We start from the raw sequence: 70,841 nt of genomic DNA on the forward strand, positions 1-70,841 counted from the left end.
GCATTTGAAGGGTGGTGCAAGTGCAGAGCCTGGATCGGAGAGTGAAAGCCTCCTTAAATTTGGCGCCCTAGACCCCTCACTGGCCCCATCCTAGTCCTGGCCTAGGTGCAGGGCATTGTGGGTAGGGTGGCTAACCACCGTGGTTTGCCCTGGAGATTCCTGGTTGTTGTCCCAGCAAGGTCATACGAGGCCCCCTTTCAATCTGCTGATTGTCATTGTTGGATGATAATTCTGTGGTCAATTTGTAGAGTCTGTATTTTATCCCATGGGAATGGGGAGATACTGAAAGGTTTAGGTGAATGGAACATGGGGGCAAGAATGGAAGCTGCTGGGATCATCCAAGTGAGAGACAAGTGGATGGAGTAGAGAGATGCTTAGGAGGCATTCTGTCAGAACAAGTGATGAATTGGATGCACTGGGTGAAGGCTTCCAGCTTCCTTGTTCCTCTGTACTGAAAGTCCTGGTCCTTTCTCAGCCAATGTTTAGCTGTGTTGCCTTGAGGCAATCCTTTCACCTCTCTCAGCCTGTTTCCATATCCATATAAGAGCTTCTCAGACCATTTGTCATAGAGGAGGAGTCACTTCTTGGATTTAACATTTGCAAGTATATGTTTCCAGGGCCTTTGCACATGCCATTCCCTCTACCTCCTTCTCATCATTCAGGTCGTTGTTGAAATGTGACTTCCATAGGAGGCCCTCCCTGACCACTTCTTCTCTGGTTTACTCTCTATCCTATTATAGTTATGTTTTTCCCTATTTGTTTATTTGCTTCCTGTCTCCGACTAAAATCTAAGCCCATGAGAGCAGGAGCTTGCTTCTTCAGGGATGTATATCCATCCCCAGCACCTATGACAGCGTCTGGCACATAGTAGATGCTTAGTAAATATTTGTTCGATGGAATGAATGGATTGAGTGAAAGAGTGAACGAATGAATGAATGAGTGAATGCTTTCCCTGCCACCTTAATGCCCCAAATCATTTAGCTGCCCTTCTACAAGCCCCTTCTGGCCTGGGAGCATCGATCTTGGAAGCAAGACATCTGGCCTGGGTTCAAATTCTGACTCAGTCATTTAACAGCTGAGTTTAGATAAATGGCTTAACACCTCTCGCCTTCATTTTTCACTTTAATCCCGACCTGGTAGGGATGTTGTTGTGAGGATCCAACTAGATAGGAAAATGCCCCAGGCAAAATAGGTGCTTTTTAAAAATATTATAAACTTGTATCTATTTATTTACTTATATTTATTGAAGTATAGTTGACTTACAATATTGTGTTAGTTTCAGGTGTACAGCATAGTGATTTAGGTTTTTGTTTTTTGGTGGGGTTTTCTTGCAGATTATATTCCATTATAGGTTGTGACAATAGGCGCTTTTTTAAAGCTTTCTTTTTCTTTCACAGTCACACCCTTCCAAGTCCGATCACCCTTGCCCTCCCCACCAAGCACCTCAATACCTCCCTCGCACCAGAGCCTGGAGGGCCTTGCAGGTTGCTGGGCCCTCACGCACGCAAACATTTCCTCTCTCTAAAAGGGCAGGAAAAAATACCTTCCCGGCAATGGGTCGCGCAGTCTGCGGAGCGGGCGTCAGCAGAGGCGTCTGCGTGTGCGCACACGCATGCGCAGAAGAGCCCGTAGAACGGGTTGGGGGTGAAGAAGGGGCCGGCCTTTGAGCGACAGCGACGCAAGATGGCAGCCACCACGGGCTCGGGTGAGCGGGGGCGCCGGACCCGGCCGGCCGAGGGGGCATGGGCTCGGGCCGGGGGCCGGGGACCCGCGAAGGCCCTTGCTGCGGGGCTAGGGCCTCTGCGATGCCTCTGTCCCCTGGGCCCCGTGGCGGCGACCCAGGCGGCCTGAGTGGGGAGGAGGAGCAGGCGGTGGCCGGAAGCACGGGCGGGGGCCTGAGGGGCCTGTGGGGCCTGTGGGCGGCGCGGCGAGGCCCAGAGACTCCCCCGGGCGGCGTGAGGGCCCTGTTGAGAGGAAGGGCCGGGTCCCGCGGCGCTGCGGAGCGGCCAGAGAGGGTGAGGGGCGAGCCCAGAGGCACTCCCGAGGAGACCGGGGCTGGCGGCTCTTTAGGGGAGATCGAGGGGTTCCCTAGAGAACGAGGAGGCGCCCCAAAATGGATGGAAGTCCTTTATTTGGGTGATGGGTGTCCGGGTGGGGGGAGGAGCCTTGGGATGTCCGTTTGGCGGGGACTTCGGAGAAGCCCCTCAGGATGGATGAAGGAAGAAAACAGCATCCTGAGGGGTGACTGAGAGGATCCCGCATTGATAAAGGGCAGGGCTCCAGTGTTAGTTTGGGGGATTGGGTTAGGTGAGGAAATTTTTATGTTGATTAGAAAGGGGGAGTCTTGGGGTTGCTGCTTTTGGGGGGGATGAAGGGCATCTCCATAGGATACGTGAGAAGGGGAAAGGGATTTCTCAGATTCCAGAGGGATTTGGTTGGAGCAGCTGAAAGTGAAATGACCCCATCGTTACCAGGCCTCTAGTTGAAGGGATAGATGTTAGGTTTTAGGAGGCAAGCTCCGAGTAGGGCGGTTAGTGGAAGCTTGCGATACTGGGTGAAGAACAGATGAGTTGGGAGCCCTGGAGGTGTCTGTCTGGGGAAGGGAGCCCCATGCAGTGGGTGAGAGTGGGAAAAGGTCAGGTTTCAGAGATGTTCTTTTTAGAGAAGAAAAATCTCCTTTGTTGGGTGAGGGGAGCGTACCCTAGGAGTGTCTGTTTTACGGAGACTGTCTCTCTCCCACTCCTTCGGGTGTTGGTAACATATGGGAGTTCAGCTCAGAAGTTCCCCAGTGGCTGGATGGGTTATGGGGAGAGGAACAAATAAAATGGGAAGTCTTGGGTGACTGGAGAAGAAAGCTGAGGTGCAAGAGGGAAGGAGGGGGCTACACTGTGGGCCAGGGGGAGTTCTTCCAGGCCCTGGTAGCTGAAGGGAAGGAGCATAGATTTTGAGACTGGATTCACTGCTCTGTGTTCCTGAGATGCACCAGAGGATCAAAGCCTGAAGGATCTGTTTCAGAGCTAACACTCACAGCTGGTCATCAGGGGATGGACTCAGATGGCCTTCTGGAAGAGGCAGGGTGATGATTGTCTGGGGAAGGTCCCGCAGAGGGGCTGATGAGGCCAGAGGGTCAGATTCTGGACGTGCAGAATTTGGGAGTAACAGAGTGTCCCCGTTTTGGTGAGGAGGGTGTCCCCTGAGGTGCCTGGCAGTGAAATTGGCCAGTGAAGTCCTCCCAGATGAGGTGACAGTGGGTGACGTCTGATGGAGGAAACGCACAGGACCACCTGCCTGGGTACTGAAATCCTGCAGCTGTTTAAGGCCGCAGCAGCGCTGTTAGGAGAGGGTTGGTGACCCAAAGCGAGCAGGGTGAGGGGGGTCTGTCTTTCCAGGATGTTACTCCTCCAGTATCCCAAGGGGCCATCTTTGTTTGATTGTTAGAGTGGGAATAGAAGGAATTGGAAGTAGGGGATCTGACTGAAGTCACCTACCCCAAGCTGCCTTTTACACTGAAAGCAGTGGGGTCTTCCTGGAGGATGAGGAAACCACACATCTTTTTCCTAGGGTTGGTTTCAGTTGGAACAGTGCTGAGTCAGTTCATTTACCAAGAGACTGCCACAGACATTCTCAGAAGAGAGAGGCTGAGTCAGGCCAGACTGCTGTGGGAAACATCTCACGAGAATAACACCCCTGCCAGGTTGCTCCGAACAGGGGGTACACTGTGCCTGCAGCAGCCAGCGTTGTGGTGGCTTCGCAGCTCAGCCCCTTGGCAATCACTTGAGATTGGCTACCTATAATCCGGTTTAACAGCTCCTTAATTCTAACTTCTTGAAGCCCTGCCAGTTGAAGAGTGCTTCATAAATGCTGTGGTGGTCAGATAAACCATCGTCAGCTGCTGTCTAGTGGCATACAAGAGCACTTGGCATGGTTTAGATAACATGGAAGAGGTTTTGAGGTGCCTTCAAATGGGCTTCCCAGAACTCCTTTGTCTGTTTATTCAGCAGGTATTTATTAAGAATTTGCTGTGTCCCATTGTGAATAGTGAACAAGATGGACATGGCCCCTGTCCTTGAGGAGCTTCTATTCAAGTCAGGGAGAAGCCCATTAAAGGAGTAAATAATTAAGATTTCAGATAACAGTAAACGCTATGAAGGAAATTGTGTGATGTAGTATCTGGAGAGGTGGTCAGGGAAAGCTTCTCCAAGAGGGGGTATTTGAACTGAGACAAATGATGGAAGGAGCCAACAGTGTGTGTCACAGGCAGGGGACGGGGAGACTGAGTGGAAAGGCCCTGTGGCAGGACTGAGCTTGGCATGTTGAAAGAACAAGCTAAAGGCCGCCGTGTGCAAGGGAGGCTTGTTAAAGAGATGAGTTGGAGAGAGATGAGTTTGGATTTTATTCAGTGTGGAAGAAAGCCATTGAACAAGTACCTGGTCTGAAGTAGACGTTCAGTAAATGTGTGTTGAATGAATGAATGAGAGTCTTAAAAAGAGAGGAATGACAAGATCTGACCAGTGCTCCCAGGCAGTGAGAGGAGTGCAGAGTACTAAGGGAGGGAGCAGACAGATCATATTTGGGCTAAACTAAAATGAGTGTACAGGCCTCTCTGCTTTCTAACCCTGAGAAGTCTTTCAGGTGTGGTCAGGGGCCCTGAGACCTTCCTTAGACAGGTTTAGAACAAACCTCTTGATTAATCTGTGCCCCTGGTTGCCAGGAAACAGCTGTGAAGCCTTTGAGTTCCTGTAAGGGCTGAACTTAGTTTTTTGTGGTCACTGCTTTCAACACTTGGTGACAACAGCTTCCCACCTCCTTTGCTTCTGCAGTGTGTGATTTCCTCATAGATCTTAGAGGGTGGAACTGTGGAAAACCCACTGGAATCCTCAGGATGCTCGTGTTGTGACAGGTGACTTCCTCCTGCCTTGGCCAGGATTGCAGGGCCTCAAAGAGTAGCCCTTGGCTGCCAGATCTTTCCTCTCACCCAGCATCCCACAGGCTGCCCTGACAGTAAACCAGAAACGGAGTGCCAGCAAAGTAAGCCCTTTACATTTTAAATTTGCGTACGTTGGAGTGGCCACATACACTCACTCCTCTTACGAACATTTAACCAAATGGGCAGTGGAGGTTACGTAGTCTTCCATTCCATTCAAGGGAGTTGCCTAGAAAGAGCTGGAGCTGGCAGATGAGAACCTGTAGTCTCTTAGCTGGTCTCGTTCCCGTGTGTCTCACTGTGTGAGCATCTTGTTGTGCCGGTTGTAGCTAAGTGCCTTCTGTACAACATGGGCCCTGCTTTCAAGAGAACTTCTTCATGTTGTACTCAGCTGAAGAAACAGCAGTCTGCTCTAGTGATGGAGGGGAAACGCTTTGTTGGGCCACTACAATCTATTGTTCCTCTTATGGATTGCCAGGGTCAATTTGATGATCATGATTTTCCCTTTCACAATAACTTTAAAACCACCCTCTTCCCCCCACCATATTCTCTTGCTCCCTCCCTCCCTCTCACCTGAAGTGTAGCTCTACAGTAGTTTGATAAATGTAGAATAGAAAATGTAAAGTCAGAAATCCTTTCTTTCTTTCTTTCTTTTTTTTTTAAAGAGTAGACACCTTTATTTATTTATTTATTTTTGGCTGCGTTGGGTCTTTGTTGCTGCGTGCGGGCTTTCTGTAGTTGCAATGCTCGGGCTTCTCATTGCGATGGCTTCTCTCGTTGCAGAGCAAGGGCTCTAGGCGCACGGGCTTCAGTAGTTGCAGCATGCGGCCTCAGTAGTTGCAGCATGCGGGCTCAGTAGTTGCAGCTCACAGGCTCTAGAGTGCAGGCTCAGTAGTTGTGGCTCACAGGCTTAGTTACTCCGCAGCATGTGGGATCTTCCCGGACCAGGGATCGAATCCGTGTCCCCTGCATTGGCAGGCGGATTCTTAACCACTGCACCACCAGGGAAGTCCCAGGAATCCTCTCTTTAATTCTGAAAGGCCCCAGGGAAGTATAGAGCAGCACATTTGGTGAAGTAGAGATGTTAACACTGTTACTTTTATATTCTGTATAGTGGTTTAGAGGTTTCCTAGTACTTCGATTTAACCTGCTATGTCATCTCATCCAACTCTCCACAACCTAGTGAGCTCACCAGGGGAAGTATTGGCCCCCCAATATTCCTGAGGGAGATTGGTGGCTGGCTGAGGAGTGGTGACACTAAGATTAGAGCCCAGGGGGTTTTGACTCCACTTCCTTCCCCAACCTGCTCCAGTGCCTTAGGAAGGAAATGGAAAGGCATGGATTCAGGCATGTGCTCTTCCTCAGTCTTGGCATGTTTAATCTTGATGAGAGAACAGGCTTTAATGAGAAGAGTCTGCCACCTGTAGCAGGAACTCTTTTTATAGCATCCCTGGCCACATTTTACCCATTCTGGGTAGTGTGCTGTCTACTGAGAATGAAGGCCACTTCTTGCTCTTGCTTATACTTGACAATCAATAACTCAACACTTGTTGGGCTTAGGGCCCCCTCATGTCATGTACAAAGTCAGTCCTTGTCTTCATTGACATGCAAGCCCTTTAGACTTCTTTTTAAGCTGCACTTCTAAGGCTAACTATGGGTAGACACTGTATTAAATACATCATCTCGTTTCTGACAGCAACGCTTTGAAGCAGGTATCTATTGTGAAGGTGAGGAAACTGAGGCCCAGAGAGGAGAAATGACTTGCCTGAAGCTCAGAGCCAGTGACTTGCAAACCAGGGTACAGAACTGGGACAGCTCTGCTCCACGACATATGCCCTTGGCCATATTAGCATTTTTCCAGCCCCCCTTGCCTGTTCTCCAGCTAGGCATCTCGAGTTCCTTCAGCCATTGGCAGGTCTGTTGACATTCCTGCCTTGGTGGATTAGTTCTTTCATGGGTGGATACTAATGACACCAAGTATGATTCTTTCTTCATTGTCACGTTCACCCCGTACAAGTTCAGTAGGTGTAACCCCACAATAGATGCCAAATCCTCCTGCTCTCCATCGGCATTATTGTCGTTCTTGTCCTACCAGTACCACCTTTCTCTTGCCTAAAAGACTGCAAAAGCCTCCTGCTTCCAGTCTTGCCCTTTTCTAATCCATTCTCTATAGAGGAGGCAGAATGGTTTTTTACAGACAAGAAGACAGAAACTGCCACTCTCTGCAGAAAGCCCTTCCTGCTGCACTTAGAATAAAATCCATCTCTTTTCCATGGCCCACAGGGGCTTCCATGGTCTTGGCCTTGCCTACCCCTGAGCTCACGTGATATGCACACCTATACTCTTGCTCTTCCCCTTTTAGGAATGCTCTGCCTGCCTGTGACTGCCTGCTTCTCCTTCTTCAGGTCTCAGCTCTCCAGAAAGTCCATCCCTGCCCACCCCTTTCAATATAGTCTTCTCACTCATTACCACATCTCTGTTCTGTTCTAAAGTGCTTAACCTTATCTGAAGGTTTCTTGTTTGTTTTTCCACATTTTCTGTGCCTTTCCAGTAGGGCAGGATTCTGTCTTGTTCTCTGCTATGTCCCTAGCACCCACATAGTCCCTGACATAGAGTAGGTGCTCAATAAATATTGAATGTTGCAGTGAATTAATCCAGGGTCTCATCTTGATGTAGCCAAATATATAAATTTGACATATTTGGAGATAGGGCAGAAGCAAAAGTGCCTGTTCAGCTTTTCAAAAAGGAAAGCTCTTGTCCTGATTAGTTGGCATTTATAGAGGGACTTTAGCATAGAATTAACTCTTTCTCTCCTTCCCTGACTGTCCTGAGACACTTACCACACCTTATTCTTTGTCTCCACCCCTTTCAGAGAAAATTTGATCTTTGACCTTGGTCACCCTAGCAGCAGAGAAACACAGGGTCTTGCATCTTGTCACCAGCTGTTTTTTGTCACATTGTCTGGACTGTAAAGAATGATAGATTGCCGCTCTTTCTTCCCCTAGATCAGTGATTCTCAAACTAGTATACATTAGCATCACCTGGGGGGCTTGTTAGATTGCTGGGCTCCACCCTCAGTTTCAGATTCGATAGTTCTATGGTGTAATGTAGTGTAGTGTTCTGGTGTGTGGCCTGAGAATTTCCATTTCTAGCCAGTTCCCAGGTGATGTGTAGGCTGCAGGTCTGGGGACCATACTTGGAGAATCATTGTTGTATAGGAGAGAAGAAATATGCTCCTCTGGACAGGCCCTAACCAGGCACTCAGACTGCACTGCACTTGCCAGTTGCTCAGAAACAAAAGTTACCTGCCCCTGACTTTATGCCCACTTTTCAAGAACGTTTAATCCAGGTGCATCACCTTCCAGGCCTCCTTATTTTCAGAATGGTAGCAGCACCAGACTCCTAGCTTAGTTCACTGTCTTCCCTGAATGGGCAACCAAACCAGTTTCAACTAGCAGCTTTCTTTCCAGGAGAAACCTGTGAGGCTCTGCCATTTTAAATCAAGACCGAGGCCAGGCCAGGGTTTTCCAAGGTTGGCATGCTGTAATAGCCGCTGCTTTGTGGCAATGTTTTTCCCAAAAAGATGTTTTAAAGGGCTTCAAAATCCTTTTTGTACCACAAATATTTTAATATGTTGCTGTGTTTCAAATTACTGCATTAAATGTTTTACTAGGACATGGTGTAAAACCCTATCAAATATTCATACTTTTTTAACTTGGTTGTCATATTTTCTTTGTAATATCCTGCAGCTGCTGACTTTTCAGTTTATATTTAGCCAGGAGAAAAACTGGCTGACTTTTGATACTGACACAAATCCAGGAAAAATCCTTCTGGAAAGAAGAATTCTGAAGTAACAGGAACAAATGTTTTCTTTTTAAAAATCTTGTGTTACTGCGTTATTTTAGCACCTTGGTAGAGTTATCTTAACATTTTCATAGTTAACCTTTTAATAGTTATAGTTTATTAAGATTAACAAGAGTCCATTTTTACATCCTCTATATTGCCTCTGAAGCTGTTCCTTCAGCTGCCTTTTAGGTGTCAGATTAACACACAAATTTTAGGAATCTTGAAATTTAGCTTGATTCAGTGGATTAAAGTGCCATAGGAAGAAAATATGTTAGAGTATCACTGAGTTTTTCTGATCTGTTATGCTTCTGGTTTTTGACATATATGGATTTAATTTTTAATATATTCACTGAAGTCTTTTGTTTAACGTATCATGATTTTGAGCTTATTCTCTCCATTTGGGATGGAATGAAGTCCTCCCTGTGACTGATACACTCACAAGGTCAGCCGGAGCTCTGAACTCCACCAATATTTGGATTTATGTCCCTGGGGTAGCCCCTGAGGTTCTAGAACAAGGGTCATTTGGAGTTAAATGCTCTTGCTTTGTAGAAAATATTGATGTATTAACTTTGTATGCAGTTTCTAAATGGTTTGAAATATCAGTAACATGCTTTCATATATATTTTATGAAACAAAGTTCAATTTGTAATGAAGAATCCTTGACTTGTGTGGTTTGGGGAAAAAAACCAGTTTTCCCTCATTACAAAAAAGTTTCTCTAAAAGTCTTGATCACACTTCATTAAAAAATTACTTATCAAATTTTAATTATCTCAAAACAAAGAAGCTTAGGTATCTCAGTTATATGGATCAGTGTCCAGTATTTTGGCCACAGTAGACCATATGAGAGGTTACAGTAGGAAAGGAAGAGGTACTGCCTTTTCTTCAATCAGGAAACATTTATTGAGTACCATGACATGCCAGGTAGCATACCAGATTCTGGGGAGGTAGAATTGAATGAGTCACAACTCTAACTTGAGAAGCTCCAAGAGTGAGTCAGACAACAAAAAAAGAAAGAAAATGAAATTTAAAGAAAAGGAAAAGGTACAGCACAGACATTGTGTGAAGGTAAAGGAGCGTGGGGTTGGGGGTAAGGGGGCTCTAAGAGGACCTCCGCAGACTGCCCAGCTCCGAATTGAAGATTTGTGTTTCTTCTTAAGATCATCATATTCAAAATTTAATGTATAACTTTTCTTGGGCTATTTGAAATCCATACTAAGCCCCTTTGATAATCTTATAATATTAGACTCCCTTTTAATAGTGCTATGAATGTTTCCCTGCTGTATTTCCAGAAATAAACCAGAGTTAGAATTTTGTGACATAGAGCATTATTCATTCTGAAATAACATCCCTAGCTAACACCCGGCCACCCGTTCATTCATTCAGCAAGCATTTGAGTACATGCTTTGGCAAAGCACTCTTTGACGTATTGGAAATTCAGCAGTGAACAAAACAGACGAAGTTTTACTCTCAGGGAGTTTATGTTCACATGGGAGAGACAGACAGTAAACAACTAATGAAGTGCAAGAGAATACACTGAAAATGTCAAGTGGTAATGATGCTGTGAAGAAAAATAAAGCAAGATAAGGGAATGGGAAGTTGGAGCTTAGATGAAGAATAAGGGAGCCAGCCAGCCAGCCATTCCCAGCTCGAGGACAGAGAATTCTGGGGTGAGGGAACATCAAGTGCAAAAGCAAAGTCAGGTTGCCTATTCAGGAACTTCAAAAAGGATGGTATGGCTGAAGGAGGGTGAGGAGCAAGGGAAAGGGTGGCAGGAAATGATGTTGGAGAAACAGGTAGGGCTCTGTAGGCGAGGTAAGGAGTTTGGATGCTAGTTGTAAGGGAAAGCCAGTGGAGGACTTTGAGAAGGGGAGTGATGGGATCTAACTTAACAGTGGTTGCAGTGGGAATGGTGAAGATGATTGTATTTGGGATATATTTGGAATTGGGTTAGATACGGGGTGTAAGAGAAAGATTTCTTATCATAACTCCAAGATTTCTAGCCAGAGAAATCTGTTTGTGCTATATACTGAGATCGAAGAGTGGGTACTTTTTGTTTTTTGAGGAGTGCAAGGGAGTTTTGTTTGGAATTGTTTGAAGTTGGAGAGGCCTATGAGGCATATAAACGGAGATGTGTAGAAGGCAGTTAGTTGGAAATATAAATTGGAGAGTTATTAAGCTTCCTTGGTCTGGGTAAAATCACTTGGGGAGTAGACAGGAAAGCAGCGGTCAGTAGGCTGTGCCCTGAGGCCTGGCAGCCAGTGTTTGGAGGTCAAGGAAGTGAGGCCGATCAACTAGTGAGGTATCAAGAGAGCCTGAGGCTAAGGGAAGAGAGTTACAGGAGGGAGTTATGGGTGCTGCTGGGAGCTCCAGGAACTTGAGGTTGGGACTGAGAATTGACCACAGGATTTGGCTAGAGGGTGCTGCTTGGTGCCCCTGACAAGAGCAGTTTGGGAGAGTGACTAGCTAGAAAAGCCTGATTGGAGTAGGTGCAAGTAGAGTGAAGAATTGCAAACAAGGGGTCTAGACAGCCCTTTTGAGATTTTTTGCTAAAAATGAACAAAGAAATGAGATGGTAGCTAGAAGGGGATATGGGATCAAGTGAGGGTTTTTGTTTTTTATACTACGATGGATAGTACAGTGCCGATGAAGGGATTCAATCTCTGTCCCAGGTATTACACAAAGTGCTTTTATAGGTTTTACCTCATTGGTTCTTCCTCACCACTTGTAGAGGCAAGGAGTGTCGGGATCCCTGTCACGCTGAGGGTCATGGGTAACTTGGCGTAGTCACCCAGCTAGATTGCTGGAAAGTTGCAGAGCGTGGATTTGAGCCTAGGTTCCTGGTCTTAACCCTCTGCTGAGAGATTATAGAATTTTCTCTAAATTATACTCTGATTCTCATTTGTGGGAGGTAACTTCGCCATTACTCTGACCAGCCTTTTTAAAATAGAGTGGTCGGGACTTCCCTGGCGGTCCAGTGGTTGAGACTTCGCCTTCCAGTGCAGGGAGAGCTAAGATCCCACATGCCTCGCGGCAAAAAAACCAAAACATAAAACAGAAGCAGTATAGTAACAAATTCAATAAAGACTTTTAAAATGGTCCACATCAAAAAAAAAAAATCTTAAAAAAAAAAAATAATAGAGTGGTCAACCAGCTATCCTTACGTTTGTGATTCTACTTCCGTGGCATCTAAAGATTGTTTATGTGAGTATACACATACGGGGAAGCATGGGTTGACTTTGTGTTTATCTTTTATAAAATGGAGTGTGCATACCTTTTTATCCTTTGCTCAATTTTTTAATTTTTCAACGAGTATTTATCTAAAGACTACCATGTAAAGGCCAGTTGTTTTAATTTTTTTTTATAAAAATGGGAACCATCACCCCAGTCATACAAATTAATATGTGCTGCCTTAAATCTCTTTTAACATCCCACCTACCTCAGCTTATAAGAAGTTCGATAACTTGTGCCGTTGTCACAAGTATTTGCTCTAAGCAAATGCTTCTGGCTTTGTATCCTGAGATGTTGGTAGTAACACATCCCTAACCTGGCCTCTAATCCTTCAGCCCATCCTGAACATTACCTGGGAGATTTGCCTTATCTCTTGCCCTGCTCAGAGCCTTTTGCAGCTCCCCACTAATTACCCTCAGGATAAAGTCCTCTTAGTAACATGGCCCCACCTCTTTAGCTTTCATAAAATTCAGAGGGGTATATGACCCCTCAAAGATTAAGAAACGTCCTGTGATTATATTTCTCTCATACGTTCTAATACTGTTTTGTTTTATTGAACTTTGTATGTGTATCTTGTTTCCATAGTGAGACTTTATACTCTGATTGGGAAGCTCCTGTTTTTATTTCTTTCATATCCCCAATAAGGTCTAGCATGGTGTTGGATAAGTGTTTGATAATTATTGTACTGAAAGAAAGTGTGTGTACATATATATTACTAACAAATTTATGGGTAGGGAAATTTTGACAAACAGGTAACAAGCGTAGCTAACATTTTAAAAAATTGCAGTCCTGAAATGTGTGGATTTTGGTTGTAAAGGTGAAATGAGCTCAGTTTTACACACATTAAACATGGTGAACCCTAGATGGTTCCTTACTAGATAGAGTTCAGTATACCAGCTAACCAGATGGTTCCTTACTAGATAGAGTTCAGTATACCAGCTAACCAGGTGCTAATCAGCCACTTCTATTTAAATATCAAAAAAAGCTAAATGAATCACTGCATAATTTGTAAATTTTTGCAGTTCCTGATTTCTGCTAGCTGTAGTTATTCCCCAGACTTCGCTTTTAATCAATTTCTGAGTGAAAATAAAAGTTTATGGCTTAGGAAAAATGAATTAAAAAGTAACAGTCCTCTTTAAAAGCTATCCAGGGACTTCCCTGGTGGCGCAGTGGTTAAGAATCTGCCTGCCAGTGCAGGGGACACGGGTTCGATCCCTGGTCCAGGAAGATCCCACATGCCATGGAGCAACTAAGCCCATGCGCCACAACTACTGAACCTGTGTGCCGCAACTACTGAAGCCTGTGTGCCTAGAGCCCATGCTCCGCAACAAGAGAAGCCACCGCAATGAGAAACCCGTGCACCGCAACAAAGAGTACCCCCGCTCGCCACAACTAGAGAAAGCCGGCATGCAGCAACAAAGACCCAATGCAGCCAAAAATAATAATAAATAAACAAACAAACAAATAAATAAATAATTTTTTAAAATAAAATGAAAAAAATAAGAGCTATCCACTTCGTGGACTTAAATTCTTCGACATTTTGCTAAATAAAGGTTAACTGAGTACTTAACTGCCCAATGCCAGATTACAACGTTTATCAACCTTTCCTTACTCTTACCCTCAGAGGGTTTAAAATATCCTCTGAGCTAAACCTAGGATATTAGGGCTCAAAGGGATTTTTGAGAACAATTAGGTGACCTCGGATGTTGCAAAGTGGTGTCCCATAAGCAGAATCTGACCCACAGACATTTGGCCAGAGCAGAGGAGTGACTGTCCCCTTTAGACAGGACGTGTATTCTCCAGCTCACCTCAGTTCTTAACACTTCCTGTTGTTTTGAGCCAGACATTAAAGAAATCTGCAAAGCCATACCAGTCTCCTCACTAGTTTAATTTTGTTCTTTGAAAAATATAGTTATATATTATTTATCTTAACACATAATGGTTGGTTGTAGTTAGTTGTAAATGAATTAAATATTTTTATAATTTCTCAGTTTTAATTTTCTAATTTGGCCAATATCAATAGTTATAACCCACATAAACAAAGGCTCTTTGAAGTCTTCAATAATTTTTAAGAGTGTAAAAGGGTCTTGAGACCAAAAAAGCTGAGAACTGCTATTCAAATGGAATAAATGCTTATCATAATTAATCAATATATAGTACAATTATTCTGGTATTCATATGTATATCCCAACTCCTGCTTGGAATATTTCTAGACTGCCTAATAGATGCTGGCCAATCCAGAGTATTTCATTTATTAAGCTGTTTTGATGCCTGTTTTATAATTGAATCAAATTGAATCATCCTGTAATGTCAGTACCGAAGTAACAACAAAAAGCTGACTTTGTCCTCTGTGGTGCTCATTTACTGTTCCAAATACTAACCTAAAATAAGTTTAAGTGACTCATTTTTTGTTGTTGTTCAGTTGTGTATATGAGCTTTGCATGCTTTGTTTTTAAGTAATTAAATGTCTAATCCAATGGAAATACCTGTTGGAAGTGCAAGATTCATTACTAATATAATATTTTCCCCTACTTCAGAAGTAAAAAAATCAAGCATCAGAAAGATATAACTTGAATTCACTACCTGATTTGAAACTAATAGCAATGAGCTTGTGATATTTGGATTAAGATTTCCTAATCAGGGGGACTTCCCTGGCGGTGCAGCAGTTAAGACTCTGTGCTTCCAGTGCAGGGGGCGCGGGTTCGTTGCCTAGTCGGGAAACTATGATCCCACATGCCGCGAAGCGTGGCCAAAAAATTAAAAAAAAAAAAAAAAGATTTCCTAATCAGACCTGGTTGTTAGATGAAGAGGAAACATTTCCACCTATAAGGATGTTCTTTGCTAAAGTTTAAAAGAGGAACAGTTACACCTGAAATAATCCAACCTGATTTAAAGATCTGTCACAAAAAATAGCACATTTGGGGGAATTCCCTGGCGGTTCAGTGGTTAGGACTTGGCGCTTTCACTGCTGGGACCCCGGGTTCAATCCCTGGTTGGGGAACTAAGATCCTGCAAACCGAGGAGCAGCAAAAAAAGACAAAAAAAGAAAAGAAAAAAAAGCACATTTTTTATCTTGCCGAAGAGAGCAACTTGAAATAGAGGTCACATGTATAACTTCATTCAAGAGTGAAGGGCTTAGCCATGGGAGCTATTGTATTTTGCTGTTGATCATTTGACTTGAACAAGTTTTGGTAACACTAAAGAACACAGACTACTTAAAGTTAGTCACTTAGGGAATACTATGAAGTGAGATTCCCACTCTCAGAGAATCCTTGATCCTTATTTCAATCAGTTGTCATATAACTGAAGCCCTAGAGAAGGTGAGGAAGCATGACTGATGTAACTTATCTGGGGAAGAGTGTTCCAGGCAAAGCGAATAGCAAGTGCAGTTTGGTTGACATGGTTCCTAAGTGTTTTGTTGATCAAATGACACAATCGTGGTGTTATTTTTGTTTTTTTTTTTAACATCTTTATTGGAGTATAATTGCTTTACAATGGTGTGTTAGTTTCTGCTTTATAATAAAGTGAATCAGTTATACATATATATATAGCCCCATATCTCTTCCCTCTTGGGTCTCCCTCCCTCCCACCCTCCCTATCCCACCCCTCTAGGTGGTCACAAAGCACCGAGCTGATCTCCCTGTGCTATGCGGCTGCTTCCCACTAGCTATCTATTTTACGTTTGGTAGTGTATATATGTCCATGCCACTCTCTCACTTCGTCCCAGCTTACCCTTCCCCCTCCCCGTATCCTCAAGTCCATTCTCTAGTAGGTCTGCGTCTTTATTCCCGTCTTGCCCCTAGGTTCTTCATGACCTTTTTTTTTTTCTTAGATTCCATATATATGTGTTGGCATACGGTATTTGTTTTTCTCTTTCTGACTTGCTTCACTCTGTATGACAGACTCTAACAACCCAATCCAAAAACGGGCAGAAGACCGAAATAGAAATTTCTCCAAAGAAGATATACAGATTGCCAACAAACACATGAAAGAATGCTCAGCATCATTAATCATTAGAGAAATGCAAATCAAAACTACAATGAGGTATCATCTCACACTGGTCAGAATGGCCATCATCAAAAAATCTACAAACAATAAATGCTGGAGAGGGTGTGGAGATAAGGGAACCCTCTTGCACTGTTGGTGGGAATGTAAATTGATAACAGCCACTATGGAGAACAGTATGGAGGTTCCTTAAAAAACTAAAAATAGAACTACCATACGACCCAGCAATCCCACTACTGGGCATATACCCTGAGAAAACTATAATTCAAAAAGAGTCATGTACCACAGTGTTCATTGCAGCTCTATTTACAATAGCCAGGACATGGAAGCAACCTAAGTGTCCATCAACAGATGAATGGATAAAGAAGATGTGGTACATATATACAATGGAATATTACTCAGCCATAAAAAGAAATGAAATTGAGTTATTTGTAGTGAGGTATGGATGGACCTAGAGTCTGTCATACAGAGGGAAGTAAGTCACAATCGTGGTTTTTAAAAAAATTAGAAAATATGGAAAGGGGGGGTTGGAACCACCCATAATCCTTGCACCTAGAGATAACTGCTGTCACCATCTATCCAGGTTTCTTAAGATGTTACTTAGCATCTATATTAGTTTACTAGGGCTGCCATAACAGAATACCACAGGTTGGGTAGCTTAAACAATGGAAATTCAGAATTCTGGAGGCTAGAAGTCCAAGATCAAGGTAGCAGCAGGTTTGATTTCTTTTGGCTTGCAGGTGGTTGCCTTCTCACTGGGTCCTCACATGGTCTTTACTCCATACAAATGTGCATACCTGTTGTGTCCTTGTGCATCTAAGTTTCCTCTTCTAGTAAGGACACCGGTCAAATTGGATTAGGGCCCACCCTAATGGCCTCATTTTAACTTAATCACCTCTTTAAAGGCTCTGTTTCCAAATATAGTCACATTCTGAGATGCTGGCACTTAGGTCTTCAACATATGAACTTGAGGAGACACAGTTCAGCCCATTACACCATCTGTGAACAAGTACCTCAGATATTTATCAGTCTTCCTGTCAGTACAATTCTGTGCTATTTGGATATTCATTTTTACTAGTGCAGGCTTATAAAGTAACCAATAGTAACAGCAGTAGTAATGCACAGTGATTTTTTTTCTCCTAAGCCAAATTAGTTAGGATTATTAAAGATTTAACTCTTTCTAAACAGAAGGCATTGAATTGTCTGGTTTTTTGCTTATAATGTCACAAACAGCCTTCAGTTTCGCGTTTGCTGGAGGAGACTTAATCCAGTATAAATGAATAATCCAGTTGGCTCTTCTGTGGATAAAAAATGCCAGTGTTTTCCAAACGGACCATTCAAGAATGCTTTCAGATTTTTCCTGTTTCCTTTCAAGTACCATCTGTGCTATTTAATATTTTTCTTCAGTCGGCTGACTCTTTTGCTTATGTTTATTTTAAAAGGGAAATTTTAACATAATCATAAAGGGGAAATTAGTTTAACATTACTTGCCCTAAATAAGTTATTCTTAAAAATAAATACATGACTGTAAAATGAAGTGTTCACTCATGTACCACCTGAAAAAAAGCCTGGGAGCCATAGTTGACTTCTCTTTCTCTCACACTTCATAGGCAATCTGACAGGAAATCTTACCAGCTCAGACCTCTGAAATATCTAAAACTGTGCTACTTCTCACCACCTTCACTGCTATCACCCTGTTCCTTCACTGTTAACACCTATGATCTTTTGCTGGGATTATTACAATAGCCTTCTAGCTGTTTCTGCCCTAGCTCCCTTCACTGTACTCTTCATAGAGCAGCCAGAGGGATCCTGTTAAAAACAAGTCAAAATCCTGTCATTCCTCTATTCAAAACTCCAGTGGCTTTTTAACAGTTGGAGTCCCTAATTTCCTACTGTTCTTCCATCTCACTAACTTGGTTTTAGCTCATTTGGCATCTTTGCTGTTCTTTGACACTCTGGGCAAGGTCGTACTTCAGGGCCTTTGCACCTGCTGTTTCCTCTGACTGGAAGACTCTCCCCTCAGCTGCCGATAAGTCATGTTCCCTATTTAAAATCGTAACTCCCCCCACCAGTACTCTCTGCTCCAGAACACCACCATCTGTCATACTACATAACTTGCATAATTTGTATCTGTTTCCTTCTAGAATGTAAGCTCCATGAGGGCAGGCATTTTTGTTTTGTTCACAGCTTATTTCCCGGTGCCTAGAAAAGTGCCTGATTTCCTCAGGTATTTATTCCAGTTGAATTAATAGTAACATGTGTTCCACGCTTTGGGAAATACTGAGATATACAGAGAACACCTCCCACAGTCTTGAGTCCCTCCAGTGGGTCTTTCTTCATAATCATATGTTAAGTGCTGCTTGGCTCTGAGAGTCTGGCCAGTTGGAGGCTCAGTAAAGAAAGCTTGTAACTTGCCTGGATCCTGAGTTTTTTCCTGAGGAATAGTCTAAATGCCAGGGGAAGAGGTGAGTGGGGGGAGAGGTAGGCAGGACTGGTTGGGAGAATAACATCCCCATCTGGGCCCCAGTACCTAGACTTTGTTCTGGAAGACACCCAGAAGCGGTGCAAGCCTCAGCCTGAACTTAGGTACAGTGGCATGAACCTGTGAGATGCGTTTGTGTGCTTGCTTCCATGAGCTACTTGCCAGGCTTTGGGATTTTTGGAAACAGGTAAAGCAGAGAACTGGCTACCCTCTTAGCTTTTTCACAAGAGAGAAACTAAACTATGACTTAAATATTTGCAGTTTTTCATCCTTGCCGCCTTCTGTTGACTCTGAGTTGACCAAGAGGACACTGTTGTTACACGATAGGGCCAGGGCGTCTGTTCCTCCTAAGGTAGTTTGAGAGTCGTTCCAACAAATGAGCACGCCCTTGGACTCAGAAATGTAGAATAAGAACAAAACAAAAGAAATAGCCTCTTTTCTTCCAAGGCACTTCTGTTAGCACTTTAGTTTTCATCTCAAACTAGTGGGCCCAAATTAATCAACATTTCGGCTTGTAAACCCTTTATGAAGTTCGTCAAAGCTCCAGGGATGGGGGTGGGGTGTCTTTCTAGGTTCGGTCATCTAGCCCTGGTGTAGTCGTCACTTCACCTGTAACAAACCACGTGCCCCTTCCTTCTGGTTGTGCTGGTCAATACAGATAGCTTCGTAAGCAGCAAGCTTGAGGTACGACAACTTACAGCAGTTTTTAGCACATAAGCATCTTTATTCTGACCTAGTGATGATGAGCAGCTAGCTCTAGGCTTACAAGTTCCCCTGGAGTTGCTAGTATCTTGAATTTCTTTCCATTTATTTTAGGAGTAAAAGTCCCTCGCAATTTCCGACTGTTGGAAGAACTCGAAGAAGGCCAGAAAGGAGTAGGAGATGGCACAGTTAGCTGGGGTCTAGAAGATGACGAAGACATGACACTTACAAGATGGACAGGGATGATAATTGGGCCTCCAAGAGTAAGCGTCGAGCTACCGCTATAAATGTCAATGTCGTAAATTCACTGTGCCTCCTTTTAAAAAATATTAGCCTTATCACGGAAAAAGCTCACCAATGGTATATTTTCTGAAATGTGGCTATTCTTTTTTGACCAGTTTCAGTTTATATATTTGAACCTCTTCTGATGCTGTTTAATCCCTCTAAATGGTAAGCAAAAACCTGTTTAGACTCATAGTGTGAATTCACATGACAATGTAGACAGTGAAGTTTGAGGTAATTGTACCCTCATGTAGTTTAGAACAAACTCCTGGGCTTATCAAATAACAAGGCTCCAGGTACAGCCAGCATTCCTGAAGACAGTGTCCAACTGAACTTTGGAAAACCTTCCAAAGGTTGTGGTTTTTGTTCATTGTTTCCCAGTCCTGCCATGCGTCTGTATCCTAATTCATTGGGCCATTCAACAAAGGGTTATTGCCTGCCTGGTCTGCTCTGGTCTGTTCCAGGTTCTGTTGGGCCCAAAGACCTTTGCAAAGAAGACAAAGACAATGGGGATGGGGAACAGGACCTCTCTTTTAGAGCGCTGTGATTTTCGAGCGTTCCCAGTCTCATAATGCCAGCTAACCTTTTTTTGTGGCACATAGTAAACCCCCCAGAAATGCCCTTTAATTCTCACAAGAGCCTGTTGTAAGGTGCTCCTGTTGGGTAGTTGCATTCCATCTTACAGATGAGGAAGCCGACTTGGAAAAGTCAGGGTACTCGCACAAAGTCACATAGCTGATAATTCCCAAACCTGGTCTCACTCCAGAGCCTGTACTCCTAACCACTGTGCTATATTGTCTCCTTCCTATTTATATTTTGAGTTTTCATCTGTTCCCATTATAGAATTATCTAGTGTTAAGTAGTAATTTGATGTAGGAGTGAAGAAATAGATTCCAATAATGTGACACTTGTTTCAGACAAGCGGTAGGAGATTCTGCCTGAGTGTAGCAGGCCCTTTCCTGTGTCTGCTTGTGCTTAAGGGTGATGATGTTCGGTCATTCTTTTCACCTCGTGCAAGGCTCTGCACCAGCTCGCTGGGAGATAGAAAGACACATGGGACGTGGCCCTGTCTGAAAAAAGGAAGAGTGTGGTGCTCGCTCAGTGTTAGGACTCTTAGACTGTCATAAACACTCATGGTGAATGACTGGCTTTGATATTTAATGTTACTTTTTGAATCATTTTTGTGACCCTGTAGTTTTGTTTGGGGGGTTTTAAAAAAAATATTCAATCTGTTTTTACTAGTTTCTTGATCTTTTTTTAATCTATGAAAATCGGAGTTTTCTGAATCTATTAAATACTGGGGAAAACCTTGATCTAGAAGGCTTGTTTCTTCATAAAGATCATTTCTTGCTGTCTCTGAAAGTCCACTGTGTAGTGGTGGCTTCCTTCACTGCATTCTTATCTTCCTAAGAATGGTTTAGGTTTTTTGAAGATGAGAACTATTCTTCCCTTCTCTTTACTCTCCAGAGCACCTAGAAATGACTCAGAATGGGGTAGATGTTCAACAGATTTGTTAACAGACTGATCTTTAGGTTCTAACAAACTAAGAATGAACCAGCGTACAACATTGTGAATACGCTAAATACCACTGAATTATATACTTAAACAAACAAATGAACAAATAAAATGAACACTAAGTTCTGTTGAAAATATGCTGTTCCACCTAAAACATCTTAGATTACCCTGAGTTTCAGTTTACCTCTTTCCAGAGGGGGCTAACTTTTAATGAGTAGCTACAGTATGTAAGATACTTTCCATATATCCTTTACATCCTTCTTTTTTTTTTAATTGAGACATAATTCACAAACCATAGAATTCACTTACCATAGAATATACTTTTAAAGTGTACAGTTCAGTGGTTTTTATTATATTCAGAATTGTGCAACTGTCACTAATTTCAGAGCATTTTCATTACCCAAGAAAGAAACCCCATACCCTTTGGCAGTCACTCCCATTCTGCCCTCTACCCGCTCACTCCTCACCCTTGACAATCACTGCTTACTTTCTGTATCTATGCATTTGCCTGTTCTGGACATTTCATGTAATTGGAATCAGTATGTGGTCTTTTGTGACTGGCTTTTACTTAGCATAATGTTTTCAACGTTTGTTCATGTTATAGCACTTACCAGTAGTTCATTCCTTTTTATGGCTGAATAATATTCTTTTGTATGGATATACCGTATTTTGTTTATCCATTAATTAATTGATGGACATTTGGATTTTTTCCACTTTTTGCATATTATGAATAATACTGCTATGAACATTTGTGTACAGGTTTTTATGTGGACAGATGTTTTCAGTTCTCTTAAGTATATACATAGGAGTGGAATTGTTGGATCATATGATAACTCTGTTTAACATTTTAAACAACTGGCAAACTGTTTTCCAAAGTGGCTGCACCACTTTACATTCCCACCAGCAATGCATGAGTGTATCAGTTTCTCTGCTCCCTCACCGATACTTGTTATTGTCTGTCTTTTTACCCTTATAGTTTCTATTGCCCTGGCTCCCCAAGGTTAAGAGCAAAGTCATAAAAGGAACTACCTGCTTCTAGGTGCTTCCTGTGACCAATCTATTTTATGATTAACATACAGAGTATATGCTGTGCATCTGGAATATCAAGCTAATTATTAAAGCATCTAAATAGAGCTCTGAATAACTCATTTCCCTATTGTATTTTTGTTATTGTATTACTCAAAATCCTCCACCAGTGTTTAAAAGGCGTATACCATATGATCCAGCAATTCTGCTAGGAATTTACTCAGCTTTTCTTGAATGTATTGCCCAAAAGCCTGTATGTACAAAATTATTTCATGCAGTGTTTTCAATAGTAGCAAAATATTGGAAAGCACCTCAGTATCTTTCAATGGACCATATTATATACTGTTTAGCTTTTCAAAAGAATGAGACAGATTTATACGTGCTGAAATGGAGTGATCTCCATGATATTTAAGTGAAAAAAGGTACAAAGCAGTATACAGACTGTGCTGTCACTTGGGGTGGGGGTGGGTGAGGGAAGAGGAAGAGGCCAGACATATACTTGTGCTTCTGTGTGCTTAGAATACTTTTGGAAAACATAAAAGAAGCTGATGACAGTAGTTGCCTTCAAAAGGGATTGCTGACTGGGGCCAGGGTGGAAAGGAGGCTTATTTTTCACTGTATTTTTGTACTCTTTATGCTTTAATCATATGTGTGTGTTAGCTATTTGAAAATATATGTGTATATATATATATATATATTAAAAAATCTTTTTTTTTTTTTTTTTTTGAAAGCAAGTCCTCCAAACCTAAAAGGAAAGCTTCCCATCCAAGTGCCCCTTGCAAAATTCTGGCAAACATGTGACTGTCCACAGCATTAGACGTGGAGTATTTCTACTCTGACCGTGCGGTGGTAACACTAGCCAGGTTATAGAGCAAAGTTTCTCAGCCTTGGCACTGTTGACGTATTGGGCTGGGTCATTATTAGTTTTGGAGCTGTCCTTTGCATTAGAGGATGTTTAGCAGCATCCCTGGTGTCTCCTCACTAGATGCCAGAAGCACCTCCCCAACCCTGTTGTGACAGTCATAAATGTCTCCAGGTGTCGCCTGATTCCCACCGCTTTGGGAGTGGGACAGGGACAGAAATTAACCCTGGTTGAGAAGCACTGTTAATACCTCTGGGGTTCTCCAAGATAGTGTTTTTATGTGTGGGTTAGAGTGTAGGTGTGTATTTATACACATACTTATCTAAAAGTATTGTGTGCATGCTTAAGAACAAACAGAATTACAGGAGTGTGTGAAGTAAAAGGAAAGTGATCCTTTCCCCATTTCATTATACTCCCCACAGAATAAAAACTGATCATTTGGTGCGTGGTGTGTTTCTACTGGCATTTGCTGTGGGTACACAAGCAAATGCATATCCTTTTTAATAAAAATGAGACCTTGCTATGCTTAATGTTTTGCAGCTTTATTTTTTTTTCCCCCTTAGCAGATGGTGGACATCTTTCCATATCAGTGCATGTTGATCCGTCTCTTTTTTGAAAGCTTTAAGTTACATGTCTGATAAATGAATATATTCTGGTAAAGTTTTTCCAACAATACAGAGTAAGCAGTTCACTTTGTTCCCTTTAATTCTTTATGTCAGTCAGGAAGAGAAACCATACTGGGTATTTCAACAGAGAGAATTTAATATAGGAAGTTGATCAAATAGGTGTTGGACTGAAAAAAGCCAAAAAAGCACACTGGGGGAACACAAAGATAACACAAAGCAATCACCACCGCCTGGGTCTGGGAGGATGGGTCAGGGGAGGCTGGGGCCATCGAAACCTAACACTTGGAGGACAGATACCCTCTGCTGTTAGTTCCTGTGGGGCCCAGCAGAGTTGGCTGGAGGAGCACTGAAAGGCCAGAAGCTGGAGACCAGAGACAGCTCTTGCTGCCAGGATTAGGGCCTCGTGCCAGACTGACATTGGTGGGAACAGAGAGCAAATGGGAAGAAGCGAATGCCTCCTTTCGCCTTTTTATTTTCTATTAAGATTGTGTGGTCAACTCAGCAGTTTAGTCTTTAGGCTGTAGAATATTCAGGTAGCACTATGATTGAATTAGAGAAATGAATAATTAATATTGCCTTCAGAGGGACCTATGGCTCACTCAGAAGGATACCCTGACTGATGGGAAGAGAGTTTTTGTACAGAGGAAAATTGTGTCTTGTCACTGTTTAGAGGGGTGTGCGCAGGTGCTGGTTAGTAAGCTCCAAGCCCACCCTTCCCTGCTCTGCTTTGGATCCTGGGGCTGGCACTCTGCAAACTACATTTTTCCTTTGTCAGCTGGCTTCCTGTTAGGCTCCGCCAATCAGGACACAGGAGAGAGTCTGTAAGGCGGAGAAAAGAGACTTGTTCCTTCCTGTTTGCCTCTTGTTCTGTCTGTGCTACTCTGGTAATTGCCCTTCATCCTGGCATCAGCAGTGGGTTCCAGCCTCCAGCTTTCAGGGGCACCCCCAGCATCAGCCTCGCAGCACCCCCTCCTCAGAGATCTGGGTTCAGCTCTGGAGCCCTCTTCCTCTGAGCCTCTAGATCTGATCAACTCCAGCTTTGTTCCTGTGTCGCCCCCAGCCTTAAGGGGGAACAAAGGGAATAATAAGAGGTGACACCTGCTCCCTGCATTTATTACCTCTGTGTTAGTTCAGGTTCCTCTTTTAAAGCTTTTTTCAGTCCAGTGATACCTGTTTAACCGATTCCCTATATTAAATACTCTGTTAAAATCCTAGTGTGGTGTCGTTTTTTCCCAGCTTTTCCCGAACTTTCAAATCCCCACTTTCCTCCCCAGATTAACTGTGAACGGTAGTTCGATGCATCTCCTCTCACTCCTCTTCCTGTACATTTACTGCCTGTCCATGTCCTAAGTTGTTGAGATCTCCTCAGGCTCTACCTGGTCTCCCTTTTTTAGAGGGCCCATCCTTTATTCTAACATAGCATATGCCCACATTGTACATTAAACATACTTTTTATATAACTGTATCAGATTTGAACTGAGTAGTGGTTGACTAGTTCACCTAGTGTCATCTTTCTTTTATATATTAATTTAGATTTTGTGCTTTGCTTTGCATATTTTTGCAGCCAATACCTTTTTCCTTTTCTCATATCTCATATATCTTAGAAATACATTTTAAGAGAATGAAATTTTGCCATTTGAAACTACATGGATGGACCTGGAGGGGGTTATGCTTAGTGAAATAAGTTAGAGAAAGACAAATACTGTATGTTAACACTTGTATGTGGAATCTAAAAAATAAACAAATGAATATAACAAAACCGAAACAGACTCACAGATACAGAGAACAAACTAGTGGTTACCAGTAGGGAGAGAGAAGGGAGGATGGGCAAAATAAGGGTAGGGGATTAAGAGATACAAACTACTGTGTATAAAATAAAGCTACAAGGATGTATTGTATAGCACAGGGAATGTAGCCAATATTTTATAATAACTTTAAATGGAGTATAATCTATAAAAATATTGAATCACTATGTTGTACACCTGAGACTAGTATTGTCAGTCAACTGTACTGCAATATAAATAGATAAATAAGTAAACATTCATTGTATTTTATAATACTTCCAGATTTACAGAAAAGTTGCAAAGGTGGTGTAGAAAGAAAGTTCTGGTATACACCGCCCTACCCCAGTTTCCCTTATTGTTAACATCTTACATTAGTACAGTACATTTGTTACAACCAGTGAACCAATATTGATACATTATTAACTGAAGTCCATAATTTATTCAGGTGTCCTTAGCTTTTACCTTATGTCTATTTTCTGTTCTAGAATCCTATCCAATATACCACATTATGTTTTGTTGTCATGTCCTAGGCTCCTTGTGCCTGTAACAGTTTCAGGTTTTTCTTGGTTTTGTTGTCCTTGACGGTCTGGAGGAGTACTGGTCATATATTTTGTAGAGTGTCTCCCTGTTTGAATTGGTCTCATGTTTTCCTCATGATCAGGCTAGGATTATCTCACATATATATTTTAGGCCCAAGAAAAGTTTGTGATCTCTAGGCTCTGAGCATGTAGTGATCAATGGATGAAACAGCCTATGTACACATAAATATATCCAGAGTTGGAGGGAGGTGTCTGTCTGCTTCTGTAGGTTATACATAATCTGCAGCTTGCTGGCTATACCAAGAGCTATGTCTTGGCAGCCTTTGCAGGGGTGCGTGCATGCGTGAGTGTGTGTATGTGTGTGTGTGTGTGTGTCTGGGGCTCAGCCTTTGAAAAGGCTACAGAGTATCCAATTATAGGAATATGCCTTATTTGTTTAGTCAGTCCCTTGCAGGTGGACATTTAGATTGTCTGCAGTATCAAAAATAACTAAACAGTGCTTTACCTTTTTGTACGAGTCTGTCTGTAGGAAATTCCTAGAAATGGTCTTGCTGGTCTGAGCACGCCTGTTTCAACATGTTGATAGGCACTGCCAAATTGCCCCATGAAGCTCAAGCCATGACAACAAAGTTGTTCCATGATCAAATAATGAATCTTAAAGAGAGCAGTGTTCCTCACAGAGACGGAATGTTCTAGCAATTCTCCTTCAGGCACATTTCCTTTCTTCAATGAAACCTTTTTAGCAGGTCCCTGGAGCCCTCGTAAACAAAAGAAAAGAAAACCAGAACCTCATTTTCTATAACAGTTTTGCTTTGGGCTTTTTAGTGACCCTTCAGTGTCTCTGCTCACTTGACTTGAGGCACTTTTCACTGTGTTCCAATGAAAATGCCAGTTGAATATAAGTGGTCAGAAATTCAATATTTCTCTTGTTCTAAGTTAGTCATAGCATGGATGTTTTTAAATTAGACTTTCATAGTGTCAAAAGTAACAAGATTTAATCTATGTAATAATCAGAGTCCTATTACTAAACTGCCTACCTTCTTAACCATTTTGATGCTGTTGTTAATAGAGTGATCAGTGACCTCTTATCAACACTGATAAGCCACAAACCATGCTGGCAGGTGAATAAATTGGTGCATCAGAGCCTCCAAAATGTAGTGTCAAAGATTTTAACAGACTTTGTGATTTTGGTAATTACTGTGAGCCCCCAGGGACTTTTTTATGTAAGAAATTGTCTTTGAATTGTGTGACAAAACCAGTGAGCAGGAATGCAGGACACACCCAGAGATGAATTTGGGATCCATGCAGTCAACAGATATTTATTGAGTGTGAGACTGTGTTAGGCGCTGAGGCTGGACCTTTTACCATATTTTCCATAAATCTGTACAGAGACCGTGCCACTCTTCGCTTCCTGCTTGTTATGTTTACTGAGTGAGTTTTTCTTTCTCTGAGGAAACTCCTTAATTGCAACAAGGTGTTCGTTTTATAAAAGCTTAAATAGCAACATTCATTCATTCAACAAACAGTTGAATACCAGTTCAGTTGAGGTCCCTGCCCTCCTTGTTATGAGTTTAGTGAGGGGCGTCAAACACAAGACTGGGAGTCAGTCTTCAGACAAGGGGTGAGGAGGACTCCGAGAGGAGTGAGCTGCAGTGTGCAGTGGAGCAGCTGGTATCAGGGCCCCAAGGAGAGAGAACTTGGGGCTGGATGAGGAGGGAGAAGAATAAACGGAGAGAAAGGCAGGGGTGCACAGGGTCCGATCCAGAAAGTGGGGCTTCCTTTCTTAGGTCACCAGGAAGCCATTGGAGGGGTTAAGCCACAGGAACGGTTTCCGGTTTTGAAAGGTCAGTCAGGCTGCTGTGTGGGGAGCACATGCTAGGGGAGCGAGAGAGAAGGCAGAGACTTGGGGTGATTCAGATGAGGTGCGGTGGTGGAGGAAAGTGGGTGGGTGTGGGATCTCTTTTGGAGGTAGAAGCTGAGACCTTTTGATGATTGGGAGGTAAGGGGTGAGAAAAAGGGGAATCATGGCTGGCTGCTAGGTTTTTGCTTTAACTGCTGGATGGTGCTGCTACTTATGAGGGAAGAAGAGAGGGGGGAGCATCTTGAGGGTGGGTGGAAATCCAGAATTGATTTTTGATTTTGTTATAGGTTGGGGTCCCTGTTAAGTGGATGTGAAAAGTTTCTATGCGTATATTAAGACTGCCTTCTGAATTTTAAAAGATTAATATATGTCCCAGTTTTTAAATTAGGGATGGGCCACTATTTAGACATAATGTTTTTAAGCATTTAAATCACATCTTCTTTAATTTATTCCCCCAAAAGACCGCTAGATGTCACTATTTACACAGGAGCCATTTCTCGTGCAGCATGCAGCGAGGAAGGGGCACTGGTGCCTGAGAGGGGAACCCAGAGGAGGGTGGTCCTTGCCCTCAACGGGGCCAGTCTGATGGGGAGCTGTCACCCCGTGGTGTGGTCTTCAGACACGCAAATGATGATAATGCAACTTCATATAAGACAGAAAACTTGTGAAGTAGCCTTCTGTTTCATATGATGTTTGAACTGGGTCTTGAAGGTTGTGAAGTAGTTCAGGTGGGGGCACGGCACTCTGGGCAGAAGGAACAGCCTGGGAAAGTCAGCACATTCTGCTGTTCACTGGGTGGAAGTTAAAGGGAAAAGTTCATTGGCTCAGGGGATCAGACCTTTCCAGTGTTTCTCAAGAGAGGCACAGTTGGCATTTGGAGAAGGACTGTTTTTTTCCAGTGCAGGTCTGGCATCCTTGGCTCCCCACCTCACGTACTAAACACCAGTAATCTCTCAGGTCATCATAAAAACAGCAGGGAGAGATGATGGCACCTACAGCTGAGATCCCTTTCACAGAGCACAACCCCGAAGTGGTGATGAAGTGGGAAGCGACTCGCCTGTCTCTATCCCACCCCCACCTTGTGCTTCGTTTTGAAGTTCTCTCAAGAGTTACCTGTTCTGTGCTTTGTACATGGTGGTATTTAATGCACTGGCTGATGATCCCTGCATGAGTAGACATCTGGTGTGACTTCCCAGAATGAAGAATGCCTCTTACACATCATTTCCCAGAGCGTAGAAAAATTAACATAAAAACAAGTCCATCTGATTGGGCTTAATAATACTAACATGAAACTTCAGTGATAACTAGCTTAAATTTTCTGCCTTCTTTATAGTCCCCCCCCAGGCCAGGATTCATATACACCAGTGTAAGGACTAATTACTGCTAACTTACCAAATAACCAGTAGACTTTGTGTAATGGAAGCAGATGCACCAGTTCTGCAGTCAGGAATAAATGAGGTTTCAGAAGTTCTACCTTTTTGAATTCTTTGTAATTGCCTGACATGGCTGTACCCTTTTTTTTTTCCAGACAATTTATGAAAACCGAATATACAGCCTTAAAATAGAATGTGGACCTAAATACCCAGAAGCACCCCCCTTTGTAAGATTTGTAACAAAAATTAATATGAATGGAGTTAATAGTTCTAATGGAGTGGTAAGTTGTTCTTCCTGCCCCTACTTGTTCTCTGGGGTTCTCTGAAAAATGTTTTGTACTTTAATATCAGGGGCACTTTGGGCCGGAGTCCACATGTTACTTGGTTATGTGATGATAAAATACATTGCAGTATGAACATGTGCAGATTTGGGGTGAGGGCCTGTTTCCCAATTGTGTTTAACACAACTTACACGGCATTTACTCTGGCCTGTATTACTCAGCACTATGCCGGTCACTTTGAGATAAGAGCTCATTCAGTCCTCCTGATATACACCCAAGAGGTAGAGAGGTGAGGAAACCGAGGTGAAAGATCTTGCCCAAGGTCACACTTTTACCTCATGGGCCTTATTTGGGGACGACATACTATTTTTTTCCTCTAATGGCCTTGCTTTTTTAACTTATTTTTACCACCATTTGCACTGCCATAAATGGAAACGAGTCTCATTTGTCATAAGAAGGCAATAACGGCAATGGTAAAAATTACAAAAACAAAGCAAAGTTGGTAAATTCTTCCTCCATATGTTGCTTGCCAAAGGTTTTTGAGCCTCTGAGGCCTGCTCTCTTGTTCAGAGGGGAGATCAGCAAGTATTAAAGGGTGCTGCACATTAGCATTGCATGAGCTAGTAAGCCTTCTGTTTTGAGGTATTCAGAAGACTTGAAAGAAAATTGAAAAGAGATGAGCCTTGTTACTGTGTTCAGTGTTTAGTGTTGTCTCTGAGTTCCACCTGAAGTCCTGAACCCAGGACTCAACTCACACTTCGGGAAATTTCTTGGGGAATGCTAACTAACTAGAGAGGGTATGACTCCGAGGAAGGCCCTTGTCATTAGAGCCTGGGTCCTCGCCACCCGCTGCTTGTGCTCTCGCTGCTGCGCTGTGCCTCTTCATCGCCCACCACCTGGGCGTACCGTTGAGAGAGGACAGGCCCTGAGCAGTGGCCGCAGCCAGCCCAGGAGCAGCTCAGGTCGTTGTTTCAGAGCCAGTTGGGTTGAGTCTCACCAAGTGTCAGTGCCATTTCTCTAAAGGTGGTTTTACTTATTCATAATTTCCTTCTCCCACACAGTGAGGGTTTGGGACACAAAAAGGGAAAAACAGACTAACTGGAGGGAGGGAATCCTGTGGGTGTTCTGCATGTCAGATGCCACTGTGTGATGAGCATGTTCAACTTGAAAAATGCACTGTACTCACGTTTCTACTGTAGCTTAGCTCCAGCATACAACTTTTCTTTTGTTTGAGAGCCTGACAGTAATTTGTTCTTTGTTTGCCTTTCTGTAGGTGGACCCAAGAGCCATATCAGTGCTAGCAAAATGGCAGAATTCATATAGCATCAAAGTTGTCCTGCAAGAGCTTCGGCGCCTAATGATGTCTAAAGAAAATATGAAACTCCCTCAGCCTCCTGAAGGACAGTGTTACAGCAATTAATCAAAAAGAAAAACCACAGGCCCTCCCCTACCCCCCATTCGATTTAAGCAGTCTTCATTTTCCACAGTAGTAAATTTTCTAGATACGTCTTGTAGACCTCAAAGTACTGGAAAGGAAGCTCCCATTCAAAGGCAGTTTATCTTAAGATACTGTAAATGATACTAATTTTTTGTCCATTTGAAATACATAAGTTGTGCTATAACAAATCATCCTGTCAAGTGTAACCACTGTCCACATAGTTGAACTTCTGGGATCAAGAAAGTATATTTAAATTGATTCCCATCATAACCGGTGGGGCACATCTAACTCAACTGTGAAAAGACACATCACGCAATCACCTTGCTGCTGATTACATGGCCTGGGGTCTCTGCCTTCTCCCCTTCCCCTCCCCCTGCCTCCCTCCCTCCCTGCAACAGCCCTCCAGCTTGGGGTGGCTTCTTAGAGTAGATGTGAGGGTTTCAGGTCACAGCCTGTGGGACTCCTGCTGGGTATGGGGGATGCTTCATCTGCACCCCTGGTTTCTTTCTTTAAGTCTTAAATGCTGCCCCCCTTCCAAGCCACCATCCTCTTCCCACTCTCCACTGCCACCCTTGGCCGAAGCATAGATTGTAACCCCCTCGGCTCCCCTCTGAAATTGGCCTTTGGTGAGGAATTCAGGGCTTTCCCCATATCTTCTCCCTCCACCTTAATCGAGGGGTGCTGCTTTGTCCTTCCTCCTCCTCAAGTCCCTTTTTGCACCATCACCACCCAACACTTTCCATGACACTTCCTTGCTTTGGCCAGAAGCCATCAGGTAAGGTTGGAAAGCGTCTCTGACCTCCCTCATTTAGTTTTGGAACCACACTTACTTACTCTCCACCAGCCTGAGAAATGAATATTGGGTTCTCAGCCCTGCCACCCTCTGCTGTCATCATCAGCTGATACGTTTTTTTATTAGCTCAGGTTTTGATAAGGTGAAAAGAACAGTCACCAGGGTCACAGACGTGCCAGCTCTCAAAGTCCTTGGTGGTTAAACTTGGAGAAAAGCCACAGAAGACACTTGTAAGCACACATGATCCCTCTGAATGAATTGTTTTCTTTTCCTGTAATTGCTTTTGCTTTTAAAAATTGAAGAAGTTTTAAACAGGGCTCTCATTTGGTCATCCTTGCAATCCATTTGGGTCTAGTTTGGAATCTGACAACTGGAACAAAAAGAACCGTGAACTCGGTGCACACTTTGGTTTCGGTGCTGCTGCTTCTCTCGGTCCTCAGCAGGGATAAGAAAGAACTCGGTGTGCACGGCAGATCCCCGGAATTCCTGGCCAATGGCTGCGTTTTTCCACTTTTCTGTTCAGGACCACTAAATGCTGAGATGTTGGACGCATACCGAAATAAAAGCAATTCATTGTGTTCTAAGGTTTTTTTTTTTTTTTTTTTAACTTAGTGTTTGTGTAAAGCCACCTTTTGAAGCAGCAACTATCAAGTCTGAAAAGCAATTGATGTTTCCATTCATCTTTTTCTGGGGAAAACCTTAGTTCTAAGGATTTAACATCCTGTAAGTAAAGTTTAACATAACAGTATTCCATAGGTAGACTTTTTATTGTCAGACCATTGCCTGATTTTAATATAATAAAAAGTGTGCATTAATATTTAAGAAGCTGTGCTCTTCTTCCTCTTGGCATATAATTTATTCAGTAATAGAATTTAATGTCTTTGGGATTCAATTTGACCTCCTAAAGCAGGGGTCGGCAAACATTTCCTATGGTGGGCCCAAGTCAGTAAATATTTAGGCTTTTTTTCTTTCTTTCTTTTGGCCATGCCGCACGGCTTGTGGGATCTTAGTTCCCCAACCAGGGATTGAACCCAGGCCCTCGGCAGTGAGAGCACAGAGTCCTAACCACTGGACCGCCAGGGAATTCCCAAATAGGCTTTATCGTCCAAGAGGCAAAATCAAAGAAATTACATGAGTATTTATGTAACAAGAGAGAAAACAAATTTCCACAATTTTTTGGATGAAATTCAAAACATAATTGAGTACAGTTTTTATAATGTTACAGGTATACTAAGAAGAATGAAATGCTTTTTTTAGGGGATAACATTTAATTGGGATTCAAAGTTAGTATTCCCTATTATCAAATCAATTGCAAATGTTCATCTATAAAAATCGTTCTTCATTTGAGGGGCCGTACGAAACCAGGCAGTGGGCCAGATTTGGCCCATGGACCATAGTTTGCCAACCCCTGCCGTAAAAGATTGAGTGAAAAAAGGGGTTGTGGTCTTCCCCTCTTTCCTTTGATTTAAGTAGCTTTGTGGGACCCTAGCTGCTAAGTCTCCACTAGTACCTACTTATTGGCTGGATGTAGTTGTCTTCCGGTTGGAAAAGAAAATAGAATTTTCCCATGTGTTTCTAGTGTTTGAAACAAGAGTTTTGATCTGATTGACAGTTTGTCTGCCCTCTCCTGTGTGAGGAGTGGATACCTGTCGGCAGCTGTTTTTACTTAGGATTTGCACCTCTGCTGTGGTCCCAGCCACCAGTAGGCACCACCTTGGTGTCCTGTGCCAGGAGCCGGGTCATCCATTGGGGCCGGACCTGACTTCATGGAGGGCGTCGGGTTGTTCCTAACAGGTCACCCTCCAGAAAGTACTGCCAGAATTTCTGCCAAATGGTCCTTACGAATCTGTCCTCTGGAGCGAATCGCTGCCTTTCAAGCTCCCCTGAAAGGGGATCGGGCCAGAGACATTTGTGGGCTCTTCACCCTCAATCAGTTCTCTCAAGGGAGAAAGAAGATGGGAGATTTTAAAATTATTTCAAAGTTCTACTGGAAAGCCCCAAAGCAGAGTCAGGGCTGAATCTAAAAGTGGCAGCTCTTCTGTGCAGTGACTTCCAGAGAGGAAACAAGTCCCATCTGAAATCCGAGACTCTGCACCTGTTACCTTCTTAGCGGGCTACAGGGAACTGGGCCTAGAATTTCAGGAACTCAACCAGAACCTTCTGTGACAACCGTTTGAACCTTTGGTCTGTAGTTTATGTCCCACAGTCGTGTGATTTGCTCCTCATCTTTGCTGGTGTGTTCACAGGTGGTCTTAAGTTTACAGCCTAAACTTAGGGCAGAGAAGAAGCGCTCGTCTGAGGTGCAGAGAGAGCACTTCTCACCAGGTGGCCTCCGATCCCCAGCTCCTGCCAGGTCTTTGCTCTTGAGAGAAAATACTTCCACTCTTCGTTTTCACTGTGCGGAACTGCACGGAGCGGAGAGGTCTTCATAGTGACCTGACAATGCTGGGGGGAAGCAACCCCCTTCTGACTGACCTACAGCAAACCGGCAAGGGGTCTCCACTGCCACGTGACCTCTGACCACGACCTTGTGGTGAGGGCAGTGCCCTTGAGCTGCTTCTCTGCTGAGAAAGTTCTTAGCCCTTCGGGTGGAGGCGCCACCGCTGCCTCCGGTTGTGATGTAGCAACGTGGATTGTGTTGAGTCAATGGCATGGGCCCTGCGGAGTTTCTGCTCCTCTGGCTGCCAGCCGGTACCTGCCTGGCCTCTTGCCCCCCCCCCCCCACGGCAAGTGGACACTCAGTCACGTTCCCTGTCCTTGCCTGTGCCTGATCCACAGAACCCCGTGAAGGACTTGGGACATGGTGTCAAGGACTTCAGCAGAGGAGAACATTCTAAGGAAGGGCAGCGTGTGAAAGCATCTCTTCTTTCCATGTCAGAGGAATGAGATACTGGGGTGGGCTATATGGGCAGCACATGGCTCTTGAGCTATAGGGGTGACACCTGGACGTACCTCAAAGGCTTTCTCATGGGGATTATGTAAAGTTAGCTGCTGTGTTTTTTTTTTTTTTTTTTCCTAGTGCTTTTTTTTTTTTTTTTCCTAGTGCTTTTTTTTTTTTTTTTTTTTTTTATTTATTTTTGGCTGTGTTGGGTCTTCGTTTCTGTGCGAGGGCTTTCTCTAGTTGCGGCAAGCGGGGGCCACTCTTCATCGCGGTGCGCGGGCCTGTCACTATCGCGGCCTCTCTTGTTGCGGAGCACAGGCTCCAGACACGCAGGCTCAGTAGTTGTGGCTCACGGGCCTAGTTGCTCCGCGGCATGTGGGATCCCCCCAGACCAGGGCTCGAACCCGTGTCCCCTGCATTAGCAGGCAGATTCTCAACCACTGCGCCACCAGGGAAGCCCCGCTGCTGTGTTTTAGAGCTGTTGGCACATTGGCTGCAGGTGGCCTTGGAAGAGGGGACGTCTTTGCACTTAGTGCCAGCCTCGCTGCTGCTGGCCCTGGCACAGTGAACAGGAAGGCACTGGCCATATCTTTGGGGTTCCGGCACGTGTCTGATGAAGGTGCTCCTCGGTGCTGGGGATGTGGGCTGAGTGAATGCCAGATCTTTTTTTTTTAATTGGAGTATAGTTGATGTACAGTATTATTAATATATTAATTTTAGGTGTAATCTTTCTGATAACAGATTTTTATGTGAAATCTCCCAACATTAGTGTGTCAAACTGATACACTTTTTTCATTCCCACGTAGAACAGTACATCGCAGCTTGCAGGCCACAGTTGAGGCCTCCAAACATAAGGCTCCATCACCAGCTGTATCTTGTCCTCCCAAGATTGTCATCTTGGTGGCCTTTGACCTCTGGGAGGCCTGCAGTCCTGGAAGCTTTGCCCAGGGACATGCAGTGGGTCCCCAGAGCGTGGGCAGCACTACCTGTGGCCCAGGTGGAAGGTGCCAAGTAACGCTGGGCTGCCGCCAGATCCCCGGGAAACAGACCCACATTTCATTGAGTCTGAGATGCCGTCCGCTGTGAGATGCACCATTATTTTATGTACTACCAAAAAAAAAAAAATGCTGCCAATCATAAGGGTAAGACGCTACTGATCGTAAGGAACGTCCCAGTTCCAGAAATGTTAAGATGTAAAAGTGTCCATTTTAGATTTGGCGAGAAGTAGGGTGTCTTGTCAGTTGTGATAAGGACAGAGGTGGCAGCCGCCCTGGCAGTGAAGGACGGAGACCACATCACATTCCCTGCTAAAAAAAATTAACATGCCCCTTACACTATGATGAGAAATCTGAGCTGGAGACCCCATTTTTATTTTTACTAAAGAGAGACTACATGAACCTAGACAGTACTTCAAACAACACAAGGGAATAGAATGGAAGATGAAGTTCCCGCCGCTTCTGACCCATCCTCTCAAGGCGAAGCCCTGAGTGTTTGGGTCCCTCTGAGGTCAAGCAGCATGTGCAAGCCGTGCCCCCCTCCGCCTCTCCTCACCCACTGTATTTTGTCGTTGTTGTTAATGTAACTGGGAATGTGACCTCCACTTTGCTCTTCCTCCAGACCTTTTTCTCCCTAACAGAACCTCTCAAGGCCACTGCAGAGCAGCGTCTAGGGAACCGCCCTGTAGTTCTGAACAGCTGCTGAGCGCCCAGTACACAGTGTGCCATCCCCAGTGACCAGGGCCTTACTGCTGACGCTGAGGTCGTCTCTGACGTTTTGCTGCTGCTCACCAGCCTCAGGGCACGTGTGTGCATACATCAGTGGAGTAAAGTCCCAGAAGTGGACTTCTCCATCCAAGGACATGGACATTTTTAATTTTGTCATTTTCGAGTTGCCTCCAAACTAAGAAGTACCAGCTTACCCTCCCACCAACAATGTAGGACAGGTTACTTCTCCCTTTCTCTATGCTCATACTTCTTCGCCAGCCCATCTTTGAGCTGAACATGCGATTTCAATTTCATGTGCATTTTCTTATGTGTGAGGCTGTCTTAAGTTGAAAAGTCCTTTTTTCCCTCTCATCTTTGTTACTTTTCCCTCCTGATTTGTAAGAGTGCCTTCCATACAGGAGTTCTCGCTGTCCGAGACGGTCATTTGAAGCATACACAGATGGCTCTTGTGTGGCTTGGCAGGGTCAGCCGATGGGTGGCCACCTTCACCAGCCACGTAGGACCCTGTGGTACAGTAGCTCAGATCAGAAACCCTTCCCTGTGGTCAGTTGGGGACGTTTTCAGTCCCTCCTCGAGGCCTGTCCACTCCAGCGTCCCATGGATGAGTAGGGTTGAAGGTAGGCACCCGGCCAGCAGAGTGGTTTCCTGACACCACCCAGAGCTGCCTGGGTGACATTGGTGCGTGTTCTGTGTTCTGATGTGTACTGCCCCCAGCAGGGCTTTGAAAAGTGCAGACCATGGGCCAACTAAGTTGGCCAGTGCACTAAGTTGATACTTGAGAAACCTCTTGCTTCCAAAAGCCAGTTCTCATGTCTACCACCATCTTCCTGGCCCAAGTCCCCGTCACCTCCCTGGGCTCTCAGATCTGTCCCCATCCCCCACGGGCCACTTCCCACACATAGTGAAACGTGGCAACCTCACCCCCATCTGTTCCCTCCGCCTAGGATGTTCTTCCCTCTCCGCTCTGTGGGGCTGACTCCCATCACTCGGAATGCAGGCCATGCATATCCTCCTGAGAGAGGCTGGGCCCCATCTAAAGTAGCCACGCCCAGTCTCTCTGTCCTCACTGCCTGATTGTGTTTCGTTCCTGGCAGTTATTAATATCTAACAAGCTGATTTATTGGGTTAGTTATTCCTCTTTCCCTCACCGGAATGGGCATCATGCAGGTAGCTGCCTCATCTGGCTTATCCACGGCTCTGTCTTCAGTGCCAGGGCAGTGCCTGGGACGAAGTCGGAATGTGTTCAGTGAGCACGTGAATTATTCTCCAGGGCGGGGCCTCGGCCTTCCTCTCCAGGCCATCGGCAGTGATGAGGGAAGGGTCCCGGTGGGCCACCATGTACTCACTAAGTGGACTGTGGGGTATACAAACAGGTGGACTGGCTAAGGAGTGTGGCAGTTTGAAGACACGAGTGAGTGAACGGAAGTGAGATCTTCACGGAATCTCTCTAACTCAGGGGATCTCAGCGCATGACCCGGAGTCAAGTGCGCCAACCCCAGCTCTGCCTACGGGCTGTGTGGCCCTGAGCAGGTTCCTTAGCCTCTCTGTATCCACTTCACAGGATTTTTTTTTTTTTCTGGCCGCGCCCCGCGGCATGCGGGGTCTTAATTCCCCTCACGGAGGAGTCCCAACCCCTGGACCGCCAGGGAACTCCCAGCAGGATGGTTCTAATAATTACGTGAGGTCTTACGTGTACAGAGATTCTCGCAGTCCTTGGCACACCGCAAACCCTTTAAGCTACTGTTAAATCACCCCGTTCCACCGAAGAGAAACTCCCCAGGTCTCCCGGCGCCGTGGTTCTCGGTTCGGGCTCAGGTCAGCGCGCCCGCTCTGAACCAGCAGACGGCGCTCGCGCGCTGCAGACTGATGCGCCGGCTTGGAGGGGTTGGGCAGGGCTGGAGTGGAAGAGGGGACAGATGTGGCCTCTGGGCAAGGAGGCACCACTTCTGAGCTGGCTCTCAGGCGTCTGGATGTGTGCATTTGGCGCAGGGGGAGCCTGCAAGAGACCCGGGGAGGGGGTGCACAACCACCGCCCAACCCCATACCTACCTGGAGGACCCAGTGCACCCGCGTTACCAGCCCACAGTTTACCCAGGTTGAGCTAAGGTCCAGAAGACTGTCGCCAATGTCGCCCAGCCTGGGTGTTCATGATGGGGTCCTGCAGCGATGCCAAGGCGGTCTCTGGCTTCAAGGGTCGCCAACAAATGCTTCAGGGGCCTGATGAGGGCTGCTACAAACTGGGAAACTGAACTTTTTGCCTCAGGAAGGAGGGCTCAGGATGGCCACAACTTTCAGTTTTTTGAGAGAGAAGCCAGACATCAAGATTTAGTAAAATATCTCAATTTTTATGGTGTCAATCAATGGATCAAAGGCTTTTTAAATTTTAATCACCAGTTACTACCTCCAAGCTACCTTTTAACTCTCCCTTGGAGAAAGACATTTTGAGACAAAACCACGTCCCCTCCTTTCTTCACCTGCCCACCCTATCCCCCTCCTTCAGGCCTCAGTTTACAGGTCACCTCCTACATATGGGTTAGGAGCCAAACCCTATCCCCGAGCTTTCCCAGTGGAACTTTCATCCACTGATTTGTTCGTTCATTCATTCATTTATTCAACAAACATTTATTGAGCATTTTCTGTGTGCTGATCTCTGTACTGGAGTCACAGCAGAGAACAAAAACCAAAAGTCCCTGTCTTTTGAGCTGACATTGGAATAGAAGAGACAAAGTGAATTCGCAATGTCATTTCAAAGCATGAAGCACGTACCTGAAATACCCCAGTAAGAGCACGGGATGGGAGGGCAGCACTGGGCAGGGAGGGCCTTTCTGAGGAGGTAACTCCAAATGTGCAGAGGAGATTCTGTGCCCAGAATCTGGCAGGGTGGACAGTTCCCGGTGAAGGGAACCACAAGAGCAAGGGCCCTGGGGTGGGAAGATGCATGTCACCCCAGGATGGATCAGTGGACACATGGCTGTGCTGTGCCAGGCCCTGTGCTGGGCACTGGGGAGGCAACACCTGATGAATGAATAAACAGACCCAGGGCTTGCCCAAATCCAGCTGCCTCTGCTCTGGTTTCAGCAGCTTGGTCACAGGCCTCTCCCCATACACTCTGGCCTCATACACAGCCTGGCTGGAAATTTTCCAGTCCCATCGCTGGCTGGAAAGGCCCTTGCACAGCCCCAGATATCACCCCCCTAATCTGGCTTGAGCCCACTTTTTTTGTGGCCTAAACACTGGGCCAGAGTCCACGTGGCTTATCCAGGGGTGTGGGGTGGAGAGGGAAGCTGAGCTGATATCTGACTTCCCTGGGCCGGGGTGGGCAGGAGGTTCCAGGAATATCAGGCCTTTCCTCCGAGGAAGGCAGTGATCTGGGGGCTACAGAAGCCCCCACCCCACCTTTGCCCTGGGCTGGGGTCCAGCCTGGATGAAATGAGATCTTTCTTAAAGGGTGACAAGGTTGGCACATCCAGTCATGAACAGCACACAGAGTGAGGACACATCTGTCTTGTCTGTCTGACTCTTGCTCATCCAACAAATATTGTGAGGGCATCCTCTGTGCCAGGCACTGGGGATGCAGAAATGGACAGGACAGAAAAGTCTCTGCCGTCATTTCAGGCATGGGAGACAGAGAGTAAAGAAATAATGAATAAACAAGATAATTTCACAACTGGATCAGGACAATAAGAACAGTACAGTGATGGAATTCCCTGGCGGTCCAGTGGTTAGGACTCGGCACTTTCACTGCCGGGCCTGGGTTCGATCTCTGGTTGGGGAACTAAGATCCCACAAGCCGAGCGGTGTGGCCAAAAGAAAAGAAAAAAGAACAGTACAGTGAGCTGATGTGGTAGAGAGGAGAAACCGTGGGAGCTGCTTTACATGGGTGGTCAGAGATGACCTCTAAGGAATGACATCTGAGCTGAGTGCTCATTGGAGAAAGAATTGGCAGAGGGAGCAGCTGGTGCAAAGGTCCTGAGGCAGGCATGAGCTCGGTGGGAGAAAGGAACATCAAGGAGGTCACTGTGGCTGGAGCAGAGTATGTGAGCGTGTCGGCGGTAGGAGTGAGGAGGGTGAGATGGGGGCAGACCCCTCAGACCCTCAAGGAGAGCTGTGATGGGAAGAATGATAGTGGCCTCCTCATGGGGTGACGTGAGGGTTAAATGAGACAGTACAAGAAAGTGTCTAAAACACAATATGAGCGATTATTATTACTATTATTATCAATCACCAACATCCTCCCCAGGTCTGGGCCTTGGGACCATCCTAAGAAGGGCTGTCCAATCTTTCAGGTTCTATCTGTGGCTTGTAGCATAGCGGTCGCCCCTGTTGGCCCAGTTGCCCCCACCAGGGCCTGGGGGATGGGAATGAACACTGCCCGGCACGAAGTGATGGCTCAGCCAGCTCCAGGTGTCCCTGAGGGGCACCCCAGCTTAGAGCAGTGGTCTCCCCTCCCAAGGAGCCATACCCTGGCTGCCATGCCCCAGCCATTCACAATTTGGGGGTATCTCCCCGAGCCTGGTCTAAATCCTAGTACCCCTGGGTCACCCTGAGCTGATGATCTGACCTTTCTGAGCCTCAGGCGGGGCCACCACCTGCCCAGGCCAGCCCTGCGCCCCACCCTCAGCCCCCGCAGTGGCTCCGGCGCCCAAGCCATGGGTTCTTTGGAATGTGATTATTTTTCTTCCCAGATAATTCAGGCCAGAAGACGGGGCTGGCCACTTCCGGCCACACTGTTCTCACTGCCTTCCTGACCTTTCTCACTCCACAAACTTGACACTGTGGTCAGAAGCCTAAAGCCAGACCCAGGAGCCCCCATGCCTCCCCCTCTTGCCCAGGACCCTGATCAGCACCCAGCTCTGGGAATCTGACTGTAAACACCCAGGACCCTCAGCTGCCCCTTTCTTACAAACCCCACCTGAGAACATGCTTACCCAGCCATGGATGTCAGGGAGCACTGCACTCTACAGTTTACAGGGCGATTCCAAACCATAGAGCTCCCTGGAGCTTCCCAGTTAACCCAGGGGCACTTCAGCATCCACGCTTCCACATTCATTCATTCAACAAGTATTTAATGAGCACCTACTGTGTGCCCAGTGGATACAGCAGGGAGAAGAACAGGCAGAAACACGTGCCCTCATGAAGTTGACATTCTGGGTGTGGTAATGGTGTACGGAGCAGGGAGAAACAATAAACAAGTGAAAATTCAATTATGTAGAATATTGGTTGGTGATCAATTCTATGGAGGAAACTAAAGCAGGGTGGGGAGCGCTGGTGATAGGAGTAGGGCAGGGAAGCCCTGATATTTGAGAAGGTGGTATTTGAATACAGACTTGAAAAAAGTAGGGAATTGAATCATGTGGACACCGGGGGGGAAGAATCTTTCTGGCAGAAGAAACAGCCAGTGCAAAGGCCCTGAGGCAGAAGCATGCCTTATTTATTGGAGAAACAGCCAGGAGGCCAGTGTGGCTGTAACAGAATGAGTGAGGGGGAGGAGGGAGAGGATGAGGTCCAGGAGACAAGGGACAGATCATGCAGGGCATTGTAAAGATTCACCTTTTCCTCTGAGGGAGATGGGAGCTGTGTAGAGGAGAAACAGAAGTGACTCGGGTTTTCACGGAGTCCCTCTTGCTGCAGGCCGTGGGGCAAGGGTGGAACAGGGGACCAGGGAAGAGATAGAGACAGACCCCAGGTAGGGAGGTAGGGAGGAGAGGATGGGACCACCCTGGGCATTCCCAGGAGAGCAAGTAAGAAGTGGGTGGATGCTGACACTGTGTGTCATTGATTAGAGGATGTGTGTTTTTTTCACATGGTGTCTCCACTGACCCCATCCTTCCCAAAGGCCCTGAGGTGGTGGGAGAGGCTAACAATGCTGGGTGACCTTGGGCTGTTTGCTGGCCCCTGAGCCTCAGTCCCCTCCGCCTGACCACAGGCCATGACTCAGAGCCCTGAGTCCCCCCCAAAAACCCAGCCCCTGGAGGAATACTTTAACCCCCCTGCTCACTCCCAGCCCAGGACCGGATCCATTAGGCTGACGTCCTGTGACATTTTTACCCAAGGCCAGTGCTTCCTGTGAAACTATAGATATGTGACCCTCAAGCCTGGCAGGGCAGTGACCCTGGGGGGCTCTGAGCCAGGCCCAGGGAGGCAGACACCAGCCAGGCAGGGCTGGATCTGCAAGGGCTGTGTGTGGTGGTCTCTGCACCCACCACAGCTCTGTTCAGATTAATCACAAAAGTGGCACCCGTGACTGGACACTTGGTACAGCCAAGCACCTTCCTGGCCCGAGTTCCTGGAGGCCAGCACGGCCCTGGTGCGGGAGGAGGGGGGTGGGCAGGGACCCGGAGGCTCAGAGAGGGATGCCATTGGCCCAAGACACACAGCTGGTAGGTGGATGATGGGGGCTCGAATGGGCGTCTGAGCAACTCAGGATTATCTGCTCCATGGCCGGGCTGCAAGTCAGTTGCAGCTGCTGCAGTCCTGACCCCTGGGGGGCCCTAGAGACGGGTGCAGGGGTCCTTGAATCTGAGGAGCAGCCAGGAATGCCGTGTGTGTGTGTGTGTGTGTGTGTGTGTGTGTGTGTGTGTGTGAGAATGTAGGAAAAAAAATCCAGAAGGAAACCCTCTAGTATTTTAACACCCTCACTCCAGCCAGTTCTCCACCAGGGGCTGCCCCCTCCCTGGGACACTTGGCAGTGTCTGGAGACATTTTGGTTGTCACAACTGTAGGGGTGCTACTGGCATCCGATGGGTAGGGACCAGCGGTGCTAACCATCCTACAGGGCACAGGGCACCGCCAGACCAGAGAGCCAGCCAATCCACAATGTCAGTGGTACCAGGGCGGAGAAACGCTGCTCCAGCCTGTGTGAACACTGCGGGTGGCGGGTGTGTTTCTTCCCTTTAGCTTGTCCTATTCCTTAAAGAGAAGTGATTAAGAGTATGGACTGTGCAGCCAGGACTGGGGTTTATATCGCATCTCCCCAGCTGTGTACCCCTGGGCAAGTGTCTTTATCTCCCTGATCACTAGCTGTGCCGTGGGGAGCACACCCACCTCCAGCGGCTGTGGGAAGATTCAGTGAGACGATGTCTGTGAAGGGGCTGGCTCAGTAGACCCTCACTTCAGGAGAAGTTAATGTTTGTGTCGTTAGGAAAAAATAATAATAACATGCCCAGGGGCTGGGCCAGCATGTCACATAAAGTCACTCGGGTCGCCCTGACCCAACGCTTTGAGGGAAGGATCGTTTTTTATCCCTGATTTGGCAAATGAAGAAATTGAGGGGGCTTCCCTGGTGGTGCAGTGGTTAAGAATCCGCCTGCCAATGCAGGGGACACGAGTTCGAGCCCTGATCCGGGAAGATCCCACATGCCGCGGAGCAACTAAGCCCATGCGCCACAACTACTGAGCCTGCACTCTAGAGCCCGTGAGCCACAACTACTGAGCCCGCATGCCACAACTACTGAAGCTTGCACGCCCAGAGCCCGTGCTCTGCAACAAGAGAAGCCACCGCAATGAGAAGCCCGTGCACCGCAACGAAGAGTAGCCCCCGCTTGCAGCAACCAGAGAAAGCCCATGCGCAGCAAGGAAGACCCAACACAGCCATAAATAAATAAATAAATAAATAAATAAATAAATAAATAAAAAGAAATTGAGGTACAGAGAGGTTAGGCAATTTGCCTGATGTCACACAGTAAGCGGCAGAGCAGGGACTGGAACGCTCGCTTCAGGACCCAAGTCCCCACCTGCCAACCACTGGCTCTCTCACTGCCTCTAACATCAAGTAAACGGGATTTTTCAGTTGAGTTTTCCTAATTGTCTTCTCTCGAACTTGGGATGATTAAGTCTTCGTTGGAATTCAGATCACTGCTAAAATGACAGGCGCCCCTTGTATCTGGCCACTACCCTCCTGCCTGGGCCCTAGACACCCTGCTTTATGGTGGATCCCAAGAGAAGGGCCAAGACCCCTGGGAATTTCACGCCCCCTCCTGTCCTGAGCCGACTTCAAAACCCTCCTTGTTGTGAGCCCTGCTTTGATTTCAGGCATTTTATGGGCATGAAATCCAAGCCTTGGTCCTTCTGAAGATATGGTGTTCCTCGGGGGTGTGGTGGTCTTGTAGGGCTGTTGGACAGGCCACGGGGCAGGGCTTGGGCTTTGAAAGGATCTGAGGGAAAGTCTAATCCCGCCTTTAGGATCTGGGGCCATGTTCTGGGAGAGCAGGACCACAGGCGCACTCCTCTTAGCGAGCACCTATGGGCCAGGTGCCCTGCCAGCCTGGGGCGGGCTTCATCTCATGCACTCTCCATAGCGGTTTCCACGAAGCCCGTGACGTTCCCCCAATTACAGATGGGGAAACTGAGGCTCAGGGAAGAGCAGCCACTCAACCATCACTCAGCACAGAGCCAGGTTCTAGGCTCTTTCCCTTGCATCCCGCCACCTCCCTCATTCCAGAGGCCACAGTGAGAGGGACTAAGGGCAGACAGGTGGAGAAATTCCCTCCCAGCGTCCTAGGCTCTGGGCTCTAACGGAAGGTGCTGAGAGTTATTTGGGTGGACAGTCTGCGGAGTGTCCAGGAAGTGGGGACAAGCGCTGGCTGCAGCATATCTGAAAGGCATCAGCATCACGGGTGGTGAGGTACCCAGAACCTCAGCCCCCGGTGTCCAAGCTGGGTGTGGACATGAGTTTCTGGGGATGGGGCGGGGGGTGGCACCTGCAGAAACTGATTTCCTTGTCACTTTAGCTGGATGACTTCAACGTCTCCTCACACCCACTCCCTCACTGGCTGGATGGCCTCTAGCTCCCTCCACCCCGAAATCCAAGCAGGCACCCCAGTCTGCAAACCCAGTCATAAAGGATGAAGGCAAACAGCCATCTGGCCACACCCGACTGGCCCTGGACCGCCCACCAAAGCTGAGCTGCTCGTGGCTCATCCTTCTGTTCACTTGATCATCCATACAAGGAACCTGTATGTATTTCCTGCAGCTGCCATAACAAATTGTTACAAACTTGGTGGCTTGAAACAAGAGAAATATATCCTCCCATGGTTCTGGAAAATTCCAAAATCAACGTGTCAGCAGGGCCATGCCCCCTCTGAAGGCTCTAGGAAAGAAACTTCCCCTGCTGTTCCAGCTCATGGGGGCTCCCAGCGTTCCTTGGCCTGCAGACGCGGCCCTCCAGTCTTGGCCTCCATCTTCACGTGGCCTTCTGTGTGTCTGTGTCCTCTTCTCATAAGGACACAAGTTGCTGGCCTAAGGGCCCCCCAGTCCAGTATGATCTCATTTTAAGATCCTGGACTAATGATATCTGCAAAGATCCTGTTTCCAAATATGGTCACATACTGAGCTTCCGGGTGGACGTGAATTTGGGAGGGACACTATTCAACTCACTACAAGCGCCTACTGTGTGCTCCAGGCCCTGGGGACAGAGTAGTGAACCAGACAGGGCAGGCTCAGGCCTCATGGAGTTCCAGTTCAGAGGTGGGCTGGGGAGAGACAGAAACAGATAATTACAGAAATATTGGCGCAGTAAACTCCACCAGGAAATATTGGACTCGGGACACGCATGGCCAGAGGTGGAGCCTTCGGCTGGGCTGGGGCCAGACCGTCAGCATCCCCCCAGCCGACTGGCTGCATCCCCCAGGTCTGTGCAGTGGCCTTCCTCCCCCTTCTTAGTCCCCTCATACTCGACCTGGGGCCTCAGCTCAGGACTCACCTCCTGGGAGCCTCCTTGACCCCACAGGTGCTCACTCTGGGCGCCCAAGGACCCCTAAACTTCTGCCCAGCATCAGTAGGTGGTAAGGTTGTGTTTTTTTAACTTGGGATTCTTCAAGTCTATTTATTTACAAAAAGAATGCTTTCTGTAAAAAAATAATAATAATAATTGAAAGCATTGATAGAAAAATGCAGTGACTTTCTCCCCTCCATAAGTCCGCTGTCTGGAAATTATCTGGTAGATGCACTCAGCATAGTCAATGGTACACAGTACACTCCATAATGTTTGAATACATGGATGGCCAATGCTAGGCCCTGGAGACAGTGAGATGATTAAGTGACCGCCCCTGGCCCCCAGGAATTCACTGGGGTACAATCTCTATGCTGCCCAGTCTAGACTGGGGCATACAGTTGGTGCTCCATGAATGCTGGTGGTGGCTGGGGAGTTGCTTGTGGGGTCCCCTCCATCTTTGCTGCTGTCCCTGGCGAGGGGACCCCTTAGTGCAATCAGGGCGAGGTGTGGCTGCAGGGATGTGGGAAATTCCAGCCCATGGCCTCAGGGAATTTCTTTCTGGGCCTCCACTCCTCCAGGGGCCAGCTTTCAGCATCCGGGTCTTCTGTCCACAGCTGCTGCCCAGACATCAGGAACTTGCAAGGTAGGGTCCACTGGTCAATCCATGAGCACTTATTGAGCACCTACTGTGAGCTGGAGGCCATGTTACTTGCTCAGTGGCAAATAAGACCAGCCCTGTCTCTCCCTCATGGAGCTTGTGTTCTAGGTTGGGGGACAGACACAGACAAATCAGTAAGATATTGGGACCCAGTGCCAGGGAGAAAGAAGGCAGAAGGGTTCAGGGAGCGGCAGATATTAAATAAGGAGATCAGAGCAGCCTCCTGGAGGAGGTGACATTCGACAGAGAGTCAGAAGGGGAGGAGGGAAAGTTAGATGTCTGGGAAAGAACATTTGGGAAAAGCAGAGGAAAGGCCTGTGGTGTGAGGTTGCCTTCAGGTCCAAGGAAGAGGGAGGAGCTGATGTGGCTGGAGCTAAGGGTGGGAGGGCGGGAGGGCGGGAGGGAAGGGAGGCGATGGAGTATGTCCCATGGGGCCTTGTGGCCGCTGAGAGGACTCTGGCTGTTCTCTGGATGAGGTGGGTGGGAGCCATGGAAGGTAAGAGCACAGAACAGACTTGATCTGGATCTCACACAGGGTCCTCATCCTCAGCCCTATTAATGTTGGGGTCAGATCGTTCTCAGTCGTGGGGCTGTCCAGGCACTGGAGGACGGTTTGGCAGCCCCCTGGCCTCCACCCTCCAGATGCCACTAGCATCCCCTCTGCCGGCTGTAACAACCAAAATGTCCCCAGACATGACCACACGTCCCCCGGGGGTGGGGGGCAAATCGCCCTGTTAGCCTGCAAGGAGAGATTATCAGGGAGCGAGGCGGGAAGTGAGGAGACCTGTGAGGGAGGGTCTGCGACAGTCCAGCCAGGGAAGCTGGTGGTGGGTGTTGGGGAGAAGCCGTTGGCTCTGGATCTAGTTTGAAGCAGGAGCAGACAGGAGGTGCTGACAGGTTGGATGGGGGTTTTCTGGCTGAGCCACTGGGTCCAGGAAGCACGGAGGCGGGAGCTGTGTGATCTGTGTCGGGTGGGAATGGAGCTGGGTCTGGACGTGTGGGTCCTGGGAGTCATCGGGCTGCGGGCCTTGGTGGAGCAGGAATAAAATACCAGAGCTCACTGAGGGGGAGGGTCAATGAGAAAGTCCTGGATTCGGGGAGTTCCCTGGTGGTCCAGTGGTTAGGACTCTGTCCTTCCACTGCAGGGGGCACGGGTTCGATCCTTGGTCGGGGAACTAAGATCCTGCATGCCTTGAGGTGCAGCCAAAAAAAAAAAAAATCCGAATATAAAGAAAGTCCTGGATTTGGCTGCACGGGTGCGGGGAGAACTTGTCACAGCCTCCCCTTACGAAGCACTTTATGCTGGGCCACCCCTTACCCACGTGATCTCATCTGATTCTCACAGCAGCCTTTCAAGGCTGGAGCCCTTGGTAGCCCCAGTTACAGATGAGAACGCAGGGGCCCAGAGAGGCTGATTGACTTGCCTGAGGTCACACAGCAAGTCAGGCATAGGGATGGAGAGGAAGCCAGCCCACCCCGAGGCCCAAACCCTGGTCTGCATCCAGCCCCTGGTGGCGGGCTGGGTGGGGGCGGGGGTGGCTGTCGAGGGGAGGGAGGCTTTATTTTCTAACTTTGCGGTTTTCTTTATTTTCTAAAGTTTCTGCAGTGAACATGTTTCTCTTTTGCATTCAAAGGGAAACAAAACCAAGAAAGGGGTGTTTTGACTTGTCTTTTTTTAGGAGAGATTCCTTGTGAGGTTGTTCCCCCGCTCACCCCGCAGAACAGCTGACTGGCTCTGGGTCTCAGTTTCCTGTCGGCAGCATCGCTGGTGGGCTGACACAAGGAAACAAACTTCAGGGAGGGCAAATTAGCGTGACTCTCAGAAGAGTAAATAGGACTCCTCTGAGATTCTTCTAAGAGCTGATCATCTAGAAAATACTTGCCTAAAAAAAAAAAACGAAATTCTTGCCTAAGTCCCCAAAGACATGGATGGGGGTGGGGTCCACCTCAGCATGGTCTGTGGTAGCAAAAACAGGCAACAACCTAAAAGTTCATCAAGGGGAGCCTGGAGAATAAGCTGAGGTGCCTTCCCATGGTGGAATACTACACAGCTGTGAAAAAGAACAAAGTTGCAGGGAGGTGCCCAGGATATATTGTGAAGAGCCTGGTGCTGTACAATGTATATCTTGATACTATTTGTAAAACAAAAACAACATAGGAAAACAACATAGGAACGAGAAGAGATGTGGATTTGTTTGTGGATTCTCAGACAACCCCTGGAAAGTACTGGAAGACACTCTTAACAGGGGCAGGGCTAAGGGTCAGAAGCAGGAAGAAGTCTTGGTTTTTTCTTTCTTTTTTTTTCCTCCAGTTATTATTATTTATTATTTCAAAATAGTTCAGGCCAACAAAGAAAACATAAAGACTAACACCCTCACCACACAACCCAAGAGAGACACTGTGGAGAGAACTGCACCCCAGTAACCGCTCCCAGTTACTTTCCTCCCGGCTCACAGGAACTGCTGTTCTGAACCTGCAATTAATCCTTCCCACGAGTGTCTTCACTTTGCTATGCACTTAGCACCCCTTGAATTTTAACTGAGTTTTGTACTTTGTTTTCTGTGTGGGTTACCTTTCCCCTCAGGGATGTAGAAAATTAATTTAAAAGAAGTTTTCTTGCATTGTCACCCCTCCAGATTGCTCCTGGAGCTTCGGTTTCCTGGAACAGAGGGCTGCACCCCTCGTCTGGGCCCCTAGAGGCCCCGAGCAGAGCAGAGGAGCTGGCGGTGGAGCAGATCAAGTCCTGGGCACAGCAGCTCCAGCTCACTCGCCGGGCTTCTGCAGGCCCGGGGCGTGGAGCCAGCAGGCTGGAGCCAGGCGGCCTCCCGGGCCTCCTCACAGCCGCTTTTGATAAAGCCCCTCTGTGCACAGGGTGGGGGGGGCCCGGCCGGCTGGAGCCAGCTCACATCTGGAGGCCAGCACAGGCCTGGGGCAGCCGGCGCGGCTGACAGCGGCGCCACCCCGAGCCACACGCCCGGCACTGGGTAAACAGCCCCGCGCCCACCCAGCAGCTCACCTTTCGCCCACAAGGCTGCCTTTCTTCTCGGACCCAGGACGAGGCCACCACGAACATTCCTCCCGGCACAGGGCAGAACGGGCCGCTGACCTCGAGGCTGGGCCGAAATCTGAATCCAGGTGCCGGGCAATGGAGATGGGGGGAGGGGGGAGCGTGGGAAAGCACCTACTATGTGCGGGGCACTGAACTCATTGTAGGCTTACTGCTGCCCTGGGAGGGGAAACAGGTGGCTGAGAGTGTGTGTAGTGGAGCTAGAAGACCTGGGTTCAAATCCCAGCTCCAGCTGTGTGACCTTGGGCAAGGCACTCAACCTCTCTGAGCCTCTGTTTTGTCCTCTGTAAAATGGAAATTACAATAGTCCCTCCCTCAGCAGGTTATGTGAATATTAAAGAAGTTACCCTGGGAATTCCCTAGTGGTCCAGTGGTTAGGACTCTGCGCTTCCATTGCAGGGGGCCCAGGTTCGATCCCTGGTCAGGGAACTAAGATCCTGCATGCTGCATGGCACGGCCAAAAAATTAAATTAAATTTTATAAAAGGGAAGTTACCCTCAGTCAATTGCTCAGAAGAGTGCCTGGCTTATAAATGCTTGATACTATGACTTCTCAGTCACTCATTCAACAAAGCTGAACTCAGGGTGTTCTGTGCTGGGTATGAGGGTTAAGATGGTGAAAAACGGGGGATTCAGCCCTCACTCAAGGAGCTGCGTCCCTGCTCAGCTGTCGAGGCTACCGCCCAGCCACCCAAGGGACATCCAGGGCCAGCCTGGGCTCCAGGCCAGGGCTCCACACTCCTTTCCCTAGGGATCACAACCCATTACCTGCCTGGGGGCAGCAGGCCGGGGTCCTCACCTCATGTGCCAAGAGGTTGGTGAGTGGCGGCAGGAAGCAGCCACATTACCTGACTTCAGACCAGGTGAAGCCTCTCCAGTCACACCGAGTTCTGCATTTCCCTGGCAGTGAGGCCCTCCCCGTGTCCTGCTGCCTCCATGACAGGGCGGGGACAACAGCACGGGTACCTCCTGACCCTCCATGTCCTCATCTGCCAGAGGGGCAATAGCACAGGTACCAGTCATGGCGTGGAGCTGGGGAGGCTCTGTGAGTGAGGCCACGGGAAGGGCACAAAGCCTGACACAAAGGAAGAGGTCTGAGTGGAAGCCAGGGTGGCTTCCTAGAGGAGGCTATCGTTCCCCCCGGGGGGGTGGGGGGGGGCGGGGGCGGGGAAGGAGAAGCAGGAATCAAAGGAGGCTCAGGGAGCGAGAAAGACAGAACTGAGCACCTGCAACGTACACAGCCCGCACTGCCCAGAAGTTCACGAGAGCCAGGTCACTGTTCCAGCAATCGGCAAGGTCTGTGCTCTAGCCATCCTCATTTCACAGATGAAGAAACTGAGGCCCAGAAAGCAAAACTAACTTATTCCCTCAGGGACTAAAAGCCAGAGTAGAATTTGAACCCAAGAGGCCATAATGCCTCCCTCCCTCCTGCTCTCCTTCCTCCCTTCCTTCCTTGGGTCTTTACTGCGCCCCCAACTGTGTGCTGGATTCACAGACACAAGCAAACCCAGGGTCAACCCTCAGGAGCCCCCGCCTCACATCTCTGTCAACCACCAACCTGGAACCGTCCCTTGCCCCTTCTGGGCCTCGGTTTCTCTCCTCCGAGCAATGGGTTCAACTGCTACAGCCCCTTCTGGCCCAGCATCCTGACTCAGGGCAGTGGGGATGAGCGGCAGCCAAGGCCGGCTGGTGGGGGCCTCCCTGCCCCAACCAGGCAGGGTGGGGGTCCTCCACCTGCTGCCACCCCCCAGTCCCCCGTGAACCTGCTCGCCAGGCTGGAGCCAGCCGCCATCTGGAGCGACGGGCTGTTTATGGAGGCAGGCGGCGGCGGCCCTGGCCCTGACCCCGCCAATCTGGAAGCGATTAGCGGCCCAGGCTGGGGAGTATTCAGAGTTCCCATCAGTGGGTCGGGAGCCCCCCCAACCCCACACCCTGCACCACCCGGAGCCAAGGCCGCTCTGGGGGTCTCCGAGGAGCCCCCTTTCTTGCAGGGCACTCCAGCTCGTACCTGCTCCAGGGCCTAGAGCTCTGAAAACCGGCAGCGGGGAGGCTGGGCCACACACAGGCCAGGATGCGGGGGTGGATGGAGAGGGTGGGCGGGGGGAGAGCTGGGGCCTTCCTGGAGGAAACCTCGAGCAGAATTGCTTTCTGGCATGTTTGGTTTTGAATATATATACAAGTGCACAGAGGAAACACACACACAGCTCAAACAGCACAGAGGGTGTAAAAAGCATAGAGCGAAAAGTCAGTGTCCCTCCCCTCCTCCCCGCAGGTCCCCACTCCCCAACCAGACAAATCGAATGTTTTCAGTGTCTAGGAGCTCCTTCTGAGGTGGTGTGAGCGTCTACACACACATCTATCTAGTTATTCTTCTTGCCTTTTTCTGCAACCGGCAGCCCACTTTACGTTCTGTCCTGCCACTTCTCCCTTGGATTAATCCATATTTCTACCACTACTGCTGCAAATAATCATAATGTTAATATGATTGCTGATTAATAATGGCAGCAGGGCTTCCCTGGTGGCGCAGTGGTTAAGAATCCGCCTGCCAGTGCAGGGGACACGGGTTCGAGCCCTGGTCCGGGAAGATCCCACATGCCGCGGAGCAACTAAGCCCGTGCGCCACAACTACTGAACCTGCGCTCTAGAGCCCGCGAACCACAACTACTGAAACTCGTGCGCCTGGAGCCCGTGCTCCGCAACAAGAGAAGCCACCGCAATGCGAAGCCCGTGCACGGCAATGAAGAGTAGCCCCTGCTCGTCGCAACTAGAGAAAGCCTACATGCAGCAACGAAGACCCAGCACAGCCAAAAAATAAATTAATAATAATAATAATAATAATAATAATAATAATAATGGCAGCAAAGGTTTCTAGAGGACTTATTATGTGCTGGGCACAGTTCCAGGTACTTTACATGGATTAATTAATGAATCATAAGAGTGAAGTGCTCCTATTGGGAAGTTCTATCACTCTCATCATCCCCATTTTGTAGATGGGGAAACTGAGGCACAGAACGGCAAGGCACCTGCCCAGTGACACACAGCAGTGACTGGCAGAGCAGGGATTCAGGCCCAGGCAGTCGGGCTCCCAGGTCTGTGCTCCGAAACCCTTCACCGTCCAGCCTCTCCCGAGGCTCCAAAATAGTCCGCTGTCTGGATGGATCTGGTGGTTTTGACGGGGCCTTGGGTGATGCACCATTGGGTTGTTTCCATCTTGGGCTGGTGTTAAATGTGCCGTGAACACCCTTGTGTGAGGTCATGCCACATGGAACTGGGGGGAGGTCCATTCTCAGAAGGGCCTGGCCAGTCACAGGGGTGAGCAGTGCAAGGGCGGAGGGCCACTGCCCAATTGTCTTCTGTGGCGGACGGAGGTGATGCTGACCCCTGATCCAGTTCCCTGGAAGAAGGGAGGAAGCCTCAGCTGCCACATCCTGGGCCTGTTTCCAGGGAAACCCAGGCCCCACCCGGCACATCCAGGGTTCCTTGGTCTGCATGAAGCCTGCCCTCCTGTTCTCCTCTGATGGGTGGACAGGACTCCAGGCTCCCTTCCAGTCTTCCCACCTCCAGCCTCACCCCTCCAGTCCCAGCTCCATGCTGCAGCTGGAGCAAACCTTGTAAAACCTAAATCAAGTCAGGCCTCCTCCAGCTCAACCCCCATCACCCTCCCTTTCCCTCCCCTCCATCCAGGCCAAGCCACAGGTAGGTCCCCAAATTGCCATGCCCACTCACCCGCAGGCTTTTGCACAGGCCGGTCCCTGCCCCTGGGATAGCCTCCTCACCCTTCATCTGGCTAACTTTCTCCTCATCCTTCTGGTCTGAGCTCACAGCCTTCCCCAAACCCCGAGACTGAGGTAGGCAGGGCCTCCCCTGATCCCTGCTGCCCGGGCCCCTGTGAATCTTCGCTTGAATCACACTGTTGTCTGATGGCTGTCTCTCCTGACAGAATATCAGCTCCAGGAAGACAGAGATTTTTACATGTTTTATTCGTTTCGGTATCCCCAGAGCCTAGAGCAGAGACTGGAGCACAGTAGGTGCTCAAAATATTTGTTGAAAGTGTGAAGGTATGAATGAATGAATGAGTCAGTGGGGAGCAATCTGTCAGCAGAATGCCTGTCCTGAAGTGAGTGGGGTCCAGGCCTAACCCTGAGCGGAGGGGGAGGGGAGTACAGCTGGGAGGGGAGGAAATAAAGAAGGGTTTATAAAGCACCTACACTACTCGGCACTTTCTCATTCCTTGGGCCTGCAAGACTCATCATACAGATGAGGAGACAGCCCCCTTCATTCGCTCCACAAACCCATCCTTCAGTCTCCAGACCCTGGGCTGTCACCCTCTGCAGGGTGACAGCAGAGAACAAGCCAGGCACAGGCTCTGGTTTTTCAAAGCTGGTGGGAAAGGCAAACCCAACAGGAAGTGGAACAGAATGAACCAGAATTAGTGCCTGGGCACCTGAGCGACACCACTCCAGAGCCAGCCGCTGATGTGAACCCTGGCACCACCCGAAGTGACCTTGACACAAGTGACGGCTCTCTGTCCCCTCTTCTGGGTGTTCAATGACAATAATGATCATAGCCAGCACTTACGTGGCGCTTCCTGTGTGCCAGGCCCTCTTCTGAGCACTTTACGCAGATGGCTTGTTTATTCTCACCAGTCCTCCGAGGGAGGGACTGTTAGCTTTCCCATCTTACACGTGAGGAAACCAAGGCCCAGAGAGGTTAAGTGACTTGCCCAGGGACACACAGAGGTAGGCCCAGGAAGGTAACATTGTGAAGTCACACACAGGGTCACAGATGTCAAATTCAGGATGAAGTCACCTTTGGAGGGAGGGTGGGGTCTCCCACGGTCTCTGCATGTTTCATTTCTCTCTTGGAGGTGGGAATGTGGCTGCTCATGCATTATTTCTGGACTTTTTCCGCAAGCAATCCGCAACAGCACGTAGCCACACAGCCACATTACGTAGAGTGACTAACAGTGGACACGGGGCTGACCTTTGACCCAGCTCTGTCTGACTCGGGGCTGAAACCAGCCTGGGTGAGGGGGCCCCTCCCAGCCCCCCTCAGCCTCTGGGCCCTCCAGGCTCTCAGTGACGCAGCTGTGGTGGCGTTTGGCAACCCGAGCTGCCCGCAGTTACGACAGCCCCAGCATCTGCCAGCAGGGGCGGGGTGGGGGGAGCCCCAAGCCTACCCCTGCCTCTGCCAGTTCGGTTGACCCCTCCTCCCAGCAGCCCCTCTCCTGGCTCCACCTTTCCTCACAGTCTTCACCAGCTGATATCACAATTGCTGACAGCGACCTGAAAGTCAGCGAGCGCCTTGAGGGCAGGACACCTGTCTGTGCTGTCACCACTCTCTCCCCAGAACCAGCATACAGCTGGCCCTCAATAAGTACTTGCTGAACAAACAAATGCAAAACTGGATAAATGAATTGCAACCCCTCCCTCCCTTTCTTCTTTCCTTCCTTCCTGCCTTCTTTCCACAGATAGTTATTGAGCACCTACTATGTGCCAGGCTCTGTACTAGGCACTGGGAGACACAATGGTGAATGGAACAGGCAGAGATCTCTGTCCTCGAGGAGCTGATGTTCTAAAGAGGATGCTGGGACTTCCCTGGCAGTCCAGTGGTTAAGACTCCACACTTCCAATGCAGGGGGCGCGGGTTTGATCCCTGGTTGGGGAACTAAAATCCCACGTGCTGCGTGGCGTGGCCAAAAAAAAAGAAAAAAAATTTAAAAATATATAGAGGATGCTAGTCACCAACGCAGTCATCCTGCAAACAAAGTGCAGAACTGCAGCTGGAGAAGGCGCAGGGGGATGAGGCTCTGGGTGCCGTGGGCACCTGTAGCAAGTGGCTGGACCTCTGGGGGGTGGGAGTGTCTCCTGGTGGAGGTGTGACCCTGCAGCGGCTCATTGGGCAACGCGAAGTTTGCATCTCCTCAGGAGGCTCAGCGAGGACAGCTGTGGGAGTGAGTGGGACACACGTTATACAAGAGGAAACCCTGGGGCGCTGACCCTGCCCTCCCATCCCGGAAGGGTCTCTGAGGAAGTGACGCCCTGAACACAGAGCCGGATCCGTGGCGACCGCGAAGAATCTTCCCTTCCCGGCAGAGGCACCAGCCATGCAAAGGCAGGAAGGCTGCCACACCCCTAGGAAGCTGGAGGCTTTGCACGGGATGCCCCCCTCTGGCCTGGCTTTCTCCTTTTGTGGAAAGGGAACAGTCCCCCGTCCACCCCCACAAGCAGGGATGCTGGTAGGTTCTCTGGGAGCCATTTACGGGCTGGGCAAGGCACTTGATCTAAATCCTACAGGGTGAGTTGTTTTCTCCCTGTCTTACCCGCTAAGCTGTGAGCCCTGTGGGAGAGGGCCCAGCACAGCCTGCACACAGTAGGTGCTCAGGGTGTGTCTGTGGATTAAATGAGCCAGTGAGTCTCAGATTCCTCATCTGTGTGATGGGGTAATGCTGGTGTGGCCAGGGGGAAGGAATGAACTTCTCTTTACAGCTTGTATTGTTTCCTCTCCCCAGTTCCTGGTGGCAGGTCAGGCCTCTGTGGACCCCCTCGAGTCCTGGAAGATGACCGTGTCTGCGGGCTTGGGGAGACGGAGATGAGAGTGTAGACTGAACAGCTCTCCAACTCCAGACTTTGAGGCAGGATCCTGAGGTACTTAGAAGGAAATGACAAGCAGCCTCATTTACAATTGAAGGAAACTGAGGTACAACAACAAAATAATAAAATCTAATGCTTACTGAGCTCTTACTCCAAGCCAGGCACAGTGCTAAGCCCTTTGACCCAAGTTCTTTCATTTAATCCTCCCAACGATCATCACTGTCGGAAGCTAATACCGTGACCCCTATTTTACAAGTGTGGAAATGAAGACTCGGGAAGTAAGTCAAGACCATGCCTCCTGTTAATGGGGGATCTGGGATGAGCATGCAGATCTGGCTTCAGAACCCAGAATCATAAACCTGGCACTTCCTGAGGGGAGGTGGGGGTAGGAGGGAAGGGATGGGGGACACCTGGGAGAGATGGACGATAAGCCCTTGTCTGGGGGCTAAGGGCAGTGGAATAAATAATTGCAAGAGTGAGGGAACCAGGGTCAGTTCCATGTTCTTCCTACCCTGAATGGCCCAGGGCAGTTTGGAGAACCCCAATTCTAGCCCACCCCAGCAACCTAGAATTTACTCTGCTTCGTTCATTCATTTATTCATTCATTCAATCATTCAGTCAACAGAAAACAAAATACAGGATGACACAGATCAAACATATCCCTGTAAACAATAAATGTAAATGGGTTGAATGGGTCTATTAAAAAACAAAGACTCTTATATTAGATCAAAAATCAAAATCTCTTCATTTATTCATGGGCCAAATATTTATTAAATGCCTAAAAGATTCAAGGTCCTGTTTTAGATTCTAATGATAGAACGTAAAAATAAAATTTCTGTTAAAGAAGGAAAAACACTGGGAAAAGGAGATCCAGGGAGAGAGATCTGAAGGTGCAAAAACTGTGAGGCTGCAATGAGTTGGAGGATGGAGGAGCCGAAAAGGGGCCGGTGTGGTTGGAGAAGAGCACTAGTGAGCAAGCGTGGTGGGGTGAGGCAGGCAAGGCCTGCCAGGTCAGGTCCGGAGAGCAGAGGCAGCACCAAGGGCGGCCGAGATGCAGAGGAGCCGGGTCCTGCTTACCTAGAGCTGTGGGGCAGTGACTGCTCCTCACTCTCCCGGCAACCCCACCTGGGACTCTTGACCCTTCCCCCACTGAATACAGCCAAGATGACCTCGCCCAGCCTCCTCCCCGGGAAGAAGACTTACCATGAATTGAAGGCCTACTGGGTGCCAGGCTCTGCCATGGGTGGTTTACGTGCTTAATTAGCTCACTAAGTCCTGCCATCAGGTTAGTTTTCTCCCATTCTGCAGAAGAAAAAACTAAGCCTCAGAGAGGTAGAGTGACCTGCCTGAAGCCACACAGCCAGACAATAGCAGGCCTGAAGTTTGAACTTGGAGTATCCAACACTATGGTGTGCCTTCTTGGCGCTGCATAGCTGCCTCGCAGGAAATGGCAGTGGAGAGGTCTCAGCTGGCTGTGTCCTCACGTGGGTCCCCTGACCTCTACGACTTCAATTCTCCATCTGGGAACCCGCATGCCAGGTCAGTGTCGAGACCCGGATGACTCCCTCCCTCCGGGATGTGGAGTTCCAATGTGCTGAGCTGGCGCTTCTGATTCCACCCCCACAATGACTCCATTTGACAGAGGAGGAAACTGAGGCTCAGAGGGGGAAGTGACTCTTCAGGGTCACAGCCTTGGGACTCCCGAGGGCCTGGGACTTTTGCTGAGTCTGTTCATTGGATGATAAGAATGGGGACCCCCCCCCCAAGGATGCAGAGACTTTGGGATGGGATGGAAGGACAGGAACAAGGACACACAGGCAATAAGGGAGAGCAGGCCTGGAACCCAGGACACCAGCTCCCAGCCTCTGCCCCTCACTGCATCCTGGGGAAGGCGGGGGCCTGGCCCCTGGGTCCGGATTATTTCCTGAGGAGGGGGAGGGGCCACGGGAAGTCTCCCCGCATCACCCCACTCAGGTCCTGCCCAAACAGGAAATGCCAGGCAGTCCCCCCACCCACACCCCAGGGCCGTGGGAAAGCTTTGCCTGGGATCCAGTGCTTCCAGCTCTGGCCCAGCCTCACTGGGGATCTAGACCCTAACAGGGCCTGCGTGACCTTGGACAAGGTCCTTCCCCTCTCGGGACCTCAGTCTCCCGCTCTGTAGTCACAGAACTCTGCCACCTCCCGGCTGTATGACCTCAGACAGGTGGTTGTGCCCTTCTGAAGCTCAGCTCCCTCTTCTGTAAAGTAGGGGACAGTACACACAGAGTGTGCTCCACCCACGAGCCATTATCACCCCAGGCAAGGGTGTGACAGGGGAGGCCTTTGGAAAGATCCCTATGGCCCTCTGGGAAAGATGAGGAGCTTCCTTGGACTCAGGACCACACCAGGTACCTCTCTGCACCTCACTTTCCCAATTTGTAGAAGAGGCAGAGCCATGGCACAGGCTGAATCACAGGGATTGAATGCCAGGAAGGGGGGGCAGGGGGGAGGGGGCGGTTTCAGGCCACAGGGGAAGGTGGAATGAGACAGATTCAGGAGAGGTGCAGATGCCGGCTTTGGGAAGCCTGGAGAATGTGGCCTCCTGATTATTTACTGCTCTTTCCCAGTGAGAAAAGGCAGCCAGAATAGTGGAGGATGGGATGGGGGACAGGGCTGGACCCCATTTCTTGGGGACTTGCAGAGCTCTAATAGGGGGCAGGGTGGGAAGGGAAACAGGCCTGGAGCAGGGTGGCTCTGTTGCTCCTCCTGGTCCTTCCAGGCAGGAAGCAGGTGCTCCCAGCTGCCAGGCCATGGATGCGTAGTTCCCAGAGCCTCCTTCTCAGCAAACCATGACTCCATGGAGTCAGTTGAGGCTGGCAGCTCAGAGAGGCACAGCAACTTACCCTAGGTCACACAGTAGAGTTGCCACCACTTCTTCAGACCCTCCCTAGACAAAGCAGGAGTCCCAACTATGAACAGGAATGAAGACCCCTGCCAGTTCCATGCTGGGGGGCAGCCTGAGCCCCAGACCCTGAAAAGACTTAGGGAAACTAAGGCACCAGAGAGGTCCTCTGGCTCTGAGGCACCAAATGTGCAATGGGCTTCTGTATTTGGGCCTCTCCACCTTCCAGTGCCAGGTATGTCCTGGGGCAGAAGAACCTGGGAAATGGGCCCAAGCTCTCTCATACCATCTTACAACCAGTGCCAAATTACAGCACTTCTCAGAAGCTGGCTTCTTTGTTGTAAAGTACAGTAGAAGGCGTGGTAAAGAAGAGAGATACCGGATATGAAGCGTGCCCAGAGCCTAGCTCAGTAAACTGGGGCTATAGTAGCTATTATTGTTAGAGATCTGTTACTTAATCCCTCTGAGCCTCAGTTTCCTCATCTGTAAAATGGGTTTAATAGTCCCTACTACAGAGTCCCACTGAGGATTCCAAGAGTTATCCCATGTAAAGCACTTACCGTGTGCCTGGCTCTTTTCTTCCACTTCTATTCCAACATCCCAGTGCCTGACACATGGTAGGAGCCTAATATGTCTTAGCTGTATTATTATTATTTACTGTTATTATTATTATCGCCCTGACTCCAGCTGTCTGAGATCTTGGGCAACTCACCAACTTCCTGTCTTGCTCAACTTCACTTTCCTCCTTCATAAAATCAAAATACAATAGCGCCTGCCTCCCAGAGCTGGACGAGGATGCATTCCTGCATTCCACAAACACTTATTAACCGTTTTTTTAGGAACTGGGGATATAGCTGGGAACAAAACAGAAAAAAAAAAAAAAAAAAAAAAACCTGCCTTCATGGAGCTGACATGCACATGAGGCAGACAGACAACATAAATTGGTATTTTATATAGTGTGTTAGAAGCTGATAAGAGCAGGGAAAGGCAGTCTGAACACGGGCTTTAGTAGTTTTATGTGGTGAGGCTGGATGAGAACGATGGGGAGGGGTGGAGAGGGTGAGGGGAGGCCACGCTGGGCCTGTGGGCTGCGTGGGGGTGGGGGGGGCTTTCTGTGTGGGGTGGGAGCCCTGGAGGGTTCTGAGCAGGGGAAGGATGTGGTCTGACCCAGGTTCTCCAGCAGAGAGTGTACTATAGGTGGATAAGGGGGGGTATGCAGGGGAATGAAGGGGGATGCCAGGAGATGGGGGGATGCAGGGGGATGGGGGGGATGCAGGGGGATGAGGAGGGATGCAGTGGGATGAGGGAGGATGCGGGGGGGATGAGGGGGGATGGGGAGATGCAGGGGGATGAGGAGGGATGCAGGGGGATGAGGCGGGGGATGCAGGGAGCCCCAGAGGAGGTCGCTGCAATAAGAGGATGGGGCTGGACCAGAAGGGCAGCAGAGGAGGTGGGGAGACATGGTAGAATTCTGGGTCTGTTTTCAACCACAAATCTTCCTCAGGTGGATTTTCATCCCTCTTTGGCAGCTGAGGAAACAGAGCCTCAGAGAGAACTGGTGAGAACCCCGGGATTCCAAAGCCAGGCCAGGCCCCAGGAGGCCACGAGGCCTGGGAAGTGCTGCCCAGGGCCTTGGGCTGTGGCCCAGACAAGCTGGAAATCCTTGCCTCTGGGGCCACCCCTTGCCCAGACCTGCCCAGAAGGAGCAGTTGTGGGGCGCAGACCCTCACCCTCTGCTCCACAAACCTGTCAAACCTGCTGCCTGGGACACGGCTCCTCCACTAGGATGCCTGAGGATCGTTACCATTACCATTAGATAAGCAAGAAACTATCAGTACAAATTACATCAATAAACTCCATGCTCTAGGATGTTGAAGTAGATATTATCATGAACCCCAGCTGAAAACTGAGGACAGAGTTGGGGGGGCGTCACTGCCTGAGGTCACACAGTGGCAGGATTGGGACTCAGACTCCCAGATCTGCGGTTCCAGAAGCTGAGCTCTTGTCAAAGATGTAGAATGAAACAGGCTGTCCAGAGATTCCACTCAGCCCCTCCTTGTGAGCTAAGTGGGGAAACTGAGTCCTGGACAAGCTCAGGGACCTGCCCTTAGCCACACAGAGACCCCAAAGCAAGTCTGGGAGGCTGCTTCCCACAAGCTGGGCTGCTCTGGGCCCTGCAGGAAGTGGCCAGGGCTAGGACAGGCCCGCTGCTTTGATCAGCTTTACGAGTCATGGCTGTTTATGGAGGCCCAGGCCCCCACCCCCTGCCACCTGGGACTGGGTCTTGTCACCAGCACTCGGGATATTAGGAGTCCCAGGAGAGTCTGCCAGCCGGGGTCTTGGCCCCATTTCCTCCAGCCTGGCCCTTGCCCTGCCCCTTGGCCTCAGCCCCTGGGAACAGGGCAGGAGGGTCCCCTCAGGCCGGATCCCCTCTCGGAGGGGCCTCCTGGCAGTTCCTCTGCAAACGCAAAACGAGCTCTCAGTCCCACCTCAGGGCCTTTGCCCTTGCGGTGGTGCCGGCTGCCTGGAGCCCACCAGCCTTCCCGAGCCGCTCCTCCTCCAGGTCACCTCCCTGTCAGAGAGGCCTCGCTGACCCCTGTCTAAAGCAGCTCCCACCCGTCACCCTCTAACTCAGCCTTCATTTAATTCTTCATTGCCTGTATCACCGTCTGGAGTTTTTTGTTTTGGGGTTTGTTTGTTTTTTTTGGCCACGCTGTGTGGCTTGCATGATCTCAGTTCCCCGACCAGGGATCGAACCCATAGCCCCTGCACTGGAAGCGTGGAGTCCTAACTACTGGATGGCCAGGGAAGTCCCTGGAAATTTTCTTGCTCGTTCTTCTGCCTATGGCTTTTCTGCCTTCTCCCCCCAGGACAGGGACCTCCTCTGTCCCACTCACTCCTGTGTCCCCAGCACCCAGCATGGTTCTGGCACACAGTAGGTGCCCAGTAACCTTTTCTTGGGTGAAAGAATGATAAACTCTTTTAGGAGGCTGAGCTGTGGGCAGCCTGAGGCCCCAAAGCATTTCTCAGAGCCTCCCATCCCCTGCCCCTCACATGTGCCTGGAAGATTCACTGGCACAGACGCTGCATACAGAGGGGAGTTTTAGCCTCGCTTTACAGATGAGGAAACAGAGGCTCAGAGAAGTGACATGACTTGCCCAGTGTCCCCAGCCTGAAGGAGCAGGGCTGGGATTCTATGTCAGGTCCCTCTCCCCCAGCACCCCTCAGGCCCCTCCCACATTCTACCTCCCCATCCTCCCATCCCCCTCTACCCACCTCACCCTGGGCCTGGCTCACGTCTGTGATGGCTCCTGACAAAAGCATCAGAGGACAGATGTCCGACCAGCCAGGCCGGTTCTGGGGCGGGCATGGGGACACTCCCCGCCCCCCTGGAGTGATGTCGAGAGATGACAGTGGACACCTGCTCCCACACCTGCCCCTGCCTCCTCACCCTCATTCAGGCCCTTCAAGTCCCCCAACACCCACAAGGCTACAATGGATGGTTTGTTCTCAGAGACCCCAGGACGCCCGATCCCCACCCCCTCGGCTCCCCGTCTGCGCTCTGTGACCTTGGACAGGTGGACCCCTGCCCTGGCCTAAGGAGAGAGCAGCAAGTGGGAGTTTTCCATCTTTCTGCGCACACACTCTGGCAGGCCGCCTCCCCGCTCACCCTGGCCAGCTGGGGAACAGCAGGGCGCAGGGGTGGGGAGCGTGTGGGCATCTGCTGAAGGCAGGCTGGTTCCAGTTTTCACAGAGTTTGCTAGGCTTCCCAGCAACCCTGGAGGCAATCTGTGATCATCCCTTATTCCAGCTGGGACAATGGAGGCCCAGACTCAGAGAGGGCAAGGCACTTGCCCAAGGTCACACAGCAAGCAAGACCAGAACCCCACTGTGTGTGTTCTTCCTATTCTTCTAACTTGTCCCTCCTTGGTCCATCATTGTCACTATAGCTGAAAACTATACTTGCTTTCAATTTGGCTGAAAACTTGGCTGAAAACCTACTATGCATCAGGCATTTAGCCAGGTCCAAATTCATTGAAAAATACTTATTCAGCAGATACGGATTTGTCAGGCACGGGGCTGGGTTTGGGGATAGAGCAGAATGAGGCAGACACGACGGTCCTCAGGGGCTGACCTTCCAGTGGGAAGACAGAGAATTAACAAGCAAGGGAAGAAACCAACCCGATGATTCAGACGTGATAAGGGTGACAAATGGAAGAGACTTTAGAGTGAGGTCGATTGCAGGGCGCTCTGAAGAGGAGAGTTTCGGGCTGAAATCTAGAAAAGGAGGAGTGGCCAAGTGAAGAGGAGAAAGTGGGTCCCAGGCAGCTGGACCCCTGAACGCCAGGGCCCTGAGGTGAGGGAACAACTGGTGTGTTTGAGGCACAGCGAGCCAGAGTGAGGGGGAGGGAACCAGGAGGGGGGATGTCTGAGAGATGGGGGGGGTGGTCATTCAGGGCCTGGGAGATGGACGAGGGGAGAAGCGGTGCTCACTACCCAGAACAAGATGGGCCTCAGTTTTCTCATCTGAAAATTAGGTTGAGCTGCTCCTGTGGTTACAAAAAGACCCCGGGCCTTTAAAGAGGGTGGGGCCTGCCATTCCTGACGACTGTGGGGTCATGAGACCCCCTCCTGCTCTGGGGGGACCCTTCTTGTACCTCTCCCTCCCTGACGTAAGAAGGGTCAGGGGACTTCCCTGGTGGCGCAATGGTTAAGAATCCACCTGCCAATGCAGGGGACATGGGTTCGAGCCCTGGTCCGGGAAGATCCCACATGCCGCGGAGCAGCTAAGCCTGTGCGCCACAACTACTGAGCCTGCGCCCTAGAGCCCACGAGCCACAGCTACTGAAGCCCGCGTGCTCTAGGGCCCATGCTCCGCAACAAGAGAAGCCACCGCAATGAGAAGCCCGTGCACCACAACAAAGAGTAGCGCCCGCTCGCCGCAACTAGAAAAAGCCCGCACGCCAACGCAGCCAAAATTTAATTAAATTAAAAAAAAAAAAAAAAAAGAATGGTCAGGCAGAGGAAAGAGCCTGGAGCAGGAGGTTCTGGTTTCAGGGATCTTGGGTGAATTGATGGCCCTCTGGGAAGCTCAGTTTCCCCATCTGTAAAATGGGCACAGCCCTGCTCCCCACTTCCCCAGGCTGGTGGCCAGGTTTCAGAGGATGGGCTCGGCACTCAGCAGGTGCTCCATTTAACAGGGCTCTGATCTCCTTCCTTGGGGGTGAGGTGGGGCATTGCTTAACCCGGTGGAAGCTCAAACCTGCTAGGCAGCTGGACCTGTGAGCTCAGGCCCTGTCCTGCTTTGAGCTGGCAGGTTCTTAGCCCTGCCTCAGGCCCAGAGAACCAGCTCCTCCACCTGCCCGCTGGGGTGAGTTGCCAGGTTTGGGACCATCAGAGTGGTCACCCCTGAGATCCAGGGTTGGAGAGGCTCCAGGGCCAGTCATTGCCCACCCAGACAGGGGCCTGGGAGAACCCAGATTCCCAGCATCCAAACTGCCCCATCACACAGACGAGGAAACTGGGGCTCAGAGAGAAGTGACTTGTCTGAGGACTCAAAGAGACAGGGCTTTTGTAACTTATTCCACAAATAATTATTGAGCTCCTACTATGTGCCAGGCCAAAATAAATGAGCAGGGATCAGACAAGCTTCACTTCTGTGGCCTTCACAGCCCCATGGGAAAGATAGACATTGAACCCTTCAAGAGCGGTGTGCACCATGCTTTCCAGAAATGCCTGGGTTTGAACCCCGTGTTGTCACTTGACAGCTGTGTGACCTTTGGCAAATGACTTAACCACTCTATGCCTGATTCCTCATATATAAAACTGGAGATTATAATAGCACATACCTCATAGGGTTGTTCACAGTTCTTACATAAGGAAAATGCTCTCTACAGCTATTGTTTTCTCTTTTTTTTTTTTTTTTTTTAATCTTTTGGCCATGCCGCACAGCATGCAGGATCTTAGTTCCCTGACCAGGGATCGAACCCGCACCCCCTGCATTGGAAGTGCAGACTCTTAACCACTGGACTGCCAGGGAAGTCCCAAGCTATTGTTTTCTGTTCTTTCATTTTACAGAAATTTATTGAGTGCCTACTACGTACCAGGCTCTGCTCTGGGAGCTGAGAACACAGATGTGACCAAGATGACATATTCACTGACCTTGTAGGGGTCTAGTCTGAGCCCAGGTGTCTGACTCCCAGGCCAGCAGCTTCCAGCCCCACCGCCTCCTCCAGGAAGCCTTCCGTAATGACCCTGGCCTGCTGAGAGCTGCCTCGCTCTGGGATTCTGTAGGCCAACTCTGACACCGGCCCTGCCACCCAGAGCCACTCGTCCAGAGCTGGCGCCTATCTCAGGATGGAGGAGAGGGCCTAAGCACTGGCAGGATGTTTTATCCATCAAGGTCCTGACAGATGCCAGGAGACGGGTGGGGTGGAGGTGGTGGTGAGAAATGACTTTTGCAGGCAGGACAGTGCCTCCCAGTCCCGGTCTGGCTCTTCCCCAGGCAGTCCCAGCCCTCTATCACATGGGTCCTCCCCTAGGCCCGGCCACAGGGAACTGAACACAGAGAGGCCTGGGACTTTTCTAGGGCACATAACAAGCTCCCAGTCTCAGCCAACAGGCAGAGACCATAAACTGAGGGCCCTCGGACCAAGCCAGACCCACAGAGGGACAGAGGAGTCATTTCGGCTCCCACAGGGTTTGAAACAACTTCAATTCCTTGCCCCAGATTTCCATCAAAATCCAGACTTCCCATTTCCCATGGCAATGGGCCGACTTCCCCGCATGACAGTGAATCCTGCCCACCACAGTCGCCACCAAGCCCCATTGCCCCACTCTTCACTCATTTAAGTACCTGCCTGTGCACTTATGTGTCTATGTGTGCACGTGTGTCGTCACTGCACACACATTTGTCCCTACATACTCTTGTCTGTCTGTGCCCACATGTCTACCCTGGAGCACACACTTACCCTTTTGTACATGTGTGTCATCTGTGCACACAACAGCACACGGTCTCCTCCCATGCTCTGGTGTGAGCTAAGTGTGTGTAGTTGCCCTCACCACACATGTGCACTAACTCAGGTCTGCCTTGAGGTCCGAGGAGGCCAGAGCTCCCCATGGCCCCCAAGTTGCTCAAGTACTCCACTCCCAGGCCTGCAAGTGTCCACTGTACCCACTCCACACCTTCCATGGGGGCTTCTGACTCCACAGGGACCCTGAGAGGACTAGAAAGGGTAGGTGAGCTGAGCCCTGACCCTCGTTCTGCGCCTGAGGCCTCCTTCTGCTGCTCTGGGGCTACTTGGGTGATGGCGAGGAGCGGGCTCGTGTTGGGGGGACTCAGCCTCCTGCCCTGGGGATCAGACTCAGCCCTCCCCACCCCGATCTGTCTGTTGTGATGCAGGGGCATTGCTGCTGCTCTGGGGTGTGTCTGCAGGCAGGGTCCTGCCCATGGCCTTGCACCCACAGGAACCCAGACACTTGTCACAGACCATAAAATGATCACAGGAACACAGACTCTCCTATACACTCATGCACACACATACCCCCAAATACACAGCAGACACACAACACTCAACACATACCTGACACCTGATCAAAAAAACAGACATGTGACACCCATACCCAATCACACAAAATCCCAGACACACAACACACATACACACTGCACACACCCACAGACACCTCTGAATACAGAAGCACAAATAGCCCCAAATCAGACACACAATGCCAATGCACAGACACACATAGATACACAGAAATATACAACACCACACACAGACACACATCCCAGGCGCCCACATCACAGACACGCACTCACACGGGCACCTGCCATTCAAGGCCACCCCAGCTGACCCACACTGCCACCAGCACCATCGGGAGCTCTGTCCCTCTTGTTCCCTGCTGCCTGGCATCTGCCTCCTCCAGGAAGGCTCCCCGGATGGCACCCAGCCTGCCCATCTGACATAACCCCACATCCATCCCTCCCCTCTACTCCTCCAACAGTGGATTCCCAGGCTGTGCTTGCAACAATTTATCAATTAAACATTTTTTTTTCAGGAGCTCCCTGGTGATCCAGTGGATAGGACTTGGAGCTTTCACTGCCAGGCCTGGGTTCAATCCCTGGTCAGGGAACTAAGATCCCACAAGCCATGCAGTGGGGCCAGAAAAGACAAAAAACATCTTTTTTCACACCTAACAACAGGCTTAACTGGACAACAAGGGCCCTCTCTCCACACCCGATGACCAGCCCCAGTGGGACGCATTGAGAGGGCAGGGCTAGAACCAAGTACCCAAGGACAAAGCCTGGTTCTGCCCACCCTGCCCTTTATATCCCTGTGCCTTGGTTTCCCCAGCTGTGAAATGGGGACAGTAAGAGTTGCTGTAAGAATGAATGAACTGATTCCCATAAAGGCTCTGAAAAAGGAAGGGATCTCGGTACTCATTGCTATTGTTGGAGTGGGTGTTACCTCCCTCTTCAGAGGCAGCCCGGGTTTGCAGCTTTTTCGGGGATCCTCCATCATGGCTTCCCCTTTTGGACTTCTGAGCTCCCCATGGGCAGGGATGGTGTCTATCTTGCTCCTCACTGTTTCAGCTAAGTAAATGCTGGTGGAACGAATTAATACATGAGGGAAGGAAGGAAGGAAGGAAGGAAGGAAGGAAGGAAGGAAGGAAGGAAGGAATGAACCAGTCCCAGGCCCTGTTACAGCTGGTCCAGCTCTGGGAGGCAGCGGGAAGACCATTTGGCAAGATCAGGCCCCAGAGAGCAAAGGCTTGGACCAGAATACCGGCAGACACATCTCAGATGGTGGGGTTTGCTGCTATAAATCTGTTGGGAAAGGCGAAAATATTCTTAGAAACACTTAAATTGCTTGAAATGCATGGAAGACTTGTTCTCCTACCCCATCTCTCCTACTGTCCCCTTGGTTATCTGCTCCAGCCACATTGGCCTCTTGGTTGTTCCTTGAACACACCAGCCAAGTTCCTACCTCAGGGCCTTTGCACTTGCTGTTCCCTCTGCCTGGAATGCTCTTCCTGACCCTCAGATAGGTGTGGGGCTCCCTCCCTCACCTCCCTCAGGTCTCTGCTCAAATGTCACCTTCTCAGTGAGGCCAGTCCTGACCCCCCTCCATCCCACTGCTGAAAGCAGCCCCTCCCTGTTCAGCTCTATTTTATGATCTGTCCTTTGGCTGCCACTCCTCTCCACTGCTCTCACCACTACCTGATGCTGTTCTTTGGTTTGTTGCTGGTCTCCCTGTGAACTCCCTGGGGCAGGATCTTGCTTTATTCAAAGTTGTAACTCCAGCACCTAGAACACTGCCTGGCACATATTAGGTGCTCAATAAACATATGTTGCATGACTAAACAAATAAACACAATAGAATACAAAGGAATGGAAGGTCCTGGAACAGACTGGAACACGCAGTAGAACGGAAACTGCAATGAAATGGACCTGATACACCATGACAACTCAACACAATGCAGCAAAGCCAGGCTGACCCTCAAGGCCTCAACAGTACTGGACAGAAGAACCAAAACCACCTCTTCAAACTATTATCCAGACCCCAGTGGGAACCATCGGGGGCAGGTGGCTGAGAGCTGCATTAGGACTGGGGGGGTCTTACCTCACTGCCTCTCCCCCCAGCTGTCCTGCTCTGAGGGCTTTTCCGCCCACTAGGTCCCTGTTCCTGTCCAGCTGGACAGGTCAGGGGTGGTTTCTGGTCTGGGCACCAGGGTACTGGCTCCTGTCTGGGGTGATTCCTGCTGACTCACTGGTCACGGCTCTGGACAGGATCCCATGGGCCTGATCATGTTGGAGGTGGGGGGACCATGGCCAGAGGGATGAGACACCAAGTCTTTTGTGTGTGTGTGTGTGTGTGTGTGTGTGTGTGTGTGTGTGTGTGTTTGCGCGCGTGCCTGGGGAGTTGGGGGTTGGGCTGGCCACAGGCTGCTTCTCCCCCTCACTAGTGGTTTCTACTTCACCTCTCCTGCCTGCAAGGCTCTGAAAGGTCCTGGCCCCCTCCCCGCAAGCTACTTCCCAGACCTGACCAAGGCCCTGGTTAGCCTCCTGGTTATGAAAGAGAAAGAGAGAAGACTTAGGGTCACCCCCTCTCCCCAAAAAGCCTCCATGGGGGAAGGCTGACTGGTGAGAAACTGCCCTCTGCCCAACACAGATTCAAGCCTGACCTTGAAAACCCCAATTCACTTGTGGGGCGGAGTCCTGGTCCAAGGCTTGGGCCTGTCAGGACAAGGGTGATCTAGGGGGACCCTGCCTGTCTGCCTGGAGGGTTGGAGGGGTCCTGATTCCAACTGAAGCATTTTCCTGGCACCTCCCTCTCCCTAGCCTTCTCCCTAATCTGCCTCTGAGACAGGACAGTTCTCCCCCTAAATCTACCTGTAATCTGGCCATGTCTCACCACTTCTGTTGCCCCTCTGCTTAAGACCCTCCAGGGGCCGCCACCTCGCTCAGAGCAAATGTCAAATCTTCACCACGGCCTGATTATCTGCCCACCCCGTGCCCTCACTGACCTCATCCCACCACGCCTACTCTGCTTCAGCCACACTGGCCTCCTTGTTGCTACTTGATTATGTCAGCCATGTTCCTGCCTCAGGGCCTTTGCACCTGCTGTTCCCCCTGCCTAAAACTCTTTCCCCAGATACTCACATGGTCCCCTCCCTTATTTCCTTCAAGTCTCTGTGGCATCACTTTCTGAGAGAGAACTTCCTTCACCCCCCACCCAACATGGAGACCGCTCCCTCTGGCATCCTGGCTCCACCACCTGTGCCTGATTCTTCCCTCCTGACCCTTACGACAGCCCATGTTACTGCATATTCATCAGTGCTGGTCTGTCTCACTTGGTGGCATGACAGCTCCATGAGGGCAGGGAGGTTGCTGCTCTGTTCATTATTATATCCCACGTGCCCAGAGCAAGGCCTGGCCCACAGCAGGTGCTCAGTATCCTGGGGGCAGATAAATGAGTGAATGGATGAGCTCGAGGAATCGGGAGGGGAAGGAGGAAGAGGACACTTGAAAGCTCAGGTGGGCAGGGAGAGCCTCTCTGAGGAGGTGACATCTAAACTAAGCCTGGGGTTGAGAAAGAGCCGGTCCCTTGAAGTGTTTGAGGCAGAGGAAATAGCAAGTGCAAAGTCCCTGAGGCTGGAACCTGATCTACAAATTCAAGAAACAGAAAGAAGGTCATGAAGCCGAGTGTAGTACGTGTGTACATGGGGGACGGGGGCTAGGGTATTTAGGGACTGAGTTTGTTGCCTATAACCCAGGACGGGGGTGCAAGGATCCCACTCTGACACCGCAGGACCCCCTTCGTATCTGACTTGCTCCCGACAGATGGTTTTCTCTCCGTCCCGCCCAAAAACAGCCACAACTGGGATCTCAGCTCTCCGCCCACTCCCCAGGCTCCCCTCCCCTCCCCCTGTCCCCACCCACCTCCCCCCTTTCCCGTGGTGCTGGCAGCGCCCGGAAACTGTGACTCAGGAGTCTGGCGGGAGAGGGGCCTCCCTCCCCCAACGTCCGTCCGGCAGGCGGCCGGGCCGGAGCCAACCCTGGCCGACACCAAGGGCCCTCCCGCCTGACGTCCGACCGGGCTTGGGCCAGGGGTGTCCCCCCCAACCCTGGCCGCGCAGACACTCCACGTGGATTCTTGCTGGCAGCAAGAGCGGGAATAAGAGTGGCAACCCCAACCATGTATCCTTCCCAACTGCATGGGGGGGGTGGTTATCCCCACGTTCCAAGGGAGGAAACT

At 49.0% G+C, this 70,841-nt stretch overlaps 1 protein-coding gene and 1 non-coding gene across 4 annotated transcripts; both read left to right on the top strand.

Moving 5' to 3' along the window:
• The first annotated feature begins 1,621 nt into the window (after positions 1-1,621).
• UBE2V1 (ubiquitin conjugating enzyme E2 V1) lies at positions 1,622-32,151 on the top strand. Of its 3 annotated transcripts, none has more exons than XM_059895789.1 (4): positions 1,622-1,705; positions 19,302-19,450; positions 29,211-29,336; positions 30,610-32,151. In XM_059895789.1, exons 1-4 carry the CDS (start codon positions 1,684-1,686, stop codon positions 30,754-30,756), a joined length of 444 nt encoding a protein of 147 aa, XP_059751772.1. In that variant the 5' UTR covers positions 1,622-1,683; the 3' UTR covers positions 30,757-32,151. The 3 variants fall into 3 exon arrangements, with proteins under 3 accessions (XP_059751772.1, XP_059751773.1, XP_059751774.1); XM_059895791.1 differs by lacking the exon at positions 1,622-1,705 and adding an exon at positions 4,941-5,028; XM_059895790.1 differs by lacking the exon at positions 29,211-29,336.
• Positions 32,152-49,965: 17,814 nt separating this feature from the next.
• TRNAG-UCC (transfer RNA glycine (anticodon UCC)) lies at positions 49,966-50,038 on the top strand. The gene has a single exon. It is a non-coding gene; the product is annotated as a tRNA-Gly (tRNA).
• Positions 50,039-70,841: the final 20,803 nt, after the last annotated feature.

Source organism: Balaenoptera ricei, chromosome 15, assembly GCF_028023285.1.
Source record: "Balaenoptera ricei isolate mBalRic1 chromosome 15, mBalRic1.hap2, whole genome shotgun sequence".
NCBI lineage: Eukaryota > Metazoa > Chordata > Mammalia > Artiodactyla > Balaenopteridae > Balaenoptera > Balaenoptera ricei.

Excerpts from the sequence above, each read along its gene's own strand:
- UBE2V1 (XM_059895789.1), top strand. The coding sequence starts at position 1,684 with ATGGCAGCCACCACGGGCTCGG. Across the intron at positions 1,706-19,301 it reads GGCAGCCACCACGGGCTCGG|GAGTAAAAGTCCCTCGCAAT; the intron begins GTGAGCGGGGGC and ends CATTTATTTTAG. Across the intron at positions 29,337-30,609 it reads TTAATAGTTCTAATGGAGTG|GTGGACCCAAGAGCCATATC; the intron begins GTAAGTTGTTCT and ends GCCTTTCTGTAG.